Source organism: Abramis brama, assembly GCF_963993115.1.
Source record: "Abramis brama genome assembly, chromosome: 7".
NCBI lineage: Eukaryota > Metazoa > Chordata > Actinopteri > Cypriniformes > Leuciscidae > Abramis > Abramis brama.
This window is the reverse complement of record NC_139969.1, coordinates 24528532-24600620: the sequence shown is the minus strand read 5'-3', so window position 1 is coordinate 24600620 and position 72089 is coordinate 24528532. Positions and strand designations below refer to the sequence as shown.

At 38.3% G+C, this 72089-nt stretch overlaps 1 protein-coding gene across 1 annotated transcript; it reads right to left on the bottom strand.

Moving 5' to 3' along the window:
* Window positions 1-42974: 42974 nt before the first annotated feature.
* Window positions 42975-71844, bottom strand: plppr5a (phospholipid phosphatase related 5a). Its single transcript, XM_084119847.1, has 6 exons — window positions 71452-71844; window positions 61093-61225; window positions 58824-59074; window positions 56478-56654; window positions 50757-50891; window positions 42975-46048 (listed from the first exon to the last, which is right to left on the bottom strand). Exons 1-6 carry the CDS (start codon window positions 71653-71655, stop codon window positions 46019-46021), a joined length of 930 nt encoding a protein of 309 aa, XP_083975973.1. The 5' UTR covers window positions 71656-71844; the 3' UTR covers window positions 42975-46018.
* Between the last annotated feature and the right edge of the window lie 245 nt (window positions 71845-72089).

The window sequence follows — 72089 nt, the reverse complement described above, 5'->3', positions numbered from 1 at the left end:
ACATGGTGGGCATCGCAGTACAACAGCCACACTGACACCAGGTAGCGTTGCCAACCCGCTCTTCGCCCCAAACCACCACCGGCTGTTCGACATAACGACGTACCACTGCTCGGTTCCCACGCCGTGTCGGCTCAAATGCATATTAAAGGGTTAGTTCACCCAAAAATGAAAATTCTGTCAGTAATTACTCACACTCATGTTGTTTCAACCCCGTAAGACATTCGTTCATCTTCGGAACACAAATTAAGATATTTTTGATTAAATCTGAGAGTTGATCACTCCTCCGTAGGCTTCTAAGTGATTGAAACTTGCTGGCCCAGAAAAGTTATTAAAGAGATCGTTAATATAGTCCAAGTGACTACAGTGGCTCAATCTTAAGTTTATAAAGCAACGAGAATACTTTTTGTGCGCAAAAACAAACAAAAACAACGACTTTATTCCACTATTCATTTCATTCTCTCTGGACCTCGAGTCTTTTTACGTAGTGTTTAAGAGTAGCGCGTCTGTGTTACACGTCAGCAGCTGCTAGCGGATCGTTAGGTAAGATTAGATGAATGTGAACATTTATGTTTGGGCCTGAAATCGCTGATACCACCTTTAAGCCAACCAACCCCTCTGGCGACTCATTACCCGAGTAAAAGATTCGATCAAAATGAACGACCAATCACTAGAGTAGATTATATATTTTTTACATTTAGATATATCATTATTTGTTAAATTTTACTGAATTTATGCTTTTAAAAAAGTTGCCGCAGAATGTGACGTCATATCACGACCGTTGCAAAGTGCAGAGAACTGTCAAGTAATGCGATCGCTTCCTTAGCCTACTGTATCACCAGAAAATGAGGTTCGTATAGTTTAAACAATACACAAAGCAAAACACCCCAGAATTACAGACAATTGTAACATCTCACAAACTGAAAGCTAATGGTAAAACTAATGATTTCAATGTCAACGGAAACGGAATGGATAGAGCTTCGCCTAACAAAGTGTAGAAAGAGGGGGAAAATACTTATGTGACTGGGTAAGAAATTACATCGTTATTGTTAGAAATGTCTTAAATAATGTTACTCACCCAACTTTAGCAGGATCCGTCGAAAGTTCTCGCATGGACGCAGAAAAAGTTCCTCGAAGTTCTCAAACACAGTCCACAGCTCTCAGTGACATGCGCAGTAGGCGGGGTCAGGCCACAAACTTAAATTTCAGTCATTATTCCAAGTAAATTCACTCTCATCACATGTACAACCAAGGTAATTTACATTTCTTCAAAAAAACAAAAATACATCTGCTTATAAATGCAGGGCTGCCAACTCTCACGCATTGAGCGTGAGACTCACGCAATTGACACTTTTCACACGCTCTCACGCCACACATCCATTTTCTCACGCACAGAAAAATTGTGGAGCAAAGAGGTACTTTTAATATTAAACTACTTCTCAGCTCTTAGATTCCGTCAATTTTATTACGAAATTCAGACAAAAATACGTTTGGCGCTTGTAAATGTGACGTGACAGATCGCTGAGCCTCAGTTCAAGTGCACGTGAACCGATCATCTGTTACTTTTTTTTTAAAAGATGCAGTACAACTTACCGAAAGTATACATAATATCGACCAATTAGTGTTTTTCAACCACGGAAAGAGGTCAATATAACAGCAGGAGAACAATTATGTCACATAACGTTACATTTACCTCAGGAAAGCCATTTAACGACCATAGCATGTTAATTAAATAGAAAAAAATAGCTAGAGAGGAGATTTTGCTGAGCACTATATTACATATTTATTATATTTTTACTTATGTCATTAAATAATTGTTATTATAACAAAAACTGCATTATATTTAATTTAATATTATTTTTAACCTTTAATAATACCAGCAGATTGGGCCCTATGTTTACAGCATTAGGTGAGATTATTTTTTTAAATAAAATTTAAAATAAACATGTATCCAAAATAGTCAATATTGAATCAAAATCGGAATCAAATCACAAGAATGGAATTGAAATCGTGAAATTTTTGTCAAGCAATAATAAAAACTGTATCCTATACCAGTCATTGTACAATGTAAACATTGTAACATGTTGTCACTAAACTTCATAAAATTCTATTTAGTTACCAAATGTTTTGACAATCACAATTACACTTATTGTGATGCAATATTTGATTTTACATACCCCCCCCCCCCCCCCAAAAAAAAAAAAAATCTCACTCCAAGCTAAACTCAAAAGTTGGCAGCCCTGTAAATGTATAGGCTAATATTTGAATTGATCTAAAATTAGTGATTTATGGTCATCCAATGAATGCCCATGAGCACTTTTTTGAGTTAAGAAACATGAATTCATATATGTGTGCCTCAGCCTGTATCATATTTAACCCACTTTTGTTTAATTCAGATTGAAATATATAATATTTTGCATGACTATATATATATAATGTGCTCAAACGGCATTTTAAGTAGAAGTCACTTTTTGAGTTCAAGTCGTCATTTTGAACTGCCTCAGTAATTATATTTATGGTATTGATGAGATATTGATGAATGTCATTTAAATAATTTCTTTACAGTGTGAATTTTGGGAAGCACATCATTGAGTCTACATTACTGAGCTAATTTTTCTCCCTATATTACTACCTAATTAGAAGTGCAGTCATAAAAAACAAGCACATTTGAGTCTATTTAAAAGAGCTGATTTTGGATCAAAGAGAGTTACAGATAGATAGAACTTTTCAAAAAGCAGCCATTTCACAAATGCCTTTCAATTTTCAACCTCATTACAGTCAGTCATTGGTAAAATGGGTTTAAAAAAAAAAAGGTTGCTCCCTTTCCAAGAAATTTGGGAACTCTTGCCCCCTCTGGGGTTCTAAATGTGTCCTATACCTCATTTTCAATTTCAGATTTAAATGATTATCAAGTCAACTAAACCGAAATCAGCTTGAACTTGAAGCATGAAACAAGTTTTTCCAAAAATTAGCATTCGTCTTCTGGTATAATAGTGTAACGGATGAGAATTGCAATAGTCTGCACTGTTCATAGTTCATTTAGTAGTTCACATTCAGTAGCAATTTGCCATTTTTCCCCCCACTGATGAGTCTATTGTCACAAGTCATAATATTGACTCATGGGAGATGGTGTAACATCTTGCATTAGGCTGTATTTGAGGTTGCATAGGCCAGATAAGGACATTTCCCTGGCTTGACTTTGTGTCTTAGTTGGCAGCTAATAGTTTGGTAAGAGGACTAATAACTGAAAGGTTACAGGTTTGAGTTCCCTCCCCTCCCTACTCTGCCATTTTGGCCTAGAACAAAGCACTTAATCTCAGGTAAAGTCACTTTAAATTTAGCATGAAATGGAAGTTGCGATAGTCTTTTCTTCCCTATTGTGATGTATATATACGATTGAAACAGCTTCTCAAACAATAAAGGCCAGGACTTGATTTTGTCCATCTGAATTTGATTGGATTGTTGGATGGTTGTGGTTTGCTATAGGTCGATTTCATGTGAGTGACTGTGTAACGCTCAGATCCACAGAAGACGAAGATGATTATAACATAAGATTTATTTAGAACTCAGAATAACAAGAAAACATGCGAGACAATGTGCTATGGACAAACAAAATTAAATACAGAGTAAATGTATTTTGTTACATTCCACCACTGTTTTTTTTGGAAAATGAATGAAGTTGTTGTATGCTGTGCCAATTTATTCTTCTAGATCAGGGATAGGCAACATTGGTCGTGGAGGGCCGCTGTCTTGCAGAGTTAGCTCATAGGATAGTTTTGCATGGTAAAATATTTTATGGTTTTTATTTAGTAGGCAAGTTAATTTAATTTATTCTTCCCTCTTTCAGAGAACATCTCAGTGACTGGCAGCCCACGCCTGAATCAGCCCTACAAACCTGTTGGTGGACATTAGAAATATGCATTCATCCTTTACCAGGGTCTCTATTGTGCACCCCATCCCTGTCCAGCAACACCACCAGGATCATATAAAAGTCTACAGAATTTTTTTTTCTTACAATCTGTTTTATGTATACTGTTAAATTAACCTTTATTTTGTTAATCTTATCTTAAATGTAATTTGTCTTTTAAATAGTTGTAAAAAAGTACTGTAAGAAAAAAAATATAGAACAATTTATTTTGTATCATTTACAAATTAATTGACATGACAAAAATAAATGCACAGATTAATTTATTCATTACATTTACAAGTTATAACTTGCATTAGAAAAATAAACAATGCACAGAAGTTATTTTTTGTTTCATTTACAAATTATAACTTGCATAAAAAGAATGTACTGTAGCGTAGCCTATACGATTGTTTCATTTGCACATTTTAATTCACATAACCAAAAGTTTATTTCTCTACCAATCTGTCAAGAAGAGAAAAATCTGTCCATTCTCTGTGATCTCCTCTCCTCTGTCTCTCTGAAACTTCATGTCCTCCTTAATTATCTCGATCAGCTCATCCTCTCGGGGTGCTTCTCAATTCTTATTTGTGCATTCTCGCTTCCTTTCCTCGCTTCCTTTCCTCGCGTCTCAGCTCCACCTCCTGTAGGATGCGAGGGAAGGCTGCAAGGAAAGAAAATGAGGACAGAGGAATCGAATGAAAGCTTTTTTATACATTGGAATACTTGATCACTCGAGCGTCACTTCACAGCATCATCAACTGCGCTCAAAGGATCTGCCCTTATGTTGTATTAGTTTGGTTATTTAAGAAATTCATAATAAATAATAATAAAGCAAGATACCCTGTTGAAATATGTGAGATCTGTGGTTTATATAAACTGCAAAAGTAAAGTATAAATTAAAATGATTGTGAGAGATGTGAAGGGGGAGGAGAATTTATAAGTGTGTCACGTTTAGTCAATAAAACTCTTCGGCAAAGGATACACCTGTGTATCCTCGATCATGATTCCTCAGGAATCCTCCTCACTCCTCGATCCTTGACTCCTCGCAGTGCAATTAGAGAATTGAGATGTCCTTCAAGATGGCTGAGCTCGATCGGTTTCCGGGTCATAGGATGGAGGACGGAGGAGCGAGGAGACGAGGAGGCATATTGAGAAGCACCCGAGGTCTCATTTTCTCTTGGCTGTTGCTGTTCCTCGTTATCCTTCACGGCCCGGGGAAAGAAGGACGGTAGGCAGGTCTATATAGGTCTGTGCAACAAAAGTAGCCCAAAAATCCCATCGGCTTTTCTCCATCGGGCGGGCGAATTCTCCACTGGATTAGTGAGTCTGAGGGATGTTTTGGGGGTGTTGGAGCACAGAAATCGTACTTACGGGGGTGGAAATCAACCCGCATAACAACTTGAAAGTATCCAAATTTTGCGGGAAAACCTCGGACTTGGCAACACTGGCGGTATAGGCCTTCGTGCCTGCCTACCTGACCTCATATCAATATCACATTTATTTCCAGAACACAGTTCCAGAAGTGGGACTGAATGTGAGATTGAATAAGTGCACTCAAAAACGCCCACAATGGTTTCAGACACCCAAATGGCTGTTCCCTCAAATAGTGCCCTATTTAACGTTTTTTTAACTTTAAAAAAAAAGGCTTTTAGAATGAATATGTTAGACTTACTGTTATCTATAAGCTAGGAAAAAAAGGACAAAATTCGCATTTAGAAGACCAAACCCAATGTTGAAAATGAAAATCAGGTTGATGTCAGAATTCAACGTCAGATTGACATTAATCTCCAACGTTGGACAGACGTTGTATTGTCGTTGAAAATGAAAATCATGACGTCAGAAACCAACACCAGTCGGGTTCTAACGTTAACCCGACTTTCATTTCCAAACAAAATCCAGTCTGTCCGACATCGGGTTCTGACGTCAGTTTCCAACCAAAATGCTACCCCGCAACCAAAATCATCCCCTTTTAAAGTAAAAAGTTTCCAGAAAAAAATAATACTCAAGTAAAGTACTGATACTCAAAAGGTGTACTTAAGTACAGTACCTCTGCTCATAAGGTAGGGAATAACTGAACTGCACACAACACACACACACACACACACACACACACACACACACACACACACACACACAAAGAGCTAACCTTTGTGTTGTGACATGTAACATCAACTGACAGAAAGTAGTTGTAACCAAAGCTGTTTTCCCCTGTAACATTAATACTGTTCAGTTCTATTTTCTATTTTAGGGGTGAACTGTTATAATTTAAAGGGATAACATGTATACTGTTAGTTTAAACTGAGTAGAATAATTTACTGAATCAGATATGCATGTTGATATGCACATATATTTTTTACTTCAAAGGAAAGTTATTGTAATAGAAAGGATTTTTTTCTTCATTTAATACTGTAATACATTTTTTATCCAACAGATGGAGGCAAATGCACAGAGCAAGTAAAAATAAAGAGGTTCCACAGATATTTCTTCTAAAGTGTTAGATCATTTAGGCATTAAATCTGATTATGTAACAATGAAAATGTATGCATTTTGTATCTTATATAAACACAATTATAATTCTAAATGGTAACTTAACAGCATTATATTTCCCTTCTCTTAATTACCTTCTCTTTGTGCTGAAATTTAATTTCAGAGTTGCCCATATTGACTTCCGCAAAGGTTCCAAATAAAACTTTTTTTTTTTTTTTTTTCATGAGCACAGCAGGGCAATTAAGTCCGCATAATTGCTTGAATTTACTCATTCTTATCAAAATTCAGCTGTTCTAAATGCATGTAATTATGCATTTAGGGAGGTGTCACTGTTAAGCTGTGCTTCTGACAGCAGACTCACTGACTGTGGATGATGAGTTGACCGAAGTCTCGATTGGAAAGGGAAGCATAACAGTGTCTAATCAATCAGCATGCCTAGCCAGTCAACCATAAGATCTTGCCCCCGTGCCCAAAACACTAGCCAATGGGCAGCAACAGACAACATTACAGACCTGAAACCCAGCAAATCAGCTGCAAGGTCCTGCTATCCCCTCCTGGGGCCTCGCTGATGTCATCATCTCAGCTGTGCTCAGTGGAGTGAAGAACTTCAGCCTGAGGAGTCAACAGACCACAGCAGTCATACTCAACACAGTTTAGTATTCTTACTCACACGTACATGCATTAGACTTAACCATAAGCAACTATAGTGAAAATAGATTTAAACCAAAAGATTCTACTATGTTCTCACTACTATGGTATTTTTCATAAATGTCATATACAATTTAATATTCAAATTATACAAATGTTATTAACTATTTATTTTTAGTACTATTTACTTTTTATTAAATATAGCTTAAATAATAATAATAAAAAAATTATTAAACTTTAAAGTCACCATGAAATCAAACTGACTTTTCTTATTTTTTTTAATGTAATATTGCAGTATTTATTATAAATGATTTATCCATGCACTGCATTATTTTATAATAATGTAATAAAATAACTCCCCCTCTTGCAGCGATATCTCTTCTCTGGTGACGTTTACTAGCATGAGGATGGGACAACCTGTCACTCACATTTGATCAACCAATAGCAAACCACAACCATCCAATCATTTCACAATGGACAAAATCAAAGTCCCACCCTACAGTTTTTCTTGATGAAAGTTGTTTCACTCGGATATACATCACAAAAGGGAAGAAAAGACTATCGCAACTTCCGTTTCATGCCAACTTTAAGGTGTCTATACACAAACTGACTTTCAAAAATAAATGTACTCTGAGACATATTCATTGACTTACAGTGTGACACCTTGCCCTGGCCTCTCTGTATCACATTTTGTGGCAAGAGTAAATCCAATTAACACAGCACTGTATCATCTCTGTATATAAATGGATGAAATGGCCTGTAGTAATTGATTCACTATCAATAGATCTCCACATTGTGAATGGTCTCACACCCATGATATCCTTATTGTAACAATAGGAACTATTGTTGTATACGTTGTTGGAGTGGGGACCGAAAAGGGACACACCAGAGAGCAATCACATGTGAAATGTGTGTAGTGGCCCACAAGTTTATTAAAGAAGAGTCAAGTTAGTTTTGGGTGTTTGTCTTTATTAAATTGAAAAGACACATAAAAACATGGTGGCAGCGTGGGCACTTCTAGATTACTAGATTAAAAGTTGAGAATCAGACAGTGGAGAGCTGTGTCTGAACAGAGCTGCGTGATGGACGGACTAAAACCCCCATCACTGTTATGCATGGACACCGACAATCTTTCCAAGTCATGTAAATCCTGGAGGGACCAGTTTCATCTCTACTTGATGAGCTAACAATGTCGGACGCGGAGGAAAAGACTAAAGTCAAATTGTTTCACTACCTCATCAGCGAGAATTGCTGGAAACTCTGATGAGTCGCGGATGCAAGAACATTAACGAACATTTTTGCAACGTTTGATGAACACTGTAATCCCAGTATAAACGAGACGGTAGAGCGTTATAGATTATTCACAAAAAGCCAGGGAGCGGACCAGTCGATCGATAATTATGTCATGGAGTTATAGAAAGCAAGAATGCTTGCTAAAACATGCAACTTCAGAGAAATCAAAGACTTGCTCATGCGTGACAGGATAGTATGCGGAATTAACAATGCTGGACTGAGAGAGAGGCTGCTTTGCCAGAAAGATTTAACACAGCAGACGTGCATACATGTATGCAGAGTAGCGGAGCTGTCACAGCAGAACAGCAGAGCCATTGCGGGAGCAGCGGTAGAAGAGGAGAAGAGCATGCTGTCAGACAAGGAGCGCATCAAGATCGACATCAACGCGACAGGATTATCACATGCAAATTCTGAGGTAATGAGCATGAAATGAATAAACAGAAATGCCTAGCTTTTGGAAAAAAATGAAAGTGTGTGGAAAGGCAAATCACTTCGCAGTTAAATGTATAGAGCCCAGATGAGACAAACAAACCATAAATCAGTACACAAGGTAACTGAACAGGACAGCGATGAGTATGAGGATATTCTTACTGTTGGTGTAACAAACTTAGAGACTGTAAACAAAATAGAAAATGACAATGAAAAGAAAACACAGTTGTATGCAGGAATGTTTTTGGGAAAGGACCTTTTGAAATTTTAGATTGACTGTGGGGCAAGCTGTAATGTAATTCCCAAATCTACTGAGCCCAGATATAAAACTGGAGGATACAAAGACTGTGCTAGTAATGTACAACCAAAGCAAAGTGACACCGCTAGGAAAGTGCAAACTGAAAGTAAGAAACCCAAGAAACCACAAACTGTACAGGCAGGAGTTTCAGGTGGTGGATAACAAATGTACTGTCCCTTTAAATGATGTTTCATAAACAAAGTTTGAGAGGAGCATGTTCAAATAATCAATCCAATCAATTTGTCATCAAACAATTACCATGTCTACCCTATCAGCATGAGAGGAAGCATTTATATATTCACTCTGTCAACTCACCTAACATTCCTTGACAGTTTTCAGCATCCCTCCATCACCCCGACTCCTCACTCTTGGCTTGTCCTTTCACAGCCAGGAATACGGGGGGAGTATTCTGGGTTCAGGCCGAATACCGAGCCCGGAGCCCTCTCCTCGGACAGCACGCCAAATACACATTTATTCTATCAGACTTATTTGTAAGTGTGAACTCGTGAATAGGTAAAAGAGCAAGTGAAGCTATGAAACTAATCAAAGTGCATTATGAGAACATTCTTGCAATAGACAGCATAGTCACCACAGAAAAACCTACAACCAGCCAGTGGTCACTACAACAGATAAAGAAAGACAGATTATGCTGATGTGTTCGAGGGTGATGGCTGCCAAAGGGAGAAAACAGAATTGAGATTGACGACACTGTAAAACCTGTACAACTCCCAAAAAGAAGGGTTCCAGTAGCCACAATGAAACCTTTTAAAGAAGAGCTGCAAGATCTTCAGAAAAGAGGAATCATTGCACCAGTAGAGAGGAACATGAATTGGATCAGTAGTATGGTGGTCGTGCAGAAGCCCAGCGGCAGACTCAGAGTATGTATAGATCCGAAGCCTTTAAACAAAGCTTTAAAGCACAGTAATTTCCCACTACCTACTATCGATGGCATTCTCCCTGACCTATCTAAAGCCAAAGTGTTTACAGTGTGCAGTGTGAAAAGTGGGTTTTGGCATGTCAAGCTGGAGGAAGAGTCCAGCTTTCTCACCACATTCTCTTCCCCATTCGGAAGGTATCGTTGGCTGCGGATGCCTATGGGCATAAGTCCGGCCCCTGAGATCTTTCAGAGGAAGCTCACACTTGCATTAGAGGGCCTGCCAGGAATATACATTATAGCTGATGATGTGCTTATTACAGGACAAGGAGAGACTCAAGAAGCAGCTGAGAGAGACCATGATGAAAAGCTGAAAGCGTTTCTTGCACGATGCTGAGAGAAAGGTATCAAGCTAAATGCTGACAAGCTCTAATTGAGACAAAGAGAAGTCTCTTACATCGGACACCTCCTGACATTTGATGGATTGAAAATCGACCCAGACAAAGTTTGTGCAATAACGCACATGCCGAAACCAACAGATGTAAAAGGAGTTCAGAGACTGCTAGGGATGGTAAATTACCTCTCAAAGTTTTTTGCACATCTTTCAGACCAGTGCGAGACCCTGAGACAGCTGACGCACAAAGACTGCGAATGGAGATGGACCATACAGCATGAAGAGGCCTTCTGTTAAATATAAGAAACAATTGCAAATGCTCCAGTGTTGAAGTATTACAACCCTGATGAAGAACTTACCATTCAATGTGATGCCTCTGACGGTGGCCTCGGTGCTGCACTAATGCAAGGAGGTAAGCCAGTAGCATTCACAAGCAGAGCACTGACACGAACAGAACGTGGCTATGCACAAATAGAGAAAGAGTTATTAGCTCAACTCTTCGGGATGGAAAAGTTTCACCATTATACATACGGACGGAAAGTAACAGCACAAAGTGATCACAAACCCATTGAAAACATCCAGCGTAAGCCACTGCTGAGTGCGCCTAAAAGACTTCAAAGAATGATGCTGAGACTTCAAAAATATGATGTAGATGTTGTGTATGTTCCAGGGCCAGAGATGTGGCTAGCAGACACTCTAAGCAGAGCATATCTACCAGAGAGTGCACCCACTGGTTCTGTGGAAGCAGAGCTAGAGACAATCAACATGGCGCAACACCTACCAATCTCAGAGGACAGACTTAGTCTAATCTGTTCTGCAACAAAAGAAGACAGAACTTTACAAACACTGATTAAAACCATACAACAGGGTTGGCCAAAGAACAAAGCAGAGACACCACAAGAAATAGGACATTATGACCTGTTTCAAGGGGAGCTGAGTTACCAGGATGGAATTGTTTTTAGAGGTGAACGAGCTGTTATCCCTTGGAAACTCTGGAGGGAAATAACTCAGCGTATACACTCCTCTCATTTAGATGTGGAAGGATGCCTGAGGAGGGCCAGAGAGTGTGTATACTGGCAAGGAATGAACGAGCAGATCAGAGCGTATGTACAGCAATGTGACACCTGCTGCTCAGTGGACTGGAACCAGCAAAAGGAGACACTGCGACCACATGACATGCCGAACAGACCTTGGGCCGAGGTAGGCACCGAGGTAGGACCTGTTTACTTTTGACAACAAGGACTATCTAATCACAGTAGACTACCATTCCAACTTTTGGGAAATAGATTATCTAACAGACAAATCAGTGACTGTCATCAGAGAGCTAAAAGCTCACTTCGCCCGTCAGGGTATTCCAAACATAGTCATCTTAGACAATGGCCCGCAGTTCTCATCACAGGAGTTCCAGTAGTTCAGTCATCACTGAGAATTTCTACACAAGACTTCATCACCTGGCTATCCTCAGAGCAATGGCAAGGCGGAATCAGCAGTCAAAACTGCCAAGGGACTGATGCTCAAAGCACAAATATCCAGACAGGATCCATATTTAGCAATACTGGACCACAGAAACACACCAACACATGGATTATCTACCAGCCCAGCACAGAGGCTGCTTAGCCGTCACACTAAGACACAACTACCCACGAAAACCAGCCTCCTGCAACCAAAGATCCTTTAGGGAATTGACAGCAAACCAACAACGGCAACAAACATACTTTAACAGATCATCCAAAGACTTAGACACACTTAAACAGGGGGAATCAGTGAGAATACAACCATTTGAGCCCCATAAGATCTGGAGAAAAGGTACAGTGGTGAAGCCCATCGACTTAAGATCATGCAGTGTCCAGTTGGATTCGGGAGGTGTTATAAGGAGAAATAGGAGACATCTCCAAAGGGATCATGCAGTGACCCCTATAGAGTCCAACCAAACAGAGACTGTTGATCCTGACAATACAAAAAATGAAAAACCTGCTGACACTCACTCACAACTCACCATCAATATGGAGAATCAGATGCAAAGCACTGTCTACAAAAACTTTTTACAAACTGTAAAAAAGCAACGGAAAAAAAATGTTAATTCCTTAACGGTATGTACCCTTACTATATACAGTGAAAAACTGTAATAGCTCTCACGGGACATTTCATGTAATTTTACATTAATATACTGTTAAATGTACGGATTTTGGAAGTACACTGTAAAAAAAAAACTTACCGTTGCATTTACCATACCTTACCGTAAAAAATACGGTAGCAAATGTTTACTAATTTTACAAAGTTTTACATCATCAAACTAAAAATTACGGTGAAAAACTGGCAGCTGGTTGCCAGTACTTTACCGTAAAAAATACGGTATAAATATTTATGTTTTACGGCATTGAACTAAAGTTTACAGTAAAAAACTGGCAGCTGGTTGCAGGCGATTTACCGTAAAAAATATGGTAGTAATATTTTAGGTTTTACGGCAGTGATCTAAATATTACGGAAAAAAACTGGCAGCTGTGGTTGCCAGTACTTTACCGTAAAAAATACGGTAGAATTTTTTTTGCTTTTACAGCACTGAACTAGAGTTTACGGTAAAAAACTAGCAGCTTGCAAGTGCTTTACCGTAAAAAATACGGTAGTAATATTTTAGGTTTTATGGCATTGAACATTGAACTGAACTTTTATATAAAAAATAAAAAATAAAAACCTGCCAGCTGTGGTTTCCTGTAATCTAATTATTGAGAATTACCAGAGGTTCAGACGTTGATGTTTTATTGAAAATAATAAAGTTTGAAGTTACCATTATGGAGATGAGTGTTTGCTTTAGTTGGGCTCTTGACCCTTGACTTTTTAACTTTAGATTTACTCTGATTGCCTTAACTGTGTGGTAACAGTTACACAAACAATAACCCAAACGTTCAGAGAAAAATCAGAGAGAAAATGTGACCAGGTGATGATGGCAGGTTAATGATGACATAATCGTCATATTGTGGCCTGATTCACTGATCTCATAAAGAGTCTTATCTCTCACTTTATGAGCAAAGTGATAATATTAATTATAATATTAAAAATAAATATTTCATATTATTGAGTATAATATCTCTGTAAGCCAGCAGCGAGCAACAGATAATCTGAAGAACTTTAAAAATACATGGTGTAGAAAAAAGGTTTTGAACTACTGCTCGATTTAAACCAACACAGACATCAAGATTCAGCGTATGAATCTCAACAACGGTGACTTTAAACACAATAATCAGATAAAACTCTGAACATCACAAAACAAGCTACTAAAAAGCTGCAACAAAAACAACATCAAAAATAAAAGCAGATGTAATAATAAAAGAAAATACTAAGGCAATTCAGCATAATGTATTCCTGCTGCAATGCATGCTGGGAGATACTGATGAGTTTTGATTGGAGGCTCCATCAAGTGCACTGCACTTTTATCATCACCATTGTTGAGATTCATACGCTGACTCTTGATGTCTGTGTGTGTCTGAAAGATACAGCAGTTCAAACCTTTATTGTGCACAATGTTTTAAAAATTCTTCTGATTATCACAGCAATGATGGATCACATGCTGTAGAATCATACGGCTACTACAATCAATAATGTAAAATTAATAACACATATAATCAAAGATAAGACTATTTAAGAGCTCAGTGAATCAAACATGGTGATTGCCATCACTGATACACAACCAACATCACATGATTCATTTTCTCTCTGATTTCCTAGCCATAATCAACATGTCTTATAAACACAGAGTTACAGCAGGCAGAGAAAAACTAATGTCAGAAAGTCAAGGGTCAAGAGCCCAACTAAAGCAGTCACTGATCTCCATCATGGTGACTTCAAATGAAACAATAAATCATCAACATCTAAACCTCTGTTAATTCTCAAACAGAACTGTAGACGTCTGACAGAAATAAAGTCAGTCTGGTTAGTAATAAGTGAAGCTGGTAATGCTGTTTGTGGAGTTGTTTAATCCTCCTCTGCTGAGACCTTCACAGATTTAATGTTTTTTATCTTCAGTTGATTTCATCTAAGGCTGTGGCTGAAGTCAGTTGTAGTTCTTGTGTTTCTGCTCGTCTCTTTTTTTCTGTTCCTGTTGTTTCTCTAAATGGACATTCCCAGAATTCCCTGTGTGACACTTCACATTTGATGCTATTTCATTTAAATAATTATGTTTCTTCTTGGTTTTTGTTATCAGTTTTATACATTTGGGGTTTATATTACATCATATATTGTTTAATGAATGTTTATGGCATTATTTGGAGTCATGTGTGTGTCACCATGATGGTGTTTTGTGTTTGTGTGTATGACACTGTGCACCTTCTAAATATTAACATGTGCCTCAGTTTGTAGAAAACTAATGGTATACTTAAATCATTGTGTGCTTTTCTTTTTTACCACTTGTGTTATTATGATGGTTATCAGTATATTACAAAGATATAAAGCAGACTTTAATACTTTAGTGAAATTTAATGATAACATTTATCAGTTTATGTAATATAACGGTTGTCCTGTGAAAACTAAAAGGTTCCTACTGTATTTTTTATGGTAAAGTACTGGGAACCACAGCTGATGTTTTTTTTACCACACATTTAAATCCTGCTGAAGGGTGTTTTTTTGTTTTTGTTTTTTTTTCAAAGTAAGGTTGCTACCATATTTTTTACGGTAAAATACTGGCAACCAAGCTGACGTTTTTTACCGTAAATTTCACAGGGTTTTTTTTACATTGTGTTTTTTTGCCCGTAAATTTAAATCCCGTAAAACATAAAAGGTTGCTACCTTATTTTTTACGGTAAAATACTGGCAACCACAGCTGCCGTTTTTTTACCGTAAATTTCACAGTTTTTTTTTAACAGTGTAGCCAGACATCCCAGAACCTGTTGTCACAAAAGCAGGACGTTTAGTAAAGAAACCTTGACACTTACAAGACTGTCACATGAAAAAAAGAAAAGAATAGAAAGAAATGTATAAAACTGTTGTGATGGAAATGTGAAATATGTTATAAGGAAATGGTATATTGTTCTTAACTGTGCCAGAAATTGATTAGGAGTTCTTATTCCTAAAAAAAAAGGATGTAACAATAGGAACTATTGTTGTATATGTTGTTGGAGTGGGGACCGAAAAGGGACACACCAGAGAGTAATCACGTGTGAAATGTGTGTAGTGGCCCACAAGTTTATTAAAGAAGAGTCAAGTTAGTTTTGGGTGTTTGTCTTTATTAAATTGAAAAGACACATAAAAACACTTATGGCAAAGAGCCCTGTGAGCTGAAGCTAATCAAGTGGTTAAATCAAGCTGTAAAAAAGCCCCTTGAGTCATTGAACATATACCAGCACAAGAAATATATTTAGGGTTTCAGTCAGGTTTGGAATTCAAAAGCAGGGTTGTGTTTCTTTCAAGTATTCTCTCCATCTTTGTTGCCAGTGTAGAGGCACATATGCATCCCAAACCACTGAAGAGAATCTGATGTGAAGACTTGGAAAAACAACACAAGAGCACTTTATTACACAGAGCCTGACAACAAAAATGGTGCTTCCTGGAGCTGCATCTCAGAGCACTTTAGATATCCCACTCTCCCCAAAAAGAAACAACTTCTCTACAAAGCTCTTTCATCAAGAGCTAATTGACTTGTGGAGAGATGGGCTGAGATCCAAAACACAGCTTTACTGAAATGATTCAGTAAAAATATTGTCTTTTTTATAAACTTCTCAACAGCAAAAACATGATTCTACATACTTATTTTTGAAAATGTAAATGTGATATATACACACATTTATGGATTAAGGGTGGTTCATAAATTATGGAACTATTGCATAACCTATGTGTGGTCTTGAACACATGGGGCAGCACATGACAAATCGCATCAAAATGCATTCATGGGTTTTCTCTTATAAGCTGACATTCAGTCCTATAAAAGCCATATTTTCTTTGCTATGCATTCTGTGGTGTTCTGAGCTCACATTCCATATAAAACCAACAATGGTACCAAATTTATCATAACTGCCCTTGTCTGGATTCTGGAGGAGTATTAACAGTTCAATATGTATGTCCCGGCAGCCTCACCGACAGCTGTGTGAATTACTGCTAATGTGTGGTAATTAGGTCTGATTCTGGGGTCTTGCACAGAGTAACTGCACAGTGTACATGTTTGTGAGAGAGAGAAAGAGAGTGAGACCCTTCGAGAGAGAGAGAGAAAGAGAGCGAGAACCTTCTATCCTCTGCTCTATCTTTTAGAGTATATATGTTCAGTGCTAAATGAGTCATACTCAAGTGGTTGACTTTGCTTGATTGGTCCTGAGATTCTCTTAGGGATATATCATTTGGCTGTGTCCGAAATCACATACTCTTTTGAGTGGGTACTTATTTTGAATAAGAACTCTCTGTATGAATATCTGTAGTGTGAGTGTAATCTGGACGTACTACATTTGCCATGTTTCAGTTGCACATTTCAGTTGTATGCACGTTCCATTGTATGCACACTTCAGAATCTTGCCGTAAGTAGTAGGTCATCCGGATACTTTTTGTCTATTTTTATGTTTTTACTGTGAATTCAGACATACTTCTTGTCATTACTATTACATACTTCTTGTCACACTTCTTGTCACTTCTTATCATTACTCCAGTCTTCAGTGTCACATAATCCTTCAGAAATCATTGTAATGCTAATTTTGGTGCTCAAGAAACTTTGCTGCTTAACATTTTTGAGGATACATTTTCTTTCAGGATTCTTTGATTACTAGAAAAGTCAACAGAATATTTTTGAAATATAAATCTTTTGTAATATTAAATGGCGTTACTGTCACTTTGGATCAATTGATTGTGTCCTTAAATGAAAGCATTAATTTCTTTGAAAAACATAAAAAATTCTAACATTTGAACAGTAATTCAAACTGAATAGGACTGGTTGCAGTAAAGGCTGCCTGTAACACACACGGTAAAAGGGAGGATAGCATAAAAGGATAGTTTATTAACTGAAGTGGTACCAGACAGGTAAATATGCAGACGAGTATACAGTTGATAACACAGGAGCAGAGTAGGCTGGATACAGGTTGACAACAAGAGAGTAACACGGATAAGTATCTGGCAGACTGGATCTGGGATAACAGGTGAGTATCTCAACAACAGATACACAGATCTCCAGGGAAATAAACTTAAACTCAAAAGGTCCAACATAAAACAGTCTGTTGGAAAACTGAGGGAAGTATCAAACAGTAACTTAACTTGCTGCCAAACTGAAGTCTTTCAGTTGGGATAGACTTATATTCACATACGTTCATTTAAATTAACCCTTAAACGGATACATCGGGTCTTTATACCTGGGACGTCATTCACTACCCTCCTTCCCATTCATTTTTTTGTTTTTTGTTTTTTTTGTTTAAAGACATCAACCTTCTTAGTATTCCACAATCAATTCATTACTAACAATACAACAAGAAAATAATTATTAAAAAAATAATAATTATTTTCCCATTTATTTTTTGTAATAAAAATGTGTAACAGAGATGTGTAACAGTGTAAATATATTTTTTCTGCACATTAATAATTGAATCTTTGATGACTGAATAAGTGCAATTCACCTTTATTCCATGGTGGCAATGTCCGATACGGTGAAGTGAGTTTCACTCATAGTTACCGCAGGCCGAAAACAAAAGATTAGGAAGTATCATCAGCAGAACTTCAAATGGCTCAGTGATTTACTGCAGAGCAAGTACTGAACGCAATCAAAAATTAGTGTCACTGTCACTTGATGGTGGATCTGGCAAAGAAGCTGTCAGCGATCAAAATATTGATTTTGAAGATGTTGAAAATGATAGTTTTGAGAATGTTTGAGATCACGAATATGAGCCAGTTGCAGAATGTACTGGAAAATATGGGTGATTGGTGTTTTTAAATAAATTAAATAACGATAGCAAAATGCTTTGTCTTCTCAGATTTTTCTTGTCTAATATGACATTTCATTTTATTATTTGAAACCATCCAGTTGAAATTTGCAATTAAAAGGGGATAAGGAAGGGTGAATTATTTTCATGGTATATACAGTATATGTGTTTGAAAGTTACCTGTAGAAAATTTGATAAGAAAGATGAGTGAATGACCGATTACAGTGTAACTATACATTTAAGTACTGAGTAATATTAATTAACTACATGTACTAACTATAGGATTAGGGTTTGGTTTAGGGTTAGCTGCATGTAATTATGCCTAATTTATAGTTATTACTATAGTAAATACATGTAACATGTGTAACAAGGACACATTAAAATAAAGCGTTTCCGAATTACCTGATGAATCCGACTTTGGTAAGCCATGTTTTATCCTTCAGTGCTTTGGGAAAGTATCTAGCAAAAAGAGTCATGGGTACACCAGGAGCCATATGTGGTTTGTAAATACAAATATTCATATCCATGCAGAATTTCAGGGTCCCAGGCATATTATTCTTATCAGGTCCTTAATTATGAAATATTATCATTTTAATTTCATTATTACTTCTAACCTTCTGCTCTTTTTATGGCTTGACACATTTTAATCTTTGCTCATTTTGTCACATTGGCCTGAAAGGCTTCAGATGATTAATTATTATTCACAGCACTGTGGATTATATTTTTATCAGTTTACTTCATACTTTGCATCTAATGTTATTGCTATGGTGATACCATAGCAACATGAACACTGCCAAAAATAAATAACTTCCATTCCAGTTAACTGTAATGAAGTATTAGAAGTCTTTACTGCCCTGAGAGAATCTATAGCCTAAAACTTTGTTAAATGTTAATTCCTTTATAACATTGTTTCTATCATAGTCTTGTATTTTGAATATAATGCTTTACTCGGTTTGCACAGTAGTGTTACAATAGTCACATATGGTACAAAAAAATTCTACCCCTTCAACACAGCAGACCATCTCAGATATATAGATTATTAAAGGTTAGATGAAGGCAGAATCCATTGTGCTGGGACTGTCATCTGGAAGAGACCTCTCTGATGGAGCTATCAGTTCTTTGTGTCCTCTTTTACAGAGGCTGCCCAGACCACAGGCGAGTGCCACCATACTAAGGCAGTGTAAGGCAGGGCCTGGATGCAGGCACTTATCAAACAGATGCTCTGATGGATCATAGTGCTCATACAAAGAAACTTCATTATGCTAACTATGGATGAAAAATATCTTCCTTGAATGTATAAAACAGCATAATTTTGCTGGAATTGCGAGAAATAGATTTATTTTATAAAACTGTTCAGTAAACAAGAAGTACAAATCTTTTTTGCTTTTAGTAACCTAAACCTAAAGATGCCATATTATGCCTTTTTAACAAAGTCTTAATTTTGTTTTTGGGGCCTCCTAGAATAGTTTTTTTTTTTTTTTTTTACCTATTTTGGTTGCAGTTTTCCCTGTCTGTCTGCAACACTCTGTTTATGAAGTCCATCCTTCCGAAATGCGCAATGTGCTCTGATTGGCCGGCTGGACCAGTGTGTGTTGTTATGGTTCAACCGCTTCGAGCGCGTTTCAGAAATGTCAAGCCCTTTACCATAACTGTGAGTTTCAACACATTTAGTCTCAGCTCCAGACGTCATGCTCTTGTTGGCTGTACGTCTGATCCATTTGGCACACAAAATTGAAAACACTTCAGGATTTTCGAAGTCGTCATCTGATTGGTAGAATTCTACAGGATTTCCGGGAGATGTGTGTGTCACGTTTGTGACTTGTTATGTCAAACTCCCTCATGGAAGAAGAAAGCCAGTGTGTTTACAACTGAGACAATGAGCCATATAATGATCGCTAAACACTGGATTTTCAATGTGAAGTTCACAATATAGATTTTTTTAAATACATTCAAGAATTTTACACGCTGGTCTGTTATTGTAGGGACATCAACATTTTCACGTTTGCCCTCTTACCCTTATATAGTGCACTATTTATGGGGACAGCCGTGTGTATTGGTGTCAGAAGCCTAGTGGACATTATCGAGTGCACTCATTCAATACAAGTGCACCTCAATGATAAATGTACAACCAATGTAAACTGAATAGCTAGCCACTGCAGAATTCCTATGCATTGTGAGTGACACACCGAATGAATTCCTGCATCTCGTCCACAGCCCTTCTGGCTATATTAGTGGAATAATGTTGGAAATAGTGAATGAGGGTAGGAGGTGATTTCATAGATCCACTGCCCATAAAGGTTCTATATATGAAACACTTGATAGAACCATTTGATGTTCTATATAGAAGCTTTTCATAAGAGTGATTATAGACATACATACAGGTTATAACTTGAACATTATCAGTCATACAAAAGCATGTTTGGTCTGACCTGCTGATAATGAAGAAGACTCTCCTACAAGCTGGATTGAGACTGCTTTTAAGTATCTAAAAATGGAGAGACCTCAGCGTCAGGTTGGTTATAATAATCAGATGTGAGGTGTCATGTCCAAAGGTCTGCACTTGTGCAATTGTGCATGCAAGCTCAGAAAGAGTCAGCTCACATCAGAAAAATGTGTTTTTCTTCCCGGCAGTAAAGATACTAAAACACTGTGGCTTTGAACATCACCCTTAAACACAGAAGAATTCCTTTTGCTGCTGAAGAAATGAAATCAAAAAACCTTTATAAGCCAGAGGTCCGTTGGCATTGAAATGTCGACATTATATCTGTGGTGACCGGTGAAGTGAAAATTAAAAAGGGGGGAATTACTGTTATCACACAGAATGATTAGTCCATCAGTGAACTGCTCAAATCCTTTAAAGTACATAGATAATGTCATAAAAAAATGACATGCAATTATGATTAAAATCCTTCATTCTTGAAGTCTTGCTGTTAAACTGCAATATGAAGGACACCAACATATATTAGATTCAGAAGCACATTCTTAAAAAAAAAAAAAAAAAAGGAAATTCAATGATTCCATGAAGAAATTCAACGATTATAAGTCGTTGTGTGTGAAGTATTTTACTTCACTGTGTGAAGTATTTTTAAAGTGTGAAGTATTTCACTTTATTTCAACAGAAACAACCAGACTTGGTCTTAAACACTAATGGGCAGTTTAAGGTTTAAATTAAGACAGCAGTAGGCCTTAATCTAGAATAGTTAATCATGTCTTAAAATCTGCTGTCTGTAACACAGATTAGTACAACTGAGGCTGCCTAAAACATGGAATGAACCAAGAAAATCTTAAAATTGCTGCAAATAAAAAACTTTGCTGAACAAAAGACGCTTTTAAAGCAAATAGCAAGAAAAAACTGTGATGGGTGTTCCCATCATGCACTGGGCCTTGATTCATTAATTAGGTTGATTTTTCACTGTTTTCCAGCTGTATTTACACTGTTTTATCATTGCTTTTGTTGTTAGGATTAGTAACTTGCCATTTTTGTGACATTTGGAGTTAATTTTTTACTCAAAATGACACATTCAAACACAAAAACGATCCATCAAATGTTACTGTCATTGTGTATTGTCTACCAAGTATTGAGGTCTCTGCGTTCACATAATGCATAACTTATGATATGTAGATATGGTGTCTCACACAATAGCTATTGTATTAATTACTTGGATATTTCTAAGTAAAGCATAAATTTTAAAAGTGTGGTTTTATTCAATATTATATTGTTTGAGTGAAATGTATTGTAAAGGAAACTTCAACTAAATAGATATTACTCAACCTTTTACTAGCCAAGTTAAAATTACTTATTTTCTTTGTCACTTTCACTTAACTTAGTTAAGTAGAGTTTACTTAATCCCATATGTGAAATTTACTTAAAAAATATGCGTATGGAATTTACTTAAAACATAATCGTGCAAAAACTTGCCAAATAAAAATTAAGTAAATTTTGCTTATTGTTTTTTTCAGTGTACAGCCTCTACCAGCAGGGACCATGCTAACAGCCAAACCTTGACCCCTTTGGCTTCATCGTTACCCTGTTTATTTGTCACTAGTCAAAATTTGTGTGTGAGGCAATACACTCTTAAGCCCATGACTCATTAGCTATGTTTACAAATACTGAGCACATCTGATTAAAGAGAACTGTGACAGACTGTGAAACATGTTCTTAATCAGAGTTTTGTGCTTGTCTGTGCCATTCAGATAGTCAGAACAATAGCTTTGCCCACTCGTCCATCCACTCAGCTGACCCTCAGTTCCCTCGCTGATAAGAGAGCAAAGGCAGGTGTGATATCAGCATGTTGCTCAGGCCTGTCAGAGTACATCAGCAGGAGCTGTGATGTAGAAAGAGGGACACAGGACTGAGTGGCACCTCCAATAGCGTCTCATCGCCTCAGTAACAAAGAGAAACGAGTCAAGGGGAGCCACTTGTGCTTTCTACACAAGGCCTTTCCTTAAGACCTGGATGCTGGTGATGCCACTAGAGACCTCCATGATCAACCATCATCAGAGGAACTATGCTGGTCAGACAGATTCAATAGAAAAGTTATGCAAATGAACAACATGAGCAACGGTCAACCATGTGTCTGTCAAAAGCTTAAACAAATCAAAGCAGGCTTTAAGGCCGGGATAAGACTAATGCAACTATTCATGGAGAACATCCCTGTTTATATAGATGGTATGAATGAGATTTGAAAAAAGGTTCATGACTAAACCATTCACTTTAAATATAAAGCTTTTTTTTAAGCTAATAAACACTGATAATTGAGAATTATATTATTTTATTATCATTTTAAGGTATTGAGAGCACTCTGTGCAAAACTTGAAGGGAAAAATATCCAGCTGTTCTGTTTGCACTTATCTGCAAACATATTTCAAACATATTTCGTCTTTTGACAATCACAGCTTACTAACTGTGCATTTCAAAGTATTATACACACACACACATATATATATATATACAGTGTATATATATATATACCTCTGTACAGCTCTTCATGACAACAGTTTTACCTGGTGGAAGGAGCCTCTTTCAGCCGGATAATGCACCCTGTCACAATGCACACATTGTTCCGGAATGGTTTGAGGAACATTATGAAGAGTTCAAGTGAAAGTGTTGCCTTGGCCTCCAAATTCCCAAGATCTCAATCCAATTTAGTATAACTTAATATAATCATAACCATTTGAGTGAAAAGTAAAATTAACTTCTGAATTGTTTAATATTTGGTTTGTCTCACTTTTGTTTTAATGACAACAAAACTTGAGCTGCATGAACTCCACAAGTTTGTGTTGATTATGTTCTCCAGCATTAACTGAGATAATCCAATAGCATCTTGAGATTCAGTGGAAGAACATCTGACCATTTGTACATGATCAGCTAATTTACTTGATTAAGTGACCAGGAATGTATTAACCAATTCCGTAATATATTCCATAGCATTTCTTTGATTTAAATTTTGTTTAAAAATCCTTAAACTTAAATAAATTAAGATATTAAGAGTTTTGTTAGATTTAATTATTTAAGTTAGATTTTTCTAATTCTCGGTTGTTGTTTTTTTCGTTGTTTTTTACCCATGGGACAAATTATATCCTTTGTACTAAACTTGCCCCAAACAATCTAGATGAGCTGATGTTGATAAAAAAAATTGCATGCCATTATGTCTCTGTGCAAGTGGCCAGTGTGTATAGAGAAAGTAATGCAAGTAAGTGTAAGCCCCGGGAGCTCTCTGCTCTTTCATCTTTCTGTTTTATCTCTGCAGTGAAAACTTTCATTGTAAGAGAGGATGCATTTGGGGCACTGAGATATTCGCCTGATTCAATGAGACAGAGAGGCAGGCAGCCCATCATATAACCATTCCTCTCTCTCTCTCTCTCTCTCTCTGTCTGTCTCTCTCTCTCTCTCTCTCTTTTGAAACTCTGAAATCCCCTAGCTCTGTGGCATATAGGCTAAAGAGACACACTCAACCTGCTTACTGAGGGATAAAATTTACCCAGTCAACACATGAGATCATGCGATGATCACAGTGACATCACACGATTATCATACTGTGATACTCACAGTGTAATACGTGAACTCATTGTGAATTCAAACGATTATCATACTGTGAAATTCACAGTGTGAGTATAAGTGAGCTCATTGTGAATTCAAAATGTTGAGCAGGTTGAGAAAACAATTTGCATGTCAGTCACCGGGGGAACATTATAGTTTCTGTTTCTCAACACTGGAAAAAACGTGGATACTTCAGGATTTGTTAGCAAACCGTTTGTGCTGTACAGTTATTTTCTGGACTCAGTGTGGAATTGTTACACTGCTGGTGAGTGGTCTCTTTCATTTCTATTCACAGACGCTCATAAGATATTATAATATGCACTGTGGCCTGGCCCTGTGTTAGCAGAGTACTGGCACATGGCCAGGTACATGAACCAGCCATCTTGCAAGCTCAGGTGAGTAATCACACCAGTAGTCAAACTAATTTCTTTGACATATTGCTCTCTGTATTTCAGGATGTGTCAAGTCTTTTCAAGGGGTAAAAGAAATGGAGGTTAAGAAGTAAAAAGGAATCACCAAAACAACACCAGAATCTGAATGCATCCGTCAAATAGACATATTTGTGTCAAATGCTAACACCATGCTGAAAAGAACACAAAATAAACAAGGAAACTGTTTTTTTGAACTACTTTGTTGGTGGAAATAAAATATGAACTTCCACATGATGTTTGTGATATAACTGGCCAATATCAGTGAAATTTTAGATCACAGTGAACTCACACTAAACTAACAGAATGAGAGTTTAACACAATGATATCACAGTGGTCTCACATGGTGAGCTCACAGTATGAGCGCAAAGTGAGTGCACTGACCAATGTAACCATAGTATGAGCACACAGTGAATGCACTGTGTGGTTAAACTTTAAGCTCGCCATGACCTCACATTGGTTACGTTTACATGCAACCAAATAATCTGTTAGTAATCTGATTGATGGCTCAATCGGCGAGAAAAGCCTGAAAACTTCCTGTTAAATAAAGTGTCATGTGTCCCATCATTCTAAAATTCTCCTTTCACGTCTGTGAAGTGGACAACGTCCCACCATTCCTTGTTTTTTCGGATTCTTATCCACAGACGACTGGATTTGGGCACAGGGAGGGGCAATTTTACTGCATGATAAATACAAGCAGCACGGCACAACAGTTCATATGCTCATTGTCTCCAAATTATGACCAGAAATTTATAAATATTAAAGCTGCCGTCGGCAAAAATGTTTTGATCATATTCAGTGAAATTGACACTATAATCCGACAGAACAACATAAATAAGGTGGTTTTAGAAAAAACCCGAGCTTCTAACTCCACCTGGGGCCCGTTCTTCGTACGTTGCTTATTACATCCGAGATCAAATGACACATCCAAGATGATATCATCGTGCGAATCATGATCTGGCTAACTCGGTTCTTCGAACACACTTGCCGGATATGATTAGTATCGCTGGATTGAGTTATCTTAGATAATTGCGCGTTCATGCGCTGGTTAAAAGGGGATATGTATGGATAGTAGAAACACTGATCAGCAACGCTGCTATTGGCTGTTCAGCGTGGCCAAAGAGCGCGCTCAGTTTTTCTCCTCAGCAGAGCAAGAACTAATAGTCGAAGTTTATTCGTAATTTTAATGTTTAATCAAAACGCCAGGGAACACCTCAAAGTCTGCAAAAGCCAGGAGAGAGGGCTGGCAAAAAGTAGCAGACAATTTAAATTCGTTATAAGTGGCCATGTTAGATGTTTTTATCACTTATTAGCCTATATTTTTGTATTTTAATAATTGCATAATTACTTTGTGCATTGTAATGTCAGTCACCACACTAGAACATGGGAACAAATAAAAGTGAAGTACAAAAATATTCTACATAATGGTAATTTTTAGTTATATTATAGTCTCTTTTATAAAAGGCACTGTTAAATAAATGGTGTTCTAAAAGCAACCAAGAAAAAGGCTGAGAAAAAAATAGAAAAGATCTTAGTAGCCTACACTGTAAAATATTTTTTGCTGCATTAAATTAAGGCTGTATAGTCATTTCAACTGTTAAATCTTGAGTAATGATGAATTGCTTTGACTTGTGAAAGTGAAAACTGATAAACTTATGTTAATGTAAAAATATTTTGCCATGAGTTTTTGATCACATGTTTCCCAAGTGTATAGTTATTGTAATGACATTGTGTTTTCCTCTTTTGTGCACTTTTACATAATACACCAACACTTGTATCTGTTCCCAAGAAAGTGGTGGCTGAAATATGTGCAGTAAGTGGACATTTTCTAACTTTCCAAAGTAAAGAAAGTATAAGACTTTGTAATGTCCATTTGTTTCCATTGCACTGGACAGTGAATAAACCCTCTCAGATAACTGTCATATGGAGGAACTAGCCTACCTGCAAGTGCATAAATAACTTTACTTAATTTATACTTGTATGCTTTATGGCTGCAATATAAGTTGCAGGATTCCACATCTACAGAAAGGCCTACAGAAGAGTCTGCACAGACAGAGGAGACATAGGCCTAGGTGGGCAGTGTATAGCCAACTTTTCCTTTTTATTTGTTGCATGAGGCATGTGTCTAATATCTGTTGTTGCAGGCACTTGACCACTTGCTTTTCTTTACAAAGAACAATTGAAATAAAACTCAAAGAACTAAGCATATTTGTCTTTTATTAAACATTTAATGAAAAGTGGGTTTTTTTGGTAATGTTGTGTAATATGGCACATGCAACAATGTCACAGGCCCTGTCTGGTGTGCAACCCCTCAGACTTTTCAGACACTGAAATCTTCCCTTTAGTAAGCCAAGGTTCATTTCATTGTGTGCCCTTGTCCTGGCTAGAGCTGCATTGTAACTGGTTTGGGTCAGGGAATGGGGTCATAAAACACCTGTCTGCAGGCAGGAACATGTCATAATCACCTATGAAAAAATGCAGTTCTGTTAGGATCAGCATAAGTGTATGTAATACAGTGAGCTTGATAATTGTGGAACTTTTCTTACCACTTTCAAATAATGTGCATAAATGTGAATCTCTGAAAATTCTTAAGTCATGCACAGATCCTGGCCATTTTGCTTTCACATTTGTGACATGGAAGATTTTAGTCAACTGCCTTTTTTTTATTTGATATAATATTACTAATCTGGAATATTAAGAATCACAATAGTAACTGGGCTGCACATTTACATTGTGAATCCCCTTTCTGTTCACATAATCCCCTTCATTGAGGCCTTGATGGCAGTCTATGGTAGCCTATGGTACCAATCACGTTAGTGAAGCTTGAGTGACATATCTGTAATCGGCATGGTCATGATTGTATGATCTTCATAAAAAATTATGATAGCCAAAAAAAAAAAAAAAAAAACTGCTTTACAACATTGGGTCTTAAGTGGCTTGGAAATGCCACAAAAAAACCTAAAACTGTTTTTTAAACCTAAAAGCGACAAAAAACGACAATCTCACGAATCACGAGAAAAAATATATATCTCAGAAAGTGCACTATCACGCTGCGCTGGACTTCCCGTATCAGCTCCGCTTATGAAGCCGGGATCTAATCCTGTTAACATGAAATAAGCCTGCTCCCGAGCAGGTTTAAGTTTGCGCACATGTTGCTATGACAGCAAGTCCAGGGGCTCGTTCTTCGTACGTTGCTTATTACATCCGAGATCAAATGACACATCCAAGATAATTTCATCGTGCTAATCATGATCCGGCTAATTGGGTTCTTCGAACTCACCTGTTGTTTATGATTAGTATAGCTGGATTGAGTTATCTGAGATAATTGCGCGTTCATGCGCTGGCTTAAAAGGGGATATGTATCGATAGTAGAAACATTGATCAGCAACGCTGCTATTGGCTGCTCAGCATGGTCAAAGAGCGCGCTCAGTTTTTCTCCTCAGCCGAGCAAGAACTAAAAGTTTATTCGGAATTTTAATGTTTAATCAAAACGCCAGGGAACACCTCAAAGTCTGCAAAGGCCAGGATAGAGGGCTGGCAAAAAGTAGCAGACAATTTAAATCCGTTAGAAGTGGCCATGTTAGATGTTTTTATTACTTAATATCACCTATATTTTTGTATTTTAATAATTGCATAATTACTTTGTTCATTGTAATGTCAGAGTCACCACACTAGAACATGGGAGCAAATAAAAGTGAAGTACAAAAATATTCTACATAATGGTAATTTTTAGTTATATTATAGTCTCTTTTATAAAAGGCACTGTTAAATAAATGGTTGTCTGTTTATAAAAGCAACCAAGAAAAAGGCTGAGAAAAAATATCTTAGTAGCCTACACTGTAAAATAATTTTTGCTGCATTAAATTAAGGCCGTATAGTCATTTCAACTGTTAAATCTTGAGTATGAATTGCTTTGACTTGTGAAAGTGAAAACTGATAAACTTATGTTAATGTAAAAATATGAGTTTTTGATCACATTTTTCCCCAGTGTAGTTCATTGTAATGACATTGTGTTTTCCTCTTTTGTGCACTTTTACAAAATACACCAACACTTGTATCTGTTCCCAAGAAAGTGGCTGAAATATGTGCAGTAAGTGGACATTTTCTAACTTTCCAAAGGAAAGAAAGTATAAGACTTTGTAATGTCTATTTGTTTCCATTGCACTGGACAGTGAATAAACCCTCTCAGATAACTGTCATATGGAGGAACTAGCCTACCTGCAAGTGCATAAATAACTTTACTTAATTTATACTTGTATGCTTTATGGCTGCAATATAAGTTGCAGGATTCCACATCTACAGAAAGGCCTACAGAAGAGTCTGCACAGATAGAGGAGATATAGGCCTACAGGTGGGCAGTGTATAGACAAATTTTCCTTTTTATTTGTTGCATGAGGCATGTGTCTAATATCTCTTGTTGCAGGCACTTGACCACTGGCTTTTCTTTACAAAGAACAATTGAAATAAAACTCAAGGAACTAAGCATAGGCTATTTGTCTTTTATTAAACATTTAATGAAAAGTGTTTTTTTGGCAGTGTTGTGTAATATGGCACATGCAACAATGTCACAGGCCCTGTCAGGTGTGCAACCCTCAGACTTTTCAGACACTGAAATCTTCCCTTTAGTTAGCCAAAGTTCATTTCATTGTGTGCCCTTGTCCTGGCTAGAGCTGCATTGTAACTGGTTTGGGTCAGGGAATGGGGTCATAAAACACCTGTCTGCAGGCAGGAACATGTCATAATCACCTATGAAAAAATGCAGTTCTGTTAGGATCAGCATAAGTGTATGTAATACAGTGAGCTTGATATTTAATTGTGGAACTTTCCTTACCACTTTTAAATAATGTGCATAAATGTGAATTTCTGAAAATTCTTAAGTCATGCACAGATCCTGGCCATTTTACTTTCACATTTGTGATATGGAAGATTTGTCAACTGCCTTTTTTATTTGATATAATATTATTAATCTGGAATATTAAGATTAAGAATCACAATAGTAACTGGGCTGCACATTTACATTGTGAAGCCCCTTTCTGTTCACATAATCCCCTTCATTGAGGCCTTGATGGCAGTCTATGGTCTATAAACCTGAGTGACATATACTGTAATCAGCATGGTCATGATTGCATGATCTTCATAAAAAAATATGATAGCCTAATAATAAAAATAATAAAATAAAAAAAACTGCTTAAAAAAACTGCTTTACAACATTGGGTCTTAAGTGGCTTGGAAATGCCACAAAAAAACATAAAACTGTTTTGTAAACCTAAAAACGACAGACAGCACTTTCCATCAAGTTCTCCCCGTCTCCAATAGTGTAAAGGAAAGAGCCACTCGCAAATAATCTTAGGGCACAGTGTGTGCTGTAGTTAAAGCCCGACTCTGACAAGTCGAAAATAAATGTGCGTTTCCAACAAATTAATAATGTAAACGACAATCTCACGAGTGACGAGAAAAAATATATATCTCAGAAAGTGCACTATCGCGCTGCGCTGGACTTCCCGTATCAGCTCCGCTTATGAAGCCGCGATTTAATCCTGTTTACATGAAATAAGCCTGCTCCCGAGCAGGTTTAAGTTTGCGCAGCTGTTGCTATGACAGCAAGTCCAGGATGAGCTTCGAAGAACCAAACAATCCAAGATCATGCCAAATCGTCAACAATCAAATCCAGCTAACTGAGTTAGCGACGTACGAAGAACGGGCCCCAGGATGAAGAACCAAACAATCCAAGATCATGCCAAATCGCCAACAATCAAATCCAGCTAAGTGAGTTAGCGACATATGAAGAACGGACCCCTGGAGCGTGTTATTTGTTTTGCAAAAATCCACCGCTCCCGGATCATCGGGTCCAATCAGCGCTGGGGGGTGTGAGATCTGACTGTCAATCACAGGTCGTGCACACGCCACAGATCCCCCCTCCCTCGCGCACGTTACAATATCACATGCACACGACACGCCTGAAGTTCGCCTGAAGATTGCATGAAGCGTGATGGCGGAGAGAAAATCTACTAACAAGCTTCCAATTCCTCGGTTATTGCTATCTATGGATAGATTAGCCAGGGCAGCCTACCCTCGAGTCCATGGTGTTGATCGATGCTGAAGAGACGGATGCGTTCACAGAAAATCAGGTACACACCTATTTTTTACAGTCTATGGTACACACGCACAGTGACGCACTGACGAGCACGACCTCGATGGGAGGGTGCTCGCTGGTAGTGGGGGAGGGGCATGAGAGTTGCAAACATTCAAAATGTTGGCTAAGTCGACCCAATCTGCCAGACTTGCCGACTGCAGCTTTAAGTCTGCTGTTTAACTGCAGCTTTAAGTCTGCTGTTTAAAACAATCAAATAACCAATAACAAATAATTTTATCCCTTAAAGCAACAATATGTAATTATTTTTCGCCGCTAGTGGTCGCTAACCTCTTACAATAACAAAGGCGTAGTTTGATGACACAGAGATAAGCGGAATGATAGGACTTGCTGTCATGCTGATGGATCTAATAATGTTTATAGATGAGTGAAAACATTCATGTTTTTTAACATGACTGTGGTATGAAGCAGGTCGCGATTGCTAATGAGAGACAGATATCAGCGCCATATAAAGAGTATAGAGTCCCGCGGATATAAAGGAATAAGGACATTAATTCTATATCCGCAAGTGCTGAATTACTACTCACACAGGTCAGTTTATTTGACAAATTAAACTTGTGAGGTAACGCAGCACTGTTTCATTTGGTCTAACGTTACACTATCAAACTAAACAGCATTTGAGTGTGTTGAAAGTCATGTTATTCTATGTGTTAGTTTGTTTGCTATATGAGACTAGCAGTAAGCTAGATCAACATTAGAATAACATACTGATCATATTCTAACATTTCATCATGTTGAGCTATATAACACTGATTTGTTTTATGTACATTTCCTCACCTGTCTAATAAAGGCTACATGCTAGAGCGGTGTCTCTGTCAAGTTGTGACTCGTGAAGCTCTGTCAAGTCCAAGTTAGTCTCGGATGTGGAGCTCTCGGCATCTCGAAAACACCACGCCGATATTGATCCTCGTTTTAGTTCTCCTTTTGTCCCAAGGTCTGCTTGCAATGATCCATGATGTTTGAACGAAACAACAACAGCGTGCTGCTAGACGTTATGAACTACGCAGTTGTCCACCTCTGTCACTATGGTTACTATGGCAGTACAAGCGGAAACCAGGGATAACACGGATATAACGTCATTGACAGGCGACAAGTGAACAGGGACAGGCACTTTTTAAAATTGTGAATTTCTCTGAATTTACAAATTCTTGGAAATATTTAAGATAATGGAAGTACACATTTGAAAGAAAAATATAACACTGTGCAAATGGTTTTTAGATATTATGACACACAATTCTTTAAAACTCATCTTTGATCACCAAAATATTTAAAAGTTTTTTCCTTAAAAGTTTTTTCTTCTTCAATAGCTTGAATATAACTCTACACCCTTGCCTAATTTAGTATAAGAGGTTCTATGAATATGCAAATGAGCCCCGCCTCCACTCACTCACACCAGCTCAGAGATCCACTGGTTGACGATCACATGTTGATTTGATTGGTTACAAGGTAGATTGTGATGTCAGAAACACCAACGATTTCAAACCGCATTTTTGAGACTCTCTTTGGTTCACTGCAGTTTTAAAGAGAAAATACTCAGCAATGGTGTTGACTTATGAATCTGCTCATGGTTTGTCTTAAAGCATATTAAAAACACCACATAGACATAAACAACATTAAAAGCTTGATTTTCACCACAGAGGACTTTATATATATATCATTTTACATATCAGACCTTTGACTTCTGTACAACTCTACTATCTGTCCTTGTGGCTCTTTAAAAGTGTCTAAACATGGGTGTAGATTTCTTCAAATCTGGTGAATTTAACAGGATTGGAATAGTGCTGAATCACACAAAATATTGAAAAACAATCAGTGGCCAAGCTACAGTACTGTATCACCATCATACACCAATACAGCATGATTATTCCAGACAGATATTACCAACATACCAGAATCACAGTACAGGTAAGGTATAACTCAAGCTGAAAACATTGCAACAGAACAAGCTAAGCATTTTAAATGCAAACTGGAGACATAGATTCATCAAATCTAAGCAAGACACTTCACTATCCCAAATGAACCATATCACAGGTAAAATAGCTCTCAATAAAAGACATCTGTTAAGACCCCTAGTGGCATCGAATAAAGGGGTTGAGGGGAATAACATTAAAGTTGGGAGAAACGCATGCATACCATACCAAACTGAGGTGGCAAGGCAAACACAACAAGTACTAATATTTTGCAAAAACACAATGTATTTACACCGTGGGGATAGAAGTAAACAACAGAAGTATACATTACTGTATAGGGGGGAGAGTATTGGAGAAGGGACGTGGGTGGCTTCCAAATCAAATAAATAATAAAAACCAAAACCAAGCTAACTTGCAAGTTTCCCTCTACACTATCTAACAAAAGAAAATGAAGGAAGAAAAATATTCAGCGTCTCAGCCAGACGCCCTAACCTCTTCCTTGCCACAATGAAAAGTGCAGAGGTTGGAGCTCCCCCCTTTTTTCGCCCCGACGACAAAACACAGCAATGAGAGGTGAGACGAATGAGCAATGAGTAAAGTACTCCACAACAAGTCAGATTACATTCAGTAACTAAAAACATAGGGAATACACAGGAATGTAAAAAAGCATTTGTAACCATTTGTAAAAAGCATTCCATTCATGGAAATTTTCTGAGAGCTCCTAACCGTTTCTTGTACCATGTGACCGCTGCAAATTCATTCAAGCGTTCATAGTGTTCCCATATAAACGCATAATTCCCAGTCCAAGGATGTGAACAGCTCCGAATAGAATGTCACTTGTTGTCATCTTGAGACTACAGTAATTACGACATGGCGTGAACGCAGCATTAGAGTGGAGAAGAGTCAGGAATAGAAAAGAGAAAACAAAACACAGCAACATCGGAACATAACAATATCAAATCAACAGAATGTCAGTTACACCCTGCTTACATCATATTTCCTTCAAATAATTACAGTAGTATAAGCTCTTCAGGATTCGACTATACACGAATAAATGTTAGACATAAATAAAGTACATGGCATGTCTTGCAGAAACACGCTATGTGTAGGCCTACTTGGTTAGCTGATGCTGAAATTGATAAACAAATCATGTTTATTTTAGTTCTTCAGACACAGCCTCTAATATCTGGACTTAATTATTAATGATAATAAATAATAAAATGCTTGAAGCAAACATCAACTCTAGTATGTTCTAGCTTGCCTGCAGCAACTTTCTTTTTGGTCTAAAAATGTATTTGTGTTTGTTATCTAGTAGCCTCAATTAGTTTAGAATTCAACTAGTAATTATATTATATTATATTATAATGTATTCTGTTGTATTGTATTATATTGTATTGTATTGTATTATATTATATTATATTATATTATATTATATTATATTATATTATATTATATTATATTATATTATATTATATTATATTATATTATATTATATTATATTATATTACAGTGAGGAAAATAAGTATTTGAACACCCTGCTATTTTGCAAGTTCTCCCACTTGGAAATCATGGAGGGGTCTGAAATTGTCATCGTTGGTGCATGTCCACTGTGAGAGACATAATCTAAAAAAAAAAAAATCCAGAAATCACAATATATGATTTTTTAACTATTTATTTGTATGATACAGCTGCAAATAAGTATTTGAACACCTGTCTATCAGCTAGAATTCTGACCCTCAAAGACCTGTTAGTCTGCCTTTAAAATGTCCACCTCCACTCCATTTATTATCCTAAATTAGATGCACCTGTTTGAGGTCGTTAGCTGCATAAAGACACCTGTCCACCCCATACAATCAGTAAGAATCCAGCTACTAACATGGCCAAGACCAAAGAGCTGTCCAAAGACACTAGAGACAAAATTGTACACCTCCACAAGGCTGGAAAGGGCTACGTGCCAAGCAGCTTGGTGAAAAAAGGTCCACTGTTGGAGCAATCATTAGAAAATGGAAGAAGCTAAACATGACTGTCAATCTCCCTCGGACTGGGGCTCCATGCAAGATCTCACCTCGTGGGGTCTCAATGATCCTAAGAAAGCCCAGCCCAGAACTACACGGGAGGAGCTGGTCAATGACCTGAAAAGAGCTGGGACCACCGTTTCCAAGGTTACTGTTGGTAATACACTAAGACGTCATGGTTTGAAATCATGCATGGCACGGAAGGTTCCCCTGCTTAAACCAGCACATGTCAAGGCCCGTCTTAAGTTTGCCAATGACCATTTGGATGATCCAGAGGAGTCATGGGAGAAAGTCATGTGGTCAGATGAGACCAAAATAGAACTTTTTGGTCATAATTCCACTAAACGTGTTTGGAGGAAGAAGAATGATGAGTACCATCCCAAGAACACCATCCCTACTGTGAAGCATGGGGGTGGTAGCATCATGCTTTGGGGGTGTTTTTCTGCACATGGGACAGGGCGACTGCACTGTATTAAGGAGAGGATGACCGGGGCCATGTATTGCGAGATTTTGGGGAACAACCTCCTTCCCTCAGTTAGAGCATTGAAGATGGGTCGAGGCTGGGTCTTCCAACATGACAATGACCCGAAGCACACAGCCAGGATAACCAAGGAGTGGCTCTGTAAGAAGCATATCAAGGTTCTGGCGTGGCCTAGCCAGTCTCCAGACCTAAACCCAATAGAGAATCTTTGGAGGGAGCTCAAACTCCGTGTTTCTCAGCGACAGCCCAGAAACCTGATTGATCTAGAGAAGATCTGTGTGGAGGAGTGGGCCAAAATCCCTCCTGCAGTGTGTGCAAACCTGGTGAAAAACTACAGGAAACGTTTGACCTCTGTAATTGCAAACAAAGGCTACTGTACCAAATATTAACATTGATTTTCTCAGGTGTTCAAATACGTTTTTGCAGCTGTATCATATAAATAATAGTATCATCTCTCACAGTGGACATGCACCTACGATGACAATTTCAGACCCCTCCATGATTTCTAAGTGGGAGAACTTGCAAAATAGCAGGGTGTTCAAATACTTATTTTCCTCACTGTATATTATATTATATTATATTATATTATATTATATTATATTATATTATATTATATTATATTATATTATATTATATTATATTATATTATATTATATTTAGGGATGCGCCGATACCACTTTTTCCAGAACGAGTCCGATACCGATACTCCCATTTTTGGTACTCGCCGATACCGATATCGATACCGGATAACCGATACCTGTATTTTCACTGCATTTCTATTTTTTAAATGTATTAGAAGATAAACCAAATGAATATAAATCATATTATTTGCCTTAATATGTTCATCAAATATATATTTCCTTCAGTTATTTTCATGCTTAAGCCTGCTAAAATGCATTGTATGAGCTTCTGTTACTTTCACTGTTCATTCTATTGCTCTATCTTATTTTATCTTTCATTTAACAGCACATCACATATTTAGAGCAGCTCCAGCAGGGATCAGTGCTGAGGATTGGGTTAGTGGTACAAATGTTTAGACACCAGTGAAATATCAATTCTTTATTCCAATTTTGATACTACAAAACCTACCAGCCTAATTAATGTGAATTTAAAACATTATTAAAGACAAGTAAGCAGTCAGTAATAAAATATGAAAAAATAATCAAATTACACATATATAGCACAAATAAATACAATAGAACAAAGAAAGGCTACAAATGAAATAAACAGTGTTTTTACAGTTTTTCGTGTAGATCTAACAGGTACAGAAATTTGAATAAAGTAATCAAATGTAGAAAAAAACATTGCATATTCTTTACTGTATAAATTAAATATAGATGGATCTTTTTGTAAACTTAAAAAGGTAGCCTATTCAGTCAAGAGCAGTGAGTAATTTATTTGTCCATTGTTTGATTAACATTAAAGGGGTGGTATAATGCCCTTTTCACAAGATGTAAAATAAGTCTTTGATGTCCCCAGAGTGTGTATGTGAAGTTTTAGCTCAAAATACCCCACAGATATTTTTATATAGCATGTTAAAATTGTACATTTTTGAGGGTGAGCAAAAATGCACCGTTTTGTGTCTGTTCCTTTAAATGCAAATGAGCTGCTGCTCCCAGCACAGAGGGCGGAGCTTCAGCAGCTTGCACTCACACAGACATGCACTGAAAATTTATGTTCAAACCGGATTCAGACAATGATGGAGAGACTCAAGAAGAAATGACAAGATGTAGAATGCAACAGGATGTTTCTGAACGGTTAGTTGATGAATTTATGTAGCTTATGTGTAGTTATCTTCTAGTCCTTGATTATATTCTGTCTTGATAATCTATAAATTGTGTTCAGGGGGCGGGGTTTATGTAAATTTTAGGGTTGGTGATGTCATTAACCCGGGAGGAATGTCGTGTAGTCCCTACCAGCCGTTTGTTGTAGTCCTTAAAAAGTGAATTCTTTAAAAGCAATTATCTCCCTTTGCTTTGAACTTTGAGCATTGTAACTTTGCAGATGTTGTTTATGCTCAAACAGCAACATTACACACTAACTAAAGTTAAAAAAGTGAAATCATAATCAACCACCCCTTTAAAATACAGCAGCAGGTTTATTAAACTGCTGCTCCTTTAAGACCGAACGCACGGACCACATTTTAATACACTGTCTACGTTCACTTGAGATATAACCACTGATCTATATTATATTATATTATATTATATTATATTATATTATATTATATTATATTATATTATATTATATTATATTATATTATATTATATTATATTATATTATATTATATTACAATCTCGTTTGCTCATTGTTTTTCCTGATACCAAATAAGTTTTAATGTTGTCTGCTTCTATCTTGATGAATCTTGTTCTTATCCTGAGTTAAAGGGGTGGTATAATGCCCTTTTCCCAAGATGTAAAATAAGTCTTTGATGTCCCCAGAGTGTGTATGTGAAGTTTTAGCTCAAAATACCCCACATATATTTTTATATAGCATGTTAAAATTGTCAATTTTTGAGGGTGAGCAAAAACACACCATTTTGTGTCTGTTCCTTTAAATGCAACTGAGCTGCTGCTCCCAGCACAGAGGGTGGAGCTTCAGCAGCTTGCACTCACACAGACATGCACTGAAAATTTCAAAAACTTTTAGCCTTTTATGTTCAAACCGGATTCAGACAATGATGGAGAGACTCAAGAAGAAGTGACAACATGTAGAATGCAACAGGACATTTCTGAATGGTTAGTTGATGAATTTATGTAGCTTATGTGGTTATCTTCTAGTCATTTAGGCTCCGTTTACACGTACATGGTTATTTTGAAAAACGGAGACATTTCCCTTCGGTTGTGCCCCTCGTTTACACGCAAACGGAGAATTCGCCTCTGAAAACGATTCTTTCTGAAAACTCCGGCCAGAGTGGAGATTTTGGAAAACTCTGTTTGCACGTTTGCATGTAAACTGAGTTTTAGGCAGTCGACGTCACAGTATGCGACAGAACTTGCACTGCGTCAAAGGTGCGACCTATATTTTCGGGATTCTGATTGGCTAACATGGGCTTGAACTTCTCGTTACACTGCCACCTACAGGTTTGGCATGCTCTTGACGGCATATACACAGGTTTGTGTAAACGAACACTTTTCTGAAAACGGAGAGGGTGAAATGTCCGTTTATGAAAATAACCGGCCACGTGTAAACGTAGCCTTATTAGTATGAGTACATGAGCTCAGTATCGGTTTATGTAAATTCTAGGGTTGGTAATGTCTCTAACCCGGGAGGAAAAGCAAATATCTCCTTTTGCTTTGAACTTTGAGCGCTGTAACTTTACAGATGTTGTTTTTGCTCAAACAGCAACATTACACACTAACTAAAGTTAAAAAAGTGAAATCATAATCAACCACCCCTTTAAGAAATTATCCATCAGAGCATTAAGAGCATAAAATATTAAAACAAACATTTTTTAATGATTTAAAACATTCACTGTAATAAATCCCATAAGGCATTTGCCCCCATAAAACTTCTGCATATCATTTTAAAAGAAAATCATTTTTAAGATAATGTGATGACGATGAAGATAATGTGTCTCTTTTAACACTTTTGTTTTACCATTTTACTCTAACCTATACTCTACAGTTGTTACACTGACTCTGATTTAAGAAATAGACACAACGCAAGAGGAACCAGTTCTAAATTTATACCAAATGCAATTACACTGGTCGTTTTCAGGTCCTCAGTCAGATAAAGCATTGCAATGAGTCTTGATTTATGTCAAATCAAGTGCAGCTTCATGCAATGCAGAGTTTGTGTCTTAGCAAAGGAAAGCATCCAATTATTGCGCCCCAATGAAAGCGTACATCCACATGGCTGCTGAAGCACTGGTGCTGTGAGACCTTGCACAGCTGTCATTGGCAGATGTGTATTTGTTATTCACCTCACTCTGCTGTGTGTTATGATTGTGCCATGCTTTGTGATTTAACCAGAAAGGACATGTTTCTGGATCAATATCCTTACCCTAATCCTGACCTTTACCACTAAAATAACAGGGAAATGATAAACATGCTGTTGAAGCCCCGAAGGCCAGACCTATGACTTACAGTGACTTCAATATTGGTAAAATAAACAAAAAATAACTGGAAAAATATTACAATTATAAAAAAAAAAATCACATTTAAGCCCATTTTAACTCAACATGATAAAAACTAGGCCTTTACCGTTATGATCACATTATGAATATACTGTAATGGCAGCATACTTGATTGTCACAATCGATAGCAGTGTAGGCCTAGATGGGTTAAGTGTTTACATGGCTGTAAAAAGTACTGAGAGATTGTATTTAAGTTTAAAGTTAAAGTACTCATTGGCTACCATGTCAAAAATCTGACTCAATTAAAAGTAAAGTAAAAGTGTATCCAAAATTATTTGTACTTAAGAATTGAAAAGTTTAAAAATTAAACACTTTTCTAAGATTTAAAAAAAAATTGAGGCGGTAGAGATGTTCTCTTTTTTTGATGCAAAAACTTTGCAAAGAAACCTGTTAAAAATCACTGTTCTCTCATTGTTCTTACTGTGTAGCAGAACAATACAGAAGATTTTAAGGTAAACCAGTTTCCTGAAAACTAAAATTAGCAGCAGATGATTTTTACAGTGTTTCGATATTAGAATATAGTGATGAATAATTTAAACTAATCATGAACCGTGTTCACCCATGAACTCAAGTTCATCCATCTGCAACGATGGTTATCATAAATAACACAATAGCTCAGAGTCTGTGTCTGAAAGGGATAGTTCACTCAAAAATTATCATTCTGTCATCATTTACTCACCACCGTTTTTCAATAGGATGAAACAATTTGTACTTTTAAGTCTACATGAAACTGTTATAGTGTAAAAATTATTATTTTACCTTGTGAATGTAAAAGTATCCGATAAAGTACTGGTACTGATCAAGTAATACTGATTTCCTCAAATATCTCTTAATTATAGTACTGTTACTTAAATATTTTACACCTCTGAGAGTTTAACACCCAGCACAATGTCACAGGGACTGAACTTCTGCATTACTCACAGATGTGAACTTCACACACAGAATATGAGAGACGTATGCCTGTGTAGTTCTCTGCTATGTGATCTGCGAATGAATGGAGAACAGTCGAGGATGAAAGAGCAGCCAACTGGCACAAGGTCAGGGTGTGAGTTACTCATGATGAAATCATAACATACTCACTGTTCTTCTACACAATGATCTGAGATCAGCTCAACACCGTAGAGGATGTTCTGGCAATGAATCCTAGCAATAAAGTCATGTGAAATGTGAAAGTGACACTGCTGAATATACAGCAGGTCATGCTGGGTCATGATACTCTCATCGCCAAGAAAGATCTTCTCCCAGCCACATTAGTTTATTAAATGTGTAAAAAGTACTGCCAATTGGTTTTGGCCTGAGTTTAAAAATTGTTCTCCATGACAAGGGCTCACAAAGTAAGTTAAAGGGATACTTCAGGATTTAGCATTAAGCTTTGTATTATTAGTAGAAAACCTGTAGTATTTTCGAATTACCGTGCTTTCCACCCTCATATCCCCCTGAGACGAGAGATTTATGTATTTTTTTGTCTGGAAAAAATCCTCCGATGACGCACAAATCGTCATTTTGCGTCATCGGAGGATTTTTTGGCCAGAGGCTAAAGACTACAGCCAGTAGTAGGGGGTGTTCCGCATGTTTTCAACCCGCCCATAGAGGGTGGGATGTACACATAGTGTCAGCCATCTTTTTTTGGAAGCTAAGCTAGCAGGCTCTTGTTCTGTGGAGAAAGCTGAGTAGCAGGGGTTACCATCCTCTTTTTCCCGGACATGTCCGGCCGTTGAGATCGTCCAAAATGTCCGGGATTCGGCTTTTGCTTTCTGCAGTCGCCATTCATTGTTTACATGCACACCTTTTGTTTCAATCTAACTGAATTCATTCCGATTGGTGAATCTGAATGTAGTGTTTACATGAACGCTAAACAAGTGATCGGTTGATGTGCGTTTTAACATTGCTAAGAAAATTCCCGCTCCTCCGTGAGAGATACGAGACCGGTGCGTCTCACAGGTTTCGCTCATCAGTAATCACGCCACCGGCCTCTCATCGTTCTCCCACGGCCCTCAGTCTCGTCCTGCTCGCCACAGTAAACATAATGAATGGCGACTGTAGAACGCAAAAGCCGAATCCCGGACATTTTGGGCGATCTCGAAATCCCGGGCAGACTCGTCACGGAGACTCACTAGTAGCCTAGCCGCTCTCTTACCGGTAGGCATGGCTTGGGAGTGGCCTCCTAGGGCAGCAAAGCAAGTGCATTCTGGGAGTTGTTGTCTTTCATCCACATAAGCCAAAAATACATTTTCTGGCTTTTCTCAGTCTAGAAAGCTCCAAATTCAAAAATAATTTCACATTTCTTCTACATAAATGACCCATTTTAAATACACATTCATCTTTCCAGAGGTGAAGTATCCCTTTAAAGTTTGACTACACTGTCACACTTTTACTCAAAAGTCAAAGTTGCCAAAAACATACCCAAGTTACAAAGTTTCCACATTTAATTCTACTAAACTTTTAAAAAGAATGCATTTCTGTACCTCAACCTAGGTCATGGGTCATGGGTTGAACTCAAATGAACACACAATCATTCATATCACATATGAATAGAGATGTAGGAAAATGTGTGCTGTGTTTTTCTGGTTATATCACGTATCAGCTGCTGGTCCAAGCATAAGGATGCTGGAGTTTGGGGGTCCTCCTGGACGTCCTGCTTTAATCTCCTCCATTAATGAAGCTCATGTGTGGTGGGTGAGTCCCAGTGCATATGCCCACCGCCTCCCCTCTGCCCCATTTACAGTGCAAGTCTCCCATGGACAAAATGTAAATTAAAAATGCATTGGATGTTTCGAATGACATTTCAAGAACTCTGTACCCAGGGGGAATCCTGATTTCATTTCTGAAGATTTCATTCAAGCTTCTCATAAAATTAATTTAATTCAAAGGAAGGGCATGACAAGGGCATGCGTCTTTGTCCAGATAAAAGAACACAGGACACAGTCTATGAGAGACTGAGATATATTTGAACAGAAACATTTCAATATCATTACATCACAGTTTTCATGTTAACACTTCACAGTCATCTTGATTTTCGTGATTCTACACTTCATCTTGATCTATTTTAGTAAGTAGTGAAAACTTTACTCAATTATATTTCTAAGGAAAGTAAATACTTTTAGTAATTTAGACCTTAAGGTACAAACAAATTTCAGTAGTCACTTACTTTTCAGTAGTCTTAATCGCTAAGAATCGTGTGCTCGCAAAAATACAGTAAAAACAATAATATTGTCAAATATGTTCAGCCATTACTCCAGTCTGGGTTAGTTTACCCAAAAATTAAATTGCTGTCATTAATTACTCACTCATGGCCTTGTGTCATTCCAAACCCGTAAGACCTGCGTTCATCTTCGAAACACAAATTAAGATATTTTTGATGAAATCCGATTTGTTTCAATGATTCTCGGGCATTAATCACTTAAAGGTGTTAAAAGCCTCAGCGTGGCATTTTACATGATTTAACGTGTTGCAGCAAAAAATGTCAGGTAAATTTTTTTTTTTTTTTTTGCATTGTGATAGCCTTTTATATATAAAAAAATACACTATTGCATTCAACAACAATCACTCATTTCAGCCATTTCAGAGAAAATATCAAGATATAAATTGACTATTACAAATGACTAAAAAATGTTTTTTATTTTAGCTACATCATCCAGCTCAGACAAAGTTAACACACACAGTTCTGATTATTATTTATTTTTTACATAACAGAACAGTAAATTATAAATTTAAAATGAGAAAATGCATCTTCAAATTACATATTATGGACATTAAAAAAATTTTTTTTTTAAATCACAGAACGCAAGAGATCATACATAAAAGATACAGAGTGACAGTGAGTCTGAGAGTAAATATTTTATTACTGTGACACCTCGGGCTCAGGGAAGATCTGCTTTCCTTTCCAGCTCAGTCTCAGAGGTCAATGATTGACCATCGACACAAGCTGTTTAAATATACTGTCCAACGTATACACAATATGGTTATAAAAACATTTCAAGCTTTTTCCATTCCATTTCAAGCAAAATTCCATTCACAATTTTGGGGTTTTAGGCGTCAAATCCTATTGCAACCAAATATGAAAGAAAGGTATGCATACTGTACACAACTTTTTAAAAGTTTGTTAAAAAATCTCATTGGAAAAAACGAGGAGTTACCATTTAGCATCACTGGAACATAATCTCAAACATGTATATGCATATTACATACTGTACCAACCCAGGGGAAGGGGGGAAGGGGGGGAATCAAACAACTGTCATTATAAATAACCCTGAATTAAAGTCATTGTGCAGTTAATGCAGAAGCTCTATCTGATTAATTTTACTTTCACACAGTGCTTCCTCAGTTAGCCAGCCAAAAACTCTCACAGTAGATATATTCACAAGCTTTCCATGATGAAAGCATCAACTGCTGACACTAACAGTGGACATAAAAGGGTTGGGGGTGTGTAGTACTACATGAGTGAGATAAACAGGATAAATGATTTACATCATTAGGAGACACTATTTAAAGGTCCCGTTCTTCGTGATCCCATGTTTCAAACTTTAGTTAGTGTGTAATGTTGCTGTTAGAGCATAAATAATATCTGTAAAATTATAAAGCTCAAAGTTCAATGCCAAGCGAGATATTTTATTTAACAGAAGTCGCCTACATCGAACGGCCCGTTTGGACTACATCCCTCTACTTCCTTCTTTAATGATGTCACTAGAACCGTTTTTTGACTAACCTCTGCCCACAGGAATGCTACCTCAACTCTACCGAAATTCGTTTATGTACTTGCGCACTTCTTATAACTTACTGTGTTTACTCAGCTCTTACGGTGATTTTCTGAAGTAAAACTGACGCTTCATCTTTTGTGTGATGTACAATAAACTTTATTAAACTCATCAGTATATGTTTGATCATCATTCAGACAGCAGACTTGTAGGCTATTAATAAATAATGGATACATACAAGCAGATGACAAATACGTTATAATAACCGTAATTAAACTACTAAACTATACCTTTTCCATCTCTATACAGCACTCTGACTCTGTAGGCATTATTGTCCGACTCGAAATGAACACCGTTACTGAGAGTTTCTGATATTATCATCATTCTGTGAGATGAAATTGTCCTGAGAGACTGAGCGCGAGCTCATGAAGCTCCGCCCCCTGGGTCATCCAGCAGCAGCTTGTTTGCATTTAAAGGGCACACACTAAAACAGCGCGTTTTTCTGTGCCCCAAAAAATGACAATTTAAACAAGCTGTAAAAAATGATCTGTTGGGTATTTTGAGCTGAAACTTCACATACACACTCTGGGGACATCAGAGACTTATTTTACATCTTGTGAAAAGGGGCATAATACGGGACCTTTAATGTATTCAAGCATTCATTTGAAAATCAAATCTCATCACTGGCCAGTGAGAGATCAAACATATGCATAGAGTGTATAAAATCACTCTGCAGAATGTAAATTCAACCAAACACATACAATTAAAACACATATGTGTCCAAATGCAAACATTGCTTTATATTTGTATGAACTGACTGAGATGCACTGTTTTCCACACAATGAAGGTGCATTCCCTCTATCTTTCCATCTCCATCTCTTTGACATATACAGGTTTTATTCCTGTGTTTGGCACACACACAACAACAAAAAAACAGCCTTCTGTAAGTAACTAGAGACCATGTTCTCACAGAGGCAACATCAAGGGCAGACTCACAAATACACACACTGGCCACATAAAAGCACACAAAGCAACTCTTCATAAACAACCTAGCAGCCTCTTTGGGCAAAAGCTTGAGCATCTAATCTGTTGTGAGCCCTGTAATGCATTGCCAGTCACAATTAAAGCACTCAGCTCTGCCCAAGGTGCTCTCTGCCATTATGACACCAAAATCAATCATGATTTCGGTTTATCACCTCATACCCACATCAGCTCACTTTAAAGACCCTGTGAATTCTTGGTCCATTGAGACCATATGCTAATATAGTCCTATAAGTTCCTGGAAATTCTCATCATGTACTACACTGAGTTTGGACCAATCAAATGCTTTCTATAATGAGCATGTCTCTCCCTCCAATACCATCTGCACGAGCAAGTCGTAAATCATGGTTCATGACTGTAACATAACTAAAACCTATTGGATATTAAATGTGCTTCAAAATACGGAGAATAACATCTGATGCAACAGTGATACAGTTTGCTGTTCTGAAAAGAAAAAACTCTGTAAATGTGCTGTGATATATTTTGGCAAGCAAAAAATACTATCATCAAAGAAAATATCAGAAGAAACAGATTTCTATGAGGATCAACAACAATATTTCTTGTCAGTCAGAAACCTCTTCAAAAAATTATGCTATGGACTCACAGTTGTAAATGGAACATCAGAATTTGTTAAACACATTTCATTTGACATCATGTTGCAATTCCACGGTCACTCCATACCCACCGCACCTAAAAAATGCTAACAGTGATATGTTTGTATAAAAATATGTATGCGACCCTACCATACCTATTTTCAAAAAACAAGTTACAAGGAGGACAACACATTTTTTCACACACTTGAAAATAGAAGTCTAAAAGTAGAACATATCGACGTTGCACTCAAAGTAAGAAGTCGCACCGGAGAGCAGCAACATTATCCACAGCATTTGTCTCGCTAGCAGGCTTTTCATTGTCATGTGATCTCAGCATAGGTGATGGGATTCTGAAAATCAACCAAAAACATACAGTTAAGTATCTGGGTCAATTACATCACACTCATTTTGTCCAGATCTAATAAATAATTCACAAACTTTCAAATGTAATTCATAGATACTATAACTAGAAAACCCCTGTTCTATCCTGAGAATGTTTTAAATATTTTTGGTGAGCATAATGGCAGAAATATCAGGTTGATACAACTGTCCTAATAACAATTAAGAAAAAAACCCTCATAAAAAGATGAAATTCTTACAAAGAAAACCTTATTATCAAAACCTGGTCATTAAAAATAATGACATTATAACAATTCTTATTAAAGCATCACTGCTTGCTTATTAACTTAAGATACAAAAAAAATACAGAAAACAAAAATGATATAATTCCTTATGACTGTATGTACATATTCACTTAAAATATCAGATAATTTGACCTTTATACGACAAGACGATAGGCTTGTTCGGAGCTGCACAGACCGACTGCAGAGACGGCTCCGTATGCTGTTGAAAGGCTCTGGATACTTTGATGTCATACACCGATCGGTATATACAGCGCCGCTTCAAGTCCAACAAATCTAATGTTTGTTTAGGTTGTAAAATGTGCATCCCCCTTGTCATGTCTTTGCCCCACCCCCTCGTTTCCTTTTCATTAGTCTATTTGCCTCACCTGTTGCCTCTTATAACCCTAGTTTGCTGCCCTATTTATTTCCTTTGTATGTGTCGGATAGTTGTTTGCCTCTGCTCTCAATATCCAGTTAGTGTTTTTGTCAGCTGTCCAGGTTTTTTTTGGCTCTAGGATTCTCTGCCTGTCCTGCATTCCCTTGTTGTCTACCCCTGCCCGGCTTAGTCTGCCTGATCTGGCATGGGACCCTGAGGTTTTCTTCTCCTGACCTGGTTCTGTTAGCCTGGATGCCAGCCGAACTTAGCACCGCCCACAAAATGTTTAGGTCGGGAAGTTCGGTCTGGACTTGATCCGTTGAGGAGCTATTATGCCCGAACAAAAGCTGTTCGGACCAATCAAATAGCCAGGGCGGGCTTTATACGATGATGGACAGATGATCAACAGTAACGTAATCATCCACGTCACCAAAGAGGCTTGGGTTGAATTTGTTTACAACAAAGATGACTGCCGCTGGAGAATTGAGATTTCACGAGTTCACATTTAAAAATAAGTCAGATAGAAAAATGCATATTTGGCGTGCTGTCCGAGGAGAGGGCTCAGGGCTCGGTATTCGGCCCGAACCCAAAGTACTCCCCCCGTATTCCAGGCTGTGGAAGAACAAGCCGAGAGTGAGTGGAGGGATGCTGAAAACTTAGGTGAGTTGACAGAGTGAATGAATGCTTCCTCTCATGCTGATAGGGTAGACGGTAATTGTTTGATGACAAGTTGGTTGGACTGATTATTTTAACGTGCTCCTCCCGAACTGTGTTTATAAAACATCATGTGTAGATTCCGCCATCGCGTCTGTTATAGAAGATATCGACAGCGCATTAATTTTAAAAGAGGAACAGAGAACTGCGATCTAGGCATTTGTCGATCGGAAACATGAATGAAAAACATACGTCACTTACTCCGTTGCTCTGACTGGTTGTAGGTCTATCCAATTGAGTGCAGAGGCATTTTCTTTCCTGGTTCGGTTGAAACACGCCCCATAATCACAGCTCAATGGAGCAGTATCAGACTCACATTCTGACTAGAATCTGAGTATGACGACGTCAGGCTATGGTTCTGTTAGCCTGGACTGGTAAATATCTCCCTTTCTCTTTCCCCGGGCCATTAAGCCAGCATACCTGCCTGTTTCCTGGATTCTCCAGTGGTCAACTTTTGTCTCTTTGTGGTCTGTTAGGCCTAGCCTGGTAATACCAAACTCTGCTACTTCACTTTGCTTCATAGACAGAGTCTGGAAGGGCATAATTGAAAAGCGTTTTCTTTCTCGCGGGGGGCGCTTGTCTGAAGTTTAAAATCATTGGTTACCTGTAAGCCAATCACATAATGTTTGGTTATGGCGTGTGTTATGCGCATGCTCAGCCGCATCTAACTTCCACTGTAAATGCATGTATGATGCGAAAACAAAACCATCGAGCGAAATACCGGAGTGAACATGGCTGTGAACGACTTTTGCAGATTATGTGAAGTAAATCTACGCATCCACGGTACAATCAGCGTCTACGTCACGGCTCTCAGCCCGCCCTCTGTTCGTTGATTGGACGGCTGTTTTACGAAGTCTGACGTAGTCAGGCTATGTTAGGCCTGCCCTCCAATCTGCCCATCCACTGGTTCTGCCTGCCCTACTGACCCTTCCCTGTCCCGACATCAGTACCAGCCTGCCCCTTCTGGGATTTTTTGCCTGCTTGTTTTTTTCCTGCTACGCAGTGTCTGTTTTTTCCTGGCTAAGGATTTTTTTCTTCTGACCTTCTTGGGCTGGATTTAGCTGAGTTTTCCCTTTTGTATTCATCTGCATGTGGGTTCTCTTTCTGTTACTGGTTCTGACACACATATTCAAGATGTAAAGATAATAAAATTACTAATACATATTCGTGGTAAATATGGTATTTTTACTTGGTTACACAACATTTTTAGATGCCTTAAATTTGAACTTTTCTTGAAAATAGAAATTCTTGAAAATAATTTTCAAAACCATTTGAATCCAACAAAAGATTTGTCACGTTTCAAACTTCATGTTAAATATTTTTGGTCATTGAGACATGAGGAGCGTTAACAGCTGCTTTTCACAGCTGCTTTTTTACCTCTCCATCTCATTGCAAAGTTAAAGAACTGGTGCACACTTTTCTAAGGCTGTGGAAATGAGTAATAGCTACCTTAAAGATTAATGATGTATCCTTGAAATAACCAAGTGTGATGTGAGTTCTAGCCATGCATTGCAGGTGCACATGTATTGGGCTTATACGTAATCTTGATGAACTGCCTCATGGAGCCCCTGGGCTCACACTTATATGAATTTGAAATGAATCATGGGAAGTCATATTGAACTATTAATCAAAGATGGGCGGGACTCCTCTGATTTTGATGAATAATGGAATTCAAAGGCAACAATATCTGCTACCGGACTGTGGGTTCATGACCTTATGGGGACCGACTACCTGTTAAATATTGTATGGCAGCCCTGCTGAACAATGCTGTTGAATACTGAAATAATCAGCAGTGTATATCTGATCTGTGGACATCTGTGATTTTATAATTAGCTCTCTGAGGTGAAAAACATAGGACTTAAAAGCCTAATCCATGCAACCTGGAAATCAACAACAGAAAGGTGTGCACATCTAATTCATCGGTTTGGTTCAAAAGCAGGAAGAAGAAATGATATATTCAGCTGCATGTGCCTATTTTTTCTGAGACTGGAAGATAAACCCACTGACTAACTCTGATCTCTTGTGACACAGATACAAGAAATTCTGGCCTGCAGCAAAGGAGCCAAATGAACATAATGAAAATAAATAATGGGATTTACTAGGGAAGAACGTTTAACATTCAGAACATAATATTCAGTGTCCAAAGGCTGTTCAATGTGATGGCTGTCACCAAAAGTATGTTATTATGCTTGAAGGAACTGAAGTGGACAGGGATTAAGTTCAGTACTCAAAAAAGAAGCTAAAAGGAAAGCTCTGTTTATCAAACAGCTGCATTCCTTGTGACCTTTGACCCTTAACCAAAAATGTGTGTTTAATACCATTTAAAGTTTATATTCATGTCCCTACAGTTAAAAATTCAATGCTGCAAAAACTGAAAACTGCCACAGGGAAACTCATAAGATGACCCACATAAGGCTGACATTGTATTTTGCAATTTTTTAAAGTGTGGATGAATGAGGAGACATATCTAAGAAGCTCATCTACATTAGAGTAAAGGACCTTTCACATCAAGGACAATAAATATAACAATAACTATTAAGATTAATGATTGTTTTCTCTCTAATTCTCTCTCTAATTCTATGAGATTCTCTAATTCTAATTCTAATTCTACTCTCTAATTCTATGAGAACTATAGAGCAAATATATTGTTGGAATCACTTTAAAAAAAAAATTTTTCCGGCTGATGAACGATAAAAACAGTGACAGCCAATCAGAATCCACACAAATTAAAGAAGCTCAATTTTGAATGAATGGCTGTTAAAGCCTCTTAATCCCTTTTCCATAGCGCTGTGAAAAAAATGGCCAACCAATTAGATTTGAGCTTTTGGTCACATGCCCAGAGCTGCTGTTGTTACAAAAAAAAAAATTCGACTTGGTGGCGCTCACGAACAGAGTATTTTGCTAAGCAACAGTGAATATCACAGAAAGAATCCAGAATCGGCTCTTGTCTCTGTACTCTTTTATTTGGTGTTGTGTGATAAAAATAGCAAATACGACAATCTGAAACGCTGTTTGAAAATGTGTAAATACTGCTTGACTTACTTCTCTGTGACAGGCAGTTGTCAAAAAAGGAAAGTTGCGGAGTGCTGCTTTGTGTAAATTTTTGGTTTTCAATGAGCGCCACCAACTTCAGAGATTGTATGTTCAATCAACAGTCTAAAGACAAATCGCATGTGAAAAGCGGACAGAAATTTCTCGTAAAACATTTGTGATGATATAAACAGGCTTTAATGCTGTTAATAATCTCATTTTGGATAGAAAATGGCAATTACTTACTGTAATAAAGCACAAATGACTGAATTTTATGAATGATTCTTGTGTACACGAAGGCTTGAGGTTGAATACCTGGGACGCTATGTATTTCTCCACGGTGTGCTCCATCCTTGGCTGACTGATCATGGGACCACTGGACACACTCTCCTCCGGCGGTATCTCATCCAGTAAGGGCTTTCCTTTGAAATTTTTCACCACACACACCACCTAACACAAGAGCGCCCGTAGGGAAAGAGAAAGGAAAGAGAGAAAAGAGGGAAGTTTTACACCTCTGAAAGGCTTTTTGTAGCACACATACACATGCATAGCTTTTCTCGGAGTGTAAATGATGATTTATGTAAGTCTCGAAAGGGCAAAGATGCTCGCATGACTTGTTGCCCAAAGTAAAAGGGCTCTGTGCTCTTTCGGGAAGGAGGAAGCATGCGAGTCCATGTCCTGGAGGAGATTCATCCATTATCGGACCAAAATGAGTACTTTCAATAAGACACTACAGGCAATGCTCTGCTAGACTGCAGCATAACACAAGGGAGAGTTTCTGCGGAGGACATAACACATCACAGGGCGTTCTCATTCCCGGAGCCCTAAGTTGAATTAAACAGATGGAGGAAATCATTTTCTGTGCTGTGTGTGCTGCCCTAACCATTTGCAAAACCGTACAGCAGGGCTGCACTATAAAAATAACCATGGGTTTGTCTGAGAGGACAGAGGAGAGTTTCGCATAGTCACTGTCTTTTGGTTGTTGATCATGTATATGTGTTTTTATGCCTTATAAATGAAAACTTTTTTTGGGATGTACTGAACATTGTTGTTCAATTGTACTTATGTAATGTCGCTAGGGTAGCTCAGTCAGCTTGGCTAATATAGCTGTGATTTTATCACAACATAAAATGACTTGTGATAGTATTAGAAGTATCAGAACTGGTTGAAAAATATATCAATAATGTTTTTACCATATGCCACTAAAAGTGATTAATTTATGATGTCATGCCGCTACTTTTTTTTTTGTAAAGCAAACTTAAATACTCAATTACGCATCAACTCTTACTGCAAGTTACATTGATAAGCCAAGACGAGTCTTCACAAGTGAGTCAGTGATTCATTCACTAAAGTGATTCGTCCAGAAACAAAACAAGAAACTGGCTGCATCCGAAATCCAAGGATGGATTAACGGACGGCCCAAGCAGTGGGGGGCCCTCTCGGCACAACGCCCAAAACACTCTATACCCTATGTACTATTAGATGAGGCCACAGTAGAGGATTTGTGAATGGCAGTGAAACGACGTAACTGACACTGGAAGGTCACTTGATAATGAGAACATGGCGAATGAAGTACGTCCAGGCTACATTCATACTTCTCACATTCATACTATATACAACATACTTTTTTAGTGGTTGCAAAGTAAGAAATTGTTCAAAATAATTACCTACTCAAGAGAGTATGCGATTTCGGATGCATCCACTGTCTTTAAGAGTGAGTCATTGGGCCCTATCAGACACCTGGTGCAATGCAGTGCCAGGTGCGACGCAAGTGTTTATTGCTAGTTTCAGCCTGATGCAGTTTTCATTTTCACGTCCTGCGCCATGTTGTTTAATTAGCCAATGCATTTGCGCCCATGGGCGTGCTGGTCTGAAAATTTGGCGTGTCCAGGCGCATTGTTGGTGCGTTGCTATTTTGAGGCAACTGAAACAGACTGCGCCATTAACCAACTGAAACCTGGTGTAACAGGTAGCGCTATGTATTGCAAAACAAATAGTCCTTCTAATCCAACGATGAATCCAACAAATGTGAAAGTCTATTGGTGGTGTAGTGCAAAAATGTCTGTTGTGCAACAATCAGTTCTGTATGATACTCAGTGTTGAGATAATAGCTGAGAAATACCACTAAGGATGAATTCCACTTGTGACATCAGATAAGGCACTGATCACTCGACGACCACACTATTCAACATTAACCATATTTTCAGCTTTTTTGAGAAACCACAATGACCTGTTATTTTTTTTAATTCTTTCAACTCCGTTGGAAGTCTATTCAACTCATGTGTTCCTCTAAAAGCCAAAGATAGCTGACCAAAGGTAGTTCTTCTTAGTGATACCTTACAATCACCCCTAATACCAGCTCGTGTATACCGTCCTGTTCTGATCTGATCAATATAATCCTTAAAAACAGGGGGAGCAAGGCCATTTAGAATCACCAAATCAGCATATTGAATCAAATGTTCCCAACTTAAAAGGGAATACTTGGCTAAAATACTACAATGATGAAAACTATTTGGCTTTTTATCTAGGACCTTGAGAGTTTGTTTATATATGATTTCAACCAGTTTAAGAAATGACTTACATGTTTTTGTCCAGGTAGTCATACAGTATGTAATATGTGGAACAATCATCAAGTTCATAAATAAGACTGCTGCTTTTGTAGCAGTGGCGGCTGCTGGTCTTTCAAAGAGGGGAAGCTCATTTTCGGCCTACATCATAAAAATTGTCTATTTATTTATACGTAAATTCTGCCCTATGTTCCTTTTCAAGAAAATGCTCTGTATGAATGAATGAATGAATGAACAAACAAACAATCTAAAACAAAGATATTAAACTCGACGGAGGAAATGTGGGAATTAGGTTAAACTGAAACAAGGAATGTGGTGTATAATTGTGTGAAGTGTATGATGAAAATTGGCTAGCAAATCGAATAGCTTCAGCATCAGCGACTTTTTATAGTACAAAATTGCTGTCAATCAAAAGGAGATGCAGTCTTTCAGGGCGGGACACAATCGCAGCATTAAGCCAATGACCGTCTAGTTTCGAAGCAGTAAAAAAAAAAATTCAAAGCAGCCCCATTGAAGTCAATGGACGCTGGGCTTCAACAGGGAAATGCACTGTGAGGCTACGGGAATGTATGAGAAGGAAATCGAGTCAGCCAACCTGCTATATGCAGCTGATTCTGAACGAATTCGTCTTCGAGATGAACGTTTTCTAACGCATTTTTAGTCAATAAAATATTAACACAATAGTACATATTTGACCATTAATTTTTTGACATTATAGGGGAAGCCAAGCTTCCCTTGCAGTCTTAAAGAAATCCCCACTGTTTTGTAGTCAAGCTATTTCTAATAAATCTAAAATTCGCTAAGTTAAATTTCACCGTTTATCAATTTCTTCACATGTTTTTTAAAAGAAAGCTGAGAATCTATTATTATTCCTAAATATTTAAATTCATGTACTACCTCAAGTTGATGAATGAATACTTATATTTGCCTTTGATCGTGCTCTCTCTGCAATTATGCGTCTCATTTCAGTGACGTCACACACAGCGCCCGTCTAATGACAAACGTCACACTTTAATTATTTTAGTTAATTTAATTGTTTTAATGTTCATGGCACAGCAGAACGACTTCGGAAACACATTATGTTACTTAGTTCAGCATTTTGAGTGAGAATATAATTATTACAAATTATATTTATTTTTCTGATCAGCTCAATTTTGACCAGGGTTACACTGGACACACACAAAGATACACACACAAAGACGCCCAGCAGCACACAAACTAGCCAAATATTAAAAATAAAAGGATTACAATGTAAAAGATTAATATTGTGTACATAAAGATATGGTGAAATCCGGCTTGTCCCATAGATGGTCTGCTTGCGTGCCTTAAGCTCACGCACGAGCATATCCGTTTGCTCTCTGGAGACACAATAAGTTCATTTGCGCCGTGCGCTTTAGACCTTGCGTTTAGATCGTTAAAATAGGGCCCATTGAATCATTCACTCCTATTCAAACTCATTCATATTCAGTGAGGAATTAAACAAGTGACTATCTTTATGGGTGAGTCATTGAATAATTTACTCAATCGATTCATTCAAAACACTAATTCATTCAGAACCGAAACAAGTGACTATATTTATGTGTGAATCATTAAATCATTCACTCTGATCCAAACACTGATTCATTCAGGAATCAAACACCACTACCGTGTATTGCTTGGAGACGTTTTGCTTTGGCTTACTCCTGTTAATATTCGAAAAACAACAGCCCTCTTGCATGTATGATACTGGTTAAAAAAATGTTCCTGACACAAATAAAAGGTCAAGTAAAATCAGAGCAACTCTCCTGTCCTGACAATGTCACTGGGGGGAAAAACTCATTATTGGGACCTAAGCTGAACTCCACTGCAAAACAAACTGTTGTGGAATCAGAAGGAAACAGACATTAGCAAGAATACTGCAATGCATTACCTAAGCACAAACTGTTGTTCCCCATTACTGCCTCCTTTCTGATGATGTGACGTTTAAGAGATTTGATCTGACCATGAGTCTGATGTGTATATTCACCTTCCTCCCTGCACCCCTCCCCCAACCTACCCTAACAGCAGAAATAGGTCAGTGCATATCTCATACAGTATGACTAAAGCACCACAAAAAATAAAATATTCACGCTTCCACAAACTCACTCACAATGCTGTTATGCCTAATGTGAGGCAAGCACGCATGAGCTCATGTGTGACCTTCCACTAATGCGCACAATGAATTTCTCATCTTCACTGTGCACTCTTCAAACAACAGTGTTGCCCAGCACTGTACAAACTGTTGTGTTTTTTTGAAGAGGAAGCCACACATGTGCCCTATCCTGTGGCCTGACCTAATTATCTAGCCATATGTCACATTTCTTCTTGAGTGTAACATTACTTTATGAATTACCATATTTTTTCATATAAATAATGCACATATATTTTTATGTATTTCTTGCTTTTACTGAGAAATACAACTGAAATATTTTCTCATAGTATGTAGGCATATGCAGTGTGTGTGATGGGCAAAAGTCTGCATAAGATCAGTGGTTTGCTGCTATGTGGCTTCTTTAAATTTCAGATGGCTTGAAGGCAACTCTGTACCGCAGATCCCTCAAACTCACTGTCAAGATGCACTGTGTACTGTCAAAAAAATGTTGTACAGTGAGTCAGGCACTTTAAAAAAAAAAAGTCTGAGGTATTTAAACAGAAGCTTGCATTTCTGTTAAAGCACTACGAAAATATTCAGTACAATAATGTTTATTTATAATTTGTCTAAATCAGGTGTCTTCAAACTTTTTGATGCCCACTTTCTCAACACTGCTTAGAAATGTCTGCCTGGTTATATATAGTTATATGGGACCAGATTGAACAGGAGTTGCAATGAAACATTTGCTTTTACTGTTCCACAACACATTATTTACAACAGTTTTTATTTTAGTGTGTGGCATTTTTTGGTGACTTCATAGGCACTTAGGTTTGTGCATATCATGTAATATAACCTTTAGATAACATAATCTGCATGTTTTATCAATCACAAAATATAAAAACGCAAAAGGAACAACACTGCATAACACTACAGTATATTTTACATTATTGTGTACAACTATTCAAAAGTTTGGGGTCAATAAGATGTTTTTTAACACAACTATTTTCAACATTGATAATAGTAAGAAATGTTTCTTGAGCATCAAATCAGCATATTAGAATGATTCCTGAAGGATCATGTGACACTGGAGACTGGAGTAATGATGCTGAAAATCATCACAGGAATAAATCACTTTTTAAAATATATTCAAATAGAAAGCAGTTATTTTGAATTGTAATACTTCACAATATTACTGTTTTTACTGTATTTCTTAATCAAATAAATGCAACACAACACACTGAAACACTCAGTACTTATTTGATCTTCTTGAATGTTTACAAATACATCAAATACATTTGTATTTAAAAATGAATTGAATTTGTATCTTTATTATCAGTGTGTTCTCATATGTGAACTCACCATAAAGACAGCAATAGCTCCACCGATGATGAAGCCAGCGATGACATCAGACCAGTGGTTGCGGTACTCCACCACTCGATTAATCCCAGTTAGGAAAGCCAGACACATGAGCCCCAGAGAGAGCACCGGCTTGGCCAGCCGTGTCCCTTCGGCCTTCACAGAGAATGTGATGTACATCTGAGGAAGAATGAAGCACTCTGTAATACATCTTCATTCTAACCACTGTGTAAACGCTTTTCATAGTTCATTCATTCCCTGCTCACGTGTGGACATGTTTGTCTAAATACACACAGGTTTAATTTTTACTGTTTAAACACCTGTTTAATAAACTGCACTCTAACATGCACCAATTACTCGGATCATGTATGCAAACATTTGAATGTGTCTGATGCTGCTGACATGCTGGTGCTTTTCAAATGAAATACATTTGCATGGTTCAGCTACATTGTTTCAATTATCCAAGACATTGGCATTGACTGGAAGGGTGACATTTGAAGGCTAGTCTGGTGGTATTTGAAGAAAACCTATGTCGCTTTAGTCCAGAATTAAGCCCTAGGGGAATGAGGGAAGGTGGACAAAGGCGGGATGGGGGGTGGACTTGTATTCAATTCACTGTGAGGGTTTGATCAAGTACAACTCTTAATGTCTTGAGCGGGGAGCACCAGCGACATTCAGACAGACGTTATTCTACCAAGCATCCATTTAACTGTTCCTATGGAAGCTCACGTCTTAAAATTCTGGCCAATACGATAAGCCGATAATTATTTCCATGTTTTGCCCGTTTACGGATAAATGGATGATATTATAATTCTATACTATTTTATCTAAATAGAATGCTGCAAATGGTTTAGTCTTTAAAACAGTACAGTGTGACATTTAGATTTGCTAAAGATTACATTTAAATGATTTGTGTTTTTCAATATTAACTTCATGTGAGCATTAGATAATGCCAAAGATAATCTAAAAAAGCAGCATGCGCAATTATTATTATTTTTAATCTGTAAAATCGTATGATAACCAGTATGGTACTAATAATTCTGTCATTATATACTTTCATCTCATTCTAAAAAAATATCTTTCTGGTATTTTTTAGTGGAACACAAGTAGACATTTTTGAAGATTTGTTTCATAGAACTTGTCATTTTGGTGTCAAATATTAAAGTTGAATGATTTTTTTAATCCGGATGCAAGCTAGATGCAAACTTTGTTATGGTGTATTTTACAGTTCATGAATTTGTACTTTTGTGCTACACTGGACAAAGTAAGATAGCAAATGGGATTGTAATGGGTGTGAGTGAGTAAATAGTGACAGAATTTAGATTTTCAGGTGAAGTACTATTTTAAGATTCCATCACAGGAAAAACGAGGTGATTAAATAATAGAGCAGCCCTTAGTCATGGTAGATCTATTGATTTTCCTCCTCTCCACTAACTCTTTGACACAATGCCATTTGGATATGACAGATGAAAGTTTTTCAGTCTAAGTTATTTGTTTTATTATTGTAATAGGAACCATTAAATGGATCTTCTAGCATCTGCCTTGAGGCTTTTAAACGTGCTGACTCAGAATGTAAACCATTTCTGATTTATTTAATGTCATACAGAGTAATCAATTTGATTAGTATGATTAAGGTTTGAAGGTTGCAAGGTCAAATATGCACTTACATCATTGTTATTTATTTATTAAGACGATGCACAGAAATGTGAAGTTTGATGTGTACACTAACTTGTGACACTGCTTAAAGTTGAATGGATTTGACTGAGATGAAAGCCCTGAGTGAGATCTCACAGGTCACTCCAGATGTTAACATGATTAAAAATCAGAAAGCAAGGCAAAGTAACTTAAAAACCTTCAGAGAACTGATGGAAAATTAATATAAATTTTCTGTGGCCAAAGTGATTGCTGTGTGTTGCTGACAGGCCGTGTAGCTTTTAGACTTCAAGAATAAATGGAAAATGTGTTTTTATGCTTTTTAAAAAGGAGTACCATTTTTGAAAAACATGTTATGAAACCCAATTCATGCCTGGATCAGTACCATAGTATGGATAAAAAGCTTCTCTCATCAGAAGTTGAAGGAGTGTTAGAACAAATCCTTTAGTCTAAAATATTAATTCTGACAAAAATTGTACTTCTCCCTGAGCTACACATAATTTTTTGCTGATTTAATTTATACATAACCTCTTCACATGTGAAATAACGTGCATAAAGCTTCCACAAACAGAATGCAACTGTTTCCAAACCTTTTTAGCCGTAGAAAACCAGATACCTATTTGTTATTTGCTGTTTAGACTACAGTGTGATCCTTTTCTATTGTGTACTGTATGTGTACAAGTAGGGTTTACTCACAGCAACATAAACAGCTGCATAAACACTGATGGCCGCCTCTTTGGACGGAAAGGATTTGCGAGCATGCAAGACATCATCCTCATTGCCTGTGCAGGCTTCCTGTTGGTTGATGAAACGCACCACCTGTTGGCACCCCAGCGCTGTGTAGTTGGGTTTGCACACCGTCAGGAAGTGTGGGGACAGATTTCCCGTTACCACCTGCCCGGCATTTACAAAGATGTCAGTGGCAAAGAGGCCAAAAGCATACACACCTGGAGGGACACAAAGACACTATATTATCCAGAGGCAAATTTCAGTCTTACTTAAGGAATTTATACTACCGTTCGGAAGTTTGGGGTCGGTAAGATTTTACAATGTCTTTTATGCTCACCAAGGCTACATCCATTTGATCAAAAATAAAGTAAACCGTAATATTGTGAAATATTATTAATGTTTGAAATAAATGTGTTGTATTTTTATATATTTTAATATGTAATTTATTCCTGTGATGGCAAAGCTGAATTTTCAGCATCATTACTCCAGTCTTCAGTGTCACATGATCCTTCAGAAATCATTCAAATATGCTGATTTGCTGCTCAAGAAACATTTCTTAATATACCAATGTTGAAAACAGTTGTGCTGCTCAATATTTTTTAGTGGAAACTGTGATACTTTTTTTTCAGGTTTCTTTGATGAAAAAAGAAAGGTCAAAAGTACAGCATTTATTTGAAATAGAAATATTTTGTAACATTATAAGTGTCTTCACTGTCACTTTTGATCATTTTAATGCATCCTTTCTAAATAAAAGTATTAATTTCTTTCTTTTTTTTTTAACATTCTGACCCCAAACTTTTGAACAGAAGTGTGCATATGGATCAGGGGGATGATTAATTGTGCATTATTAATCACACTAAATGAACATGTTAAATAGATAGCCCCAATATAAATATCTCACAATAGCAATGATTTAAAGATGACTTCTGTTGTTTGCCTGTAATGCCTATTCACTAAACAAATCCTGAAAAGCCCATTCAGCATTGGGTCTAGAGTCTAGAGCTTCTTTTTTTTTTCAACCAGAATATTGGGCAGGAAAGCAGAGCAACCAGACTTAAATCTTAATGTAAGCGTGGGCAGCTTTGTCACATTGAATGTTGTCTATGAGCAAAGCAGCAGACTGAAACTAGTTTACAATGAGTGTAGCTACCACTGTCAGTTTGCTCACAGCTCCTCCGTCTGCCTCCACATTAACACGCTTATTCATTATGCTCCAGAGGACTCCATATTTAACCAGAAACCTAATGTGGGCACAGCACTGAATTTCGGCTGAGTTGTTTTTACAACAAAATTCAAGAGTAATCATATGGTTCGTAAAACCACATGATAGCACACTTAGATGAGAAGCGTGTGGTGCTGTGTAACAGACAAGAGCAAATAAATTTACTATACAAAACTTTCTGAAAATACAAAATGAGAATTAACAGCACAATTACTAGAAATGTGTACCTTGGATATTATACATTTTGCATACATACAAAATTTGTGGAAAAAGGCCAATTTTTTACAAGACTTTTTCAACTCTGACTTTGAACCAATTCTGTAGAATGGCCCATATAAATAACTGCTTCTATGATCAACAGAAGATGCAAATAAAAGTTTCTCTTTAAAAAACTGTTTACCACCTGCTTTCGGCGAGTTTGTGAATAAGGCACATTCTATAACAAGCTTTATAGGAAGGAGGTGTTGATTTGAATATTTCAGCACATTCACAATCTGGTTAAGATGTTTTCCAGGTAGTTAGTGACCATTATCGAGATTTTTTGAGCTGAAATGCTACTGTTTAGTAAATTTCTTTACAATATTCAGGGGGGACCATCATATACTGTAAGTGGGGATGTAAATGTAAAATCTTTTTGCTTCATTTTGTAAGATTATATAAATATAATGGAGTCACTAAATTAAATATATTGTGGGGGAGAGTATGCTTCCCTTTTAGTGTTTGCTGGAGTTTTGGGAGATAATATATAGTCTGGTGTGATTTCAGGGCAAGTAACATCCCATAGTTTTCCCCTTCAACTCCTCTCTGCACAAGAAATATTATAAATAATTTAAGAGAATGCTTTGACATGAACCATGAGCGTCTACACCACACAAGAAACTTGCAAGTACTGTTTGTGTGCCTGACATCTCGATTTGCCTTTTCTTCTGCTGCAGGCACGAATGCACAAAGATAAGAAAAAATCTAAATCTACATTTGTCCTAATTAGTGACGCTCCAGCCTGTGAAGACATACCAAGAAAGCGAAATGTCCTTCGGACCAGAGGGTTGAGGTAACAACAGTCGCCCATCACAATGATCTTCTCTCGGTTGTCTAGATCCTCAGAGACATACTGCAGCAAGAAGAGCACGGACTCTGTCACTGTTATCTGCAGACAAAACCAAAAACCAAACAAGGCTTTTAATGGCACATTTCGTTTGTAGACTCTCCCTCTCTCTTCTCTCTTTTTTTGCTTTTTCCTTGATCTTTACTTAGATCTAAGATGTAAATTAAGCTAACATCTAATTCTCAGCTTGAAGGCAAAATCAAGAAAACAGGCTGTATTTCAGCTATTTGTAACACTGGAAGAAGAATAAAGACCAATTCATGAACACAATGGAAATGATTAGAGGTCTGATTTTCTGCTGGCCAGATGCCAGTTCCCAGCAAGGTCTTGAACCTGATTTTGCCAAACTGGCAGGAAGCACCCGGGGCAAAGGAACTATGAAAAAAAAAACACTCGCAATTAGTGCTGGTTTGAAAGAATAAAGCTGTAGACGGCTATGGGGGTTTTGTGACAACTTGCACTGATATATGAAAAAGTTATTTTGACAAAAAAAAAATTCATGGGAAACCCATGATCTTTTGCATAACCTTTATGTATTGACCTTTACATATTTTATACATCTAGAACTTGTAATTTTCAATATTTGCATGTCATGTTACTTTAAAGTCATTATGAAACAGAAGTTGCAATAGTCTTTTCTTCCCTATAGTGATGTATATATGAGTAAAACGGCTTCTCACACAAGAAAAAAGGACGGGACTTGATTTTGTTCATCGTTAATTGATTGGATCATTGGGTTTTGCTACTGCTGTGATCTCATATGAGTGACAGGTTGTCCCGCCCTTGCACCAGTCATCAGAAAAGAGACACCTTTTAGAGGTAAATAAGGAAAAGATTGTTGTACCCCTAAAGGTAAAATTTTTGCAGATTTTTTCTGAGATTGTGCCTGAAGGAAGGTGAAACTAGTTGAAACTTTTCATCATGGTACCTCAGTTCTTAAGCCTTGTTCAGACTCTTAAGTCTAAGTACACATTTTTGTTCATATCTGACTGGAATCCGACAATTTATAGAAAATGTAAACAGAAAAAAAAAAAATCACATGAAATCTGATTTTTAGAAATCTGTTTCAAGCTACATTCATATGTGGCTTGAAATCCTATTCAAATCTCATTCCTGGTAATCCGTTTCAGTCGGACCGTTCGGATTGGATTTCGCATAGCTTTTCTTCCTATATGTCACCTTCTCACGCCATGTAAAATGTAAACACGTTGACGTCGTTGCAGAACGTACTCGGTTACCTAACGTAACCTCGGTTCTCTCTAGAAGAGTGTACAACTAATTTTGTATTTATTGTCAACGCAGTGCGGCAGCCAGCAGACCATAGCAGGCTGTATAAGCGTGCTCATTGGCTGTCCTGCGGCAACTGCAGCAGCCTACCAGTGAGCCCTGCGTGGCGTCGCACCCTCCACGCGCCTCAGCCCGCCACAATGGGTGTGGCTAGCGTGTATAAATGAGGGGCTCACAGGCTGAAATTCTGGTTTTCATAGACTGAAGCGAATAAGCTCGTGGCGCGACACGGCAGGTTACGCAATGCTCGTTCCCTCTTCTAGAGAGAACCGAGGTTACGTTAGGTAACCGAGTATGTTCTCTTACGAGAGGTTCTCTCATATTGCGTAAGTTGCTTACGCTACGGGAACCCCTTGTCAAGTCAATTCAAGTCAAGTTATATAGCGCTTTTCACAATACAGATTGTGTCAAAGCAGCTTCACAGTATTAAGTTAAAATAATACATCAATGTTTGTTTCTAGTGGAAAACGTCCACGTTTGGTAATGCTGATCAATAGTATTGTTGATTGATTAATTAAATTAAATATCCCCAAATATCCCCAACTGAGCAAGCCAAAGGCAACAGTGGCAAGGAACCGAAAAACTCCATTAGGTGACCTAATGGAGAAAAAAAAAAACCTTGGGAGAACCCAGGCTCAGTCGGGGGCCAGTTCTCCTCTGGCGTTTATGAACTAGAGATCGGATTTAACTGTAAGATTAAAAGTATTATATGAATGCCTGGCTGAAGAGATGCGTCTTTAATCTAGTTTTAAACTGGGAGAGCGAGTCTGAGCAACGAACAGTATCAGGAAGACTATTCCAGAGTTTTGGAGCTAAATGTGAAAATGCTCTCCCTCCTTTGGTGGACCTAGATATCCTAGATATGACCAAAAGCCTTGAATTTAGTGATCTTAAAGAGCGCAATGGATTATAGGGCGATAGAAGATCCATTAAATAGACTGGAGCTAAGCCGTTTAGGGCTTTATAAGTCAGTAGCAATACCTTGTAATTAATACGGAACTTTATAGGTAACCAATGTAGTGATGATAAAATTGGTGTTATATGATCATATTTTCTTGATCTAGTAAGAACTCTAGCGGCGGCATTTTGGACTAACTGTAGCTTGTTTATTAAGGATGCAGGACAACCGGCTAATAAAGCATTACAGTAATCTAGTCTCGAGGTCATGAATGCATGAACTAACTTTTCTGCATCAGAAACTGATAGCATGTTACGTAGCTTAGCAATGTTTCTAAGGTGGAAAAAGGCTGTTCTTGTAACATATGAAATATGATTTTCAAAAGACAGGTTGCAGTCTAGTATAACACCCAGGTCTTTTACTGTAGAGGATAAAGTAACAGGACATCCTACTATGTTAAAGTTGTAGTGTGAGAGGTTTTGTCTTTACGACCCCTTCTGGCAAATCAACGGGTATCCGTTGATTATCCATGCATGCAGAGACCAGCGCTCTGGATGGGGATGCCAGATTGATCCACCGGCTTGAGACAGAAGACCTTTCCTCACCGGGATCGGCCATGGAGCTGAGTGCGACAGCCTCACCAGCTCTGGGTACCAGATTTGGTTCTCCCATCGCGGGGCTATGAGGAGCACTGAGTGGCGCGTTTCCCTGATCCTCTTGATTACCTGTGGTAACAGCGAGATCGGAGGGAAAGCATACAGCGGGTGGCTGGGCCAGGTTTGGGCCAGCGCGTCCTCGCTCTTTGAGAAAAACGTCGGGCAATGAGCGTTGTCTTTTGACGCAAAAAGGTCGACTTCCGCCCTGCCGAACAGGCGCCACAGTAGCTGGACTGTCTGGGGGTGCAGGGACCATTCTCCCGGGGGAATGTTGTCTCTGGACAGTCTGTCTGGGCCGACATTCAGGTGGCCCGGCACGTGCGCGGCTCTCAGCGAGCGCAACGAGTGATGAGCCCACACGAGAAGGCGTTCTGTCAGTTTGCAGAGATTCCTGGATCTGACACCGCCCTGTCGGTTCACGTAGGACACCATGGACATGTTGTCCGAGCGGACTAGCACATGGTGGTCCCGTATATATGTGGGAGGAAGCGCTTGAGCACGTTCTCGACCGCTATCATCTCCAAACAGTTTATGTGGAGGCATTTCTCCTGGTCTGACCACAGGCCAAAGACCGGTTTGCCCTCGAAAAGAGCGCCCCAACCTAAGTTGGATGCGTCCGTCGAGATAACTTTTCGGTGCGAGACGGCTCCCATTGTCACTCCCCGCTGGTACCAGTCGGCCACTAACCAGGGTCTCAGTGCTGAAACGCAGCTCTGAGTCACTCTGATTCGTATGCCGCCGGAAACCCAGGCTCGGTGAGGCACTCGAACGTTCAACCAGCGTTGTAGCGGGCGCATACGCAGTAGACCCAGCTGAAGCACTGCTGAAGCTGATGCCATACAACCCAGCATCCTCTGAAATGTTTTTAGAGGTGTGGCGCTGCCCAACTGGAAAGACGCGGCCAGGCGTCGGATACGGCGCGCGCGCTGTGTCGACAGCCGGGCCGTCATTGCCACAGAGTCCAGTTCCAAACCCAGAAAAGAGGTTGACTGACTGGGCAGTAATGAGCTCTTGGTCCAGTTGACCGTGAGACCCAGGCTTTCCAGGTGGCTGAGAAGCACTGTTCTGTGAGAGATAAGTTCTTCCTCTGACTGTGCTAGAATCAGCCAATCGTCCAAATAGTTCAAAATCCGCATGCCCTAAAGACAGGCCGAACGGCAGGACGGTGTACTGATATACCCGACCGTCGAAGGCAAATCTCAAGAATGGGGTATTATCTGGATCTGAAAGTAAGCGTCTTTCAGATCGAGGGAAATAAACCAGTCCCTCGGGCGAATCTGCGCGAGGATCTGTCTGGTTGTGAGCATTTTGAACGGTCTTTTCATAAGAGCTTTGTTCAAATATCTCAGATCTAATATCGGTCTGAGAGCTCCGTCCTTCTTGGGCACGAGGAAGTAACGGCTGTAAAAGCCTGACTCGCTCAGAGAAGGGGGTACCGGTTCTATAGCCCCTTTGCACAGAAGTTTCGCTATTTCTGCACGAAGTAGGTGTGCTACTTCCCTATTCACTCTCGTCTCGGTTCGCGCTTGAAAGCGCGGGGGACGGCGAGCGAACTGCAATGAATAGCCCTCTCTTACTGTGCTCAGCACCCATTCTGACGCACCTGGAATAGCTTCCCACGCTTTCGCATGTTTGGCTAGGGGCAGAATGGCCTCCGGGCTCTGATTGGCGCGTTCCGCGGACTCGAGAACCTGATTCGGAGGCTGCGCTCTCGGTGCTTGAATACGGCGGCTCGCATGCAGCGATGGCCGGCCGTTTTACACACAATGTCCCGGTGGCATTGGACGGGGAACATATTGTGCGAGGAACGGCGCGCAAGAGCGGCGCCGGGGGTGAAGTGTTTGTCAGTATGTGTGAGCGCTCGAGGGAGGGCACAGGACTTACATTTGAGATATGACCGGTAGTGAGAGGCCGTGTAACAGAGCGGGCAGTGAGTAGGTGTGGGCACGGGGATGTGGACACGTGACCTACATCTAACACTCGAGCGGCTTTTGTCCGCTTTATGAGAGTGGGCTCTGTGAGAGACACAGGGTTTATAGTGCTTGTGTGTAGGGGTGAACACAGAAACGTGGGCACATTTTCTACACTTGAAACACATGCGACGTGAGCCGACAACCAGACATTATGCTCTTTTTGAGATTTCTCTGGGTCGCCGTGATAACGGCGGTTGTGTGCAGGCGAGCGGGTTGATTTACCGGCTCGTTGGCTGCAAGGTAAACATCTGCAGTAGCCATGACAACGGGGACTGACAGAGCGTGAAGCTTTGACGGTGGTCCGGCCGCAGCGGGACTTAACCGTCTTTTCCTCCTTCGAGCTGCTAGGAGGACTTTGCGGGCTCGGGTTTCAGTGCGATCTTATGCCGGGGTCCCCCTTAGGCCGGGGGCCTGTTGCGGCTGGTCGAGCGCGATCTAGGGCGGCCGTCCTGTCGTCGCTGCGAAGACGGAGGTCAAGCTGGACGCTGGGTGGAGCTTTGCGCAGGCTGGTCGCGAGGACGGCGTGCGGCTGAGCTCGAGCGTCGAGGCAGGAAAAGGCTGGGCTCGGCACGAGCCGCAGGAGAAGCGAGGCATTTTTATAAAAACGCCTCGTGCTCTTTTAGAGAGAGAGAGAGAAAGTGTGTGTCGCAGCGGCGAACAGCGGCCGGCTTCCTCAGACGCTTCCTAAGCTTGCTGGTCGCTGAATTCAACGGCGGCGGCTCTCAAGATCCAGCGATGCGAAGAGCTTCGCTGAAGACATGAAAATCAGAATTTCAGCCTGTGAGCCCCTCATTTATACACGCTAGCCACACCCATTCTGATGGGCTGAGGCGCGTGGAGGGCGAGAAGCGCCCTCATTGGGCGTGACGTCACGCAGGGCTCACTGGTAGGCTGCTGCAGTTGCCGCAGGACAGCCAATGAGCACGCTTATACAGCCTGCTATTGTCTGCTGGCTGCCGCACTGCGTTGACAATAAATACAAAATTAAGGATAATTTTTGGCTTCAGATCTCGAGAAAAGACAACTTTACCCGTAGCGTAAGCAACTTACGCAATACGAGAGAACCTCTCGTAAGAGAAACATTGTTTCATTGTGTTGTTGTCAATGTGCAAGTCACGCAGAAAATTATAAATGGAGACATCTCTGTGGTCCAGTGATGAGGTGTTTTCACTTCTTTCTCTGTGCGGCAGGGATGGTAGCACGGAATATTGCCGCTCATGCCAGCCACCGTTTCTGCTGCTGCTTCATTAGACGTAGCAGTAGCTATTCCACCCCATGACTACACTTCATTGTCATATCCTATTGCAAACCCCTCCATGTTGTTTTTGGCATAGTTCTACCAACACAATGTCATTGCTATGGAAACCAACGCTGACATTCCAGAAAATTAAAGACAAAGTGCTTCACAGTGGGTGGGATTATAGACTGATTGTTATAGTTGCGCCGCCTCTACTGCCGTGACATAATCGTAATGGCGACACATACAAACGCACAACACAGGAGCAATGGATTATATCGATGGAATGGTGTTCTTGATTTGGTTTGGTGTCTCGTGTCGCAAATCCAATGACGCTGGTAGTGACGATTCTCTCTGACAAATCAGTGAACTGCAGTGGTTACACTTCACATTATAGTCTCGGTTCAGCTTGCATGCAACCTCAACCGAGGTGGTACTATTTAAGTGAGCCGTACTGAGGTGTACCCTGAAGTGGAAAAGCGCCAAAAAGTGAGCTGTACCAAGCCGCACCATGTAGTGGTAAAGCGCCATAAATGTAATGGATGTAGGCCAGTAAAAGCTGTGTGTGTAAACCTAACTCCCCTGGCCTAAAGACACACGCTAGTGACTAACTCTCTTTAGCGTCCCTATTAGTGCACCCACCTCCCATGCCGAAGACCCCGGTTCGAATCCTGCTCAGAGCAGGTCAGGTAGGACTGGTAACATTTGGTGCAATTGACCCAGGTGGGAGTGAGGTTTAGGGTGGTTAGTGTAAAGGATGTAGGCCAGTAAAAGCTGTGCATGTAAACCTCACTCCCCTGGCCTCAAGAGGTGCATTAGTGACTGACGCTAGAGGCCGCGGTCTTAAGCATCCTTGTTACATGCCCATGCCTGTAACTCCCATGCCGGAGACCCCATTTTCGAATCCCGCTCGGAGTGGGTCGAGTAGGACCGGTTACATAAACAAGTAATTCAGTTACTAAAAAAAAAAGGTCTTTCATTAACCGATGTTTGTCAAGCCCCTTTTACTGCGACTTGTCAAAAAAACTCCAGAACGTGATTTGTTGTAACTCAAATACATGATTTCGTTGTTTAATGTGTACACTTCCTGTTTTCTTGTTACCTATAGCAGCCTCATAAAATGCTAGACAGGTTAACCAGTTCACAGCATGTGAAGAGTTAAGCTGCATCAGAACCTGGTACCCTTATTCGAATACTTCTACCAATGTGAAAAATCAACAGGAAGCAACAGGTGAACTTGTGAACTCTTGCGCTAAACTCAACAGTGCAGCAAACTCCAGGTTACAACAGCAGTAATATCTCAATATTAGCACGGCTGAGCGAGCTTTTGAAGTGGGAACTCTACGGCAAGAGTCTGAGGATATATCACTTTGACATCACTTGTTAGTACTGCAGTATGAAACTCTTCCATTTATTGATTACATCTGAGGCATGTACAATAAGCTCAGAAAGACAAATTGTATTTATTATTTATTGCATTTATTATTAAAATTTAGAAGCGTTAGAGAAATTATGTTTGGTGGTTGATTCTTTCTACAGAATGATATTACAGAATGACAAATTTGTTATTTTTTTACTTCACTTTTATGACGTTCCTTTAGATCATCAAAAGAAAATAATACATAAAATGGATTCAATTCCATTTTAAATTCTGAGATTTATGAATGTACACATTTTCATAATTAATTATAAATAAGGTCTGATCTGTCAACAAATCCTTTCATGGCTTCTACAAAAGGAATTCATATTTCTTAACAAATGCAACTCAGGACTGTGAACGTGGATTGACATGACTCACAGTTCATTTCTAATAGACATCAAGCCATCCTGGCCCATATATGTCACACAGCCAAGCCTGATGAGTGAGACGGTTCCTCTGACTGTCATATGGGCCGTCCAAAAATTCTTTTATTTATTTTTTATTTGTTTTCATATTTAATGAGGAATGTGAGATACAGCATTATGTCATCAATTAATCATCATCATGTCATTCCCAATTCACATGATGTTTTCCTTTTATCAAACACAAAAAGAGAAATTCTGAAGAATATACTTGTGATTTTTTTCCATCCAATTACATTAACTTTTGAGTTTTCAAGCTTCAAAAGGACACAAACGCACCATATGTAAATGTATCATAAAAAAGCAGCTATATATATGATAGCTTTATGTGATGAACAAACCAAAATCTATGAAATCCCATTTCCAACACATAAGATAAAGATAATCATACTTATGACATAAAACTCAAAATTATCAGACAAGTTGACATTTTGACAAAGTAATAATTATTACAAAAAAGTCGAAATTATGCGATAAAGTCATAGTTATGACAAAAACACAAAATTATGGATAAAAAGTATAAGCATAAAAGCATAAAATGATAATCACAACTTATAATTATGACTTATGTGAAGTATGTCATAATTTAAACTGTTTATCTCAGAATTATAACAGCTCACCAGACGGGAAAATTCTTCCAATTCCAACTCCAATTTCTTTCTTTTTTTCCTTATACAAAGCTATCATATAAATTCAGAATGAGTTGTAATACAGCACATGATTCATTCACATTTTTATGATACTTTTATAGTGATTTTGTGCTTGAAACTTAAAAGCTCCAGTCAGACTCAGCATTAATTATAATTTCATGGCTAAATGACTTACAGTTTCTTCAAAAGTAACTGTCATTTGTATTACACCGAAGAAAGAAAGTCACACAGTTTGAAACAACATGAGAATAAGTACTTCTGCATAAAAGTCTGAGATACTGTAAACTTCTCAGTTGTCTTGTCAGAAATGGCCGCCAAGTTAAGCATGCCAGCAATATTTGGGACTACACTGAATAAGCCTTGCACTTTTAGAACCCACCGGGCTGATAGCTGACCTTTACTCCTTCATGACCTCTTTACTGTCCACCGCAGAGCACACTTGTTGAGACCAGATCGAAGTTTTCACTCCACACTTGGCTCAAAAGTGATGCTTTCAGCAAATGGGTTATAATAATAGTCATTTGGGGCTGAATTTGTGTGGCCTTGATATAAGGCCATGCAGAGTGTTTTCAGATCGATTGAGCAAATCCATTGGAATTCTTATGAGAAATGAGATAAGGGAGGCTCAGTAGTGATCCTGGTGCTCTTTAATTGATCCTCGGAGCTGCCAATATCTTGCTCATCATAAATTCTTTTTTAATATACTGTAGGCAGGCACACAGAGCTAGAGTCCAGAGCCAAAAGAAATGACTCTCAAAGACAGATTCCAACATTCAGTGTGGCCAATAGCAAACATTAAGCAATGACAACCCTGCAGATGCAAGCCTTTCAACTTACTGATCTCTTTCAACTTACATTTCTCATTCTTAAAAGACCAACTTCTCTGAACTATGCTATGTTAATTTAAATGACCATTTACTAAGTGTCAACTTTTGTTTGATTTTTGTTTCTATTTTTGAACGGTAATATTGTGAAATATTATTGCAACTTAAAATAAGTTTTCTTTTTAAATATATTTTAAAAATGTCATTTATTCCTGTAATGGCAATGTAGATTTTTTTTTTTTTTTTTTTTTTTTTTTTTTTGCAGCCATTACTCAAGTCTTCAGTGTCACGTGATCCTTCAGATATCCTGTATATCAATGTATCTGTGATCTTTTTCAGGGTTCTTTGATTAATAGAACAGTATTTATTTCAAATATATGTATTTTGTAACATTAGGCAACACGTCTTAGTTGACATTATACAATGTAACAACTTAATGCATCCTTGATGAAGAAAGGATTCATTTATTTTCTTTTACTGACCCCAAATTTTATACACTGACCCACCATGAAAGGTGCAAAAATACACTTTTAGACTGTAATCAGAAACCACACTGGATAATTAATTTGAAATATAGTATGCATAATCAAATATACATAATTTATGTTTAAAGCATTTCATGAACTTACACTGATCATTTAATAAATATCGGTACATTTGTTTACTTAATAGGCCACATTCTTCTAAGTGTATAATTATTTCTATAGGCTACATTATAAATCCTTACTTTGCAGGCAGGCTGGCTCAATGTATGAGACCCTATCCAACAGGACATTTCAACTATCTATACAATTCACAAACTGATTGACATTACGCTATTATATATAAATAAAGATCTTGCCAAGAACTATATAGGCCTACTGCTCTTTCTTAACTCCTTTATCCTTAAACATACACTCACCACAAGTGCAGGGACACCTGCGACCACCGCGTACAGGACAGCGGGTGGGATCGCGCCGGACTCCTCTGGTCCGAGATAGGGCTTCGTATAGGCATTATCATGACAGAAAAATCCCTGGATGTGCACGCTGAAAGTATCGGTGTACTCAAAGTAGTATGCCAGCATGACAGTTCCAGCCATGATCACCAACTGAAAGTAAAGCATTGTCGATAAGGGTCAAACAGATCCTGCGAAATAAGTGAAGGTTCTTCGGCTTCGTCTCCTAGTCCTAAGATAGCACTGGCATGATTTCCTATTATTCCATTATCATTCTTCGTAATAAATCCGCCAGAAATAGTAGCGCATTGTGTCCGTGACAGAGCGCTTTAAAAGTGCGCTGCAGTCTATGAAAATGAATTGGGTTAGAGCTCGCGCAGGCTGGACAGCAGCACGCGCTGTAGGCGTGCCTCTGTTTTTTAAGTGATGGGATGCCTGCACAAAAAAAATGCACTTGAACTGTCTTAAATTATTATAGATTATCGAATCTTTCGTGCTGTTATATGACTCCTCCAAATATATCACACCTGGAGTCTCACTTTGCTGCTGCTCAATTGCATAAGGACTTGTGAAGCAAGTTGCTCTTCATTAACAACATGGTC

Bases quoted from the DNA above. Each gene is read 5' to 3' on its own strand.
- plppr5a (XM_084119847.1), bottom strand. From the start codon at position 71,655: ATGCTTTACTTTCAGTTGGTGATCATGGCTGGAACTGTCATGCTGGCA. The intron at 56,655-58,823 runs GTGAGTAAACCC...ATTCTTCCTCAG, and splicing joins ATGCAGCTGTTTATGTTGCT to ATGTACATCACATTCTCTGT. The intron at 46,049-50,756 runs GTATTCAACCTC...GTTGATTTTCAG, and splicing joins AGAAATACATAGCGTCCCAG to AATCCCATCACCTATGCTGA.